This window comes from Protopterus annectens, chromosome 12.part0 (assembly GCF_019279795.1).
Source record: "Protopterus annectens isolate FY-2018-M chromosome 12.part0, PAN1.0, whole genome shotgun sequence".
NCBI lineage: Eukaryota > Metazoa > Chordata > Ceratodontiformes > Protopteridae > Protopterus > Protopterus annectens.
The window spans coordinates 1,061,989,189-1,062,061,277 of NC_056746.1; positions in this window are offsets into that span (position 1 = coordinate 1,061,989,189).

Genomic DNA, 72,089 nt, shown 5'->3' on the forward strand with positions numbered 1-72,089 from the left:
CCTGGTGGGGGCGGTGAGGAGCCAGTCGTCTAGATACGGAAACACCTGGAATCCCAGACGTCTCAGGTGAGCTGTCACCACTGCCAGACATTTGGTAAACACCCTGGGGGCTGTGGTGAGACCAAAGGGCAGGGCTCGGAACTGGAAGTGACTGGCTCCTAGGCGGAAGAGTAAATGTATCCTGGATGCCCTTTTTATCTTGATGTGATAACAGGCGTCCTTGAGATCGATGGAGCACATCCATATTCCTTTTTCCAGCAATGGGAAAATGGATTGCAACATGACCATCCGGAACTTGGACTTCTTTACGAAGCGGTTTAGGTGGCTGAGGTCCAGAATGGGTCTCAATTCCCCTGTTCTTTTCGGCACCAAAAATAACTCTGAGTAAGTTCCTAATCCGGTCTGGTCTGCGGGGACTGGCTGGATGACTCCCTTTCCGAGCAGCTTTGCGACCTCTATGGCTGCTTGATCCCGCTGACTGGGTGGCATGTCCGGGATTTTCCTTGACGGTGGAGGGGGACAGATAAAAGGAATGGTGTAACCTCCGGCGATGATACAAAGCACCCACTGATCCTGAGTGATGGAACCCCAGGCCCTTGGATGCATCGAGAATCGACCCCTGACTGGCTCCAGAGACGCACAGTCGGGCAGTCCCCTCAGGGACGCTGGAAGGAGGAACCACAAAAGGATTCGCGGTCTCCTGATTTGCGGGGGCCTCCGCTGCCTCTGGGGCGATGTCTTCCAGAATAACCCCCCCCTCTGCCTTTGGGAGGGGGGGGGGGAGTCACTCTGATGGGCAGGGAAAGACTTTTGGGACTTTCTGAACCACATCTTTCCTCCCCTCTGAGCCTTGGGATAAGGTCTCGAGGGAAGCGAAAAACGGGCCCCAACGGCAGACAAAGTCTTACCCTCCTGCTCACATATAGTGAGTGTGTCTTTCACCTTGGGACCAAAGAGAGAGGACCCATCGAATGGAGCGTCGGTGAAGGAAGACTTGAACGCCTCCACAAAGTGACACAAGCGCATCCAGGCTTGCCTCCTAAGGGCTACGCCCAAACTCACTGCCCTACCCGCCCCTTCGGCTGCATACGATATGAGCCTCATGGACGAGTTAACAATGGACAAAAGGGTAGACAGCTGGGCATTGACAGACTGCGTCAAAGCCTCAGGCACTTTACCCGACAGGGTATCTCCCAACTCCTTTATGAGATCCCTTTGGAGCCTCATAAAGTGACATAAATAATTCAGCGACTGGAGGGTAAAGGTCGCTGACGTCAGGGTACGCTTCCCGTACCTATCCATGCTCCTGGACTCCTTGTTAGGAGGATGGATAGAAATAGATGCCTCTGCCACATCTTGCTGGGTGGCAGACGCCACCACCATAGCATCAACCGGAACTCCCTTGGTTAGAAACTCCTTGCCAGGGGGTGCGGATAAAAACTTGTTGGGGCGAGAAGGAACTGGCTCCACAGAATCAGGGTGTTCCCACACCCTTCGACAAATAAGGTCCAGTAACTCATCAAAGGGTGGAGACACCGAGGAGGCGGAGGGTTGGGCTCCAAAGGCCTCGAGGAAGACCGACTCCTCCGCGGAAGGGGTTTTGGATGGCCAGTCGCCCCGCTGTCTCAAGATCTCCAGGATATTGGAGAACAAGACATCGTCAGAGGACGACTTAGGGGAACCCCTCCGCATCATCGAGGTCTGTGTCCGAGGTGACAGACTCATCTGAGGAGTCTATGTGCTTCCTCTTGCACAATATTTTCCTGTGGGGCTCCTCAGGCACGAACTCCGAAGGCTCCTCGGAAAAAAGGGGACCACACAAGGAGGAATCCTCAGGCCTAGGAGTCGTGCTGTCCGAAGACAGAGGGGCACCAGAAGGTGACTGGAGGAGCCTCTGGACCACCCTATCTACATCAGAGTCTGAAAGCCTGGAGGACCTGGAGGAAACAGAAGGGGGCCGAGAGACTTTTCCTATCAGCTCCTCAGGCACGAACTCTGAAGGCTCCTCGGAAAAAGGGGGACCACACAAGGAGGAATCCTCAGGCCTAGGAGCCACGTTGTCCGAAGACAGGGGGCACCAGAAGCTCTAGCCGCCGTGTCTAGGGAAGGAGTCGCAGATTCAGGTGAATTCACTAGAGACTTGGTCAGCACACTCCTCATAGCCTCGAAGGCGGGGCCACCAGAATCTGAGGAGAGGCCCGTCCCCGAGACCATGAACAGTGTCGGGGTTCCCCTAGCCGAGGCTCCAAGAGGGAGACTCGGGGCCGAAACCAGAAGCCCTGACGAATCCCCCTCTGGCCCGGCTGAGGACACCCGAGAACCGAAACCACTGGAAGGCACAGAAAGGGTTGGAGCTGAAGACGGTGCCGACAGACTAGCAGTGGGTCTCAGGACCGACTCAAGGACTTCACCTGACTCTACGAACTCCGACATCACCAAGGTTGTCGGAGGAGGAAGAAACGGTATCGAAGGGGCTGGCTCCGAGGTCGACTGGGCCGGAGCCGAAAATAATTTGGATAAGACAGGTGACTGGAGGAGCCTCTGGACCACCCTATCTACATCAGAGTCTGAAAGCCTGGAGGACCTGGAAGAAACAGAAGGGGGCCGAGAGACTTTTCCTATCGGCTCCAAAACAAGGCTAGGAGGCCGGCTCCGAATCGGCTCCAAAAGGACCAGGGCCAAAGCAGACTCAACCAGAACAGAGACCCCTTTCGGCGCAGATGGTTCAAGAGCCGACGAAACTGACCCCAGAGCAGAATCACTCTCCAGCGGCTCCGATACCAATGGAGCCGACGAAGGAGACCCCGATTTAGACCCTCTATCCTGCGGCTCCGAAATAAGTGGAGCTGAGAAAGGGGACAGAGCACCTGATCTCTCATCCCGAGACTCCAAAAAGAGTGGAGCCGAGGAGGGAGACCCAGCTTTAGATCCCTCTATCCTTTGGCTCCGAGGCCAGTGGAGCCGAGGAAAGGGACACAGATTTAGCCCTTTTTGCAGGCGGCTCTGACGGACTTGTCGGAGCCGAAGACTTCTTTTGCCTCGATTTCAAAGAGGGAGAAGAAGTCAAAGCTTCCTCGAAGGCTGGTTTGATGAGACCCTTCAGGATAAGCTTATTTTTCCTCTCGTGTAGGACACAAGAGGAGAAAGCATGGCAAACACTGCAAGACTCTTGCAAGTGTTTAGCCCCTAAACAATAAACACAGATGGTGTGGCCATCAGTCAACGACATCTTATAATTGCATTTCGAACATTTTTTAAAGCCCGATGGCTTATGTTCCTTTTCTTTGCCAGACATACTTACTGTAACACACTCAAAACACACAAGGAGGGAAGGGGGGGGAAGAGCTCTAACTTAAACACTCTAAGAGATAGGGCAAAGGCCCTCTAACTCAAACGGGCCTAGCCCGCCAAACAGAAGGGATTACCACAACAATTCAAAAAGACAAACACAGTCGATCACAATTGAACTAACAACCAGATAACTATTAAAATAGCTGTTTGGTATAAATTCTAAGCTAACTGCCAAAAAGCGACCAAAAGGCCAAAAAAGAAGGATACTTGGCCACAGACAAGTCGAGACCATGTCGTTACTCTAGGAGCGGCAAATGAGATCTGGGGGGTTGGGCATGGTGCATCCTGGGATAAGGGGGTTGGCTCAGCCAATGAGAGACTTCGTGCTAGTGTATCGGCTGAGTTGGAGCCGATTCTCGGCTCCAAGCCCATCAGTTATGAATGTAGACGAGATAGGATCGCATTACATCAAGAAGTTGTGTACTTACCATAATGTTCAATGTATGTAGTCCATCTCGCCTCACATTCATACCCGTGGGTTCGGAGCCGAACCTCGGCTCCGACTCAGCCATACTCCAGCTCGAAGTCTTTCAATTGGCTGGGCTAAGAATATATTCCATGCTGCACTGCTCCCTTTCTCCAGATCTTGTTTGTTGCGAGCTAATCATTCACTCCTCCACATACAACATATAGAGGAGGAAGAACATACTAACCAGAAAGGAATTTGAAACCATACCTAACCCCTAGGTCCTCCAGGATGGGGGAAGGAGGGGGGTAAGTAAGAATGTGAGGTGAGATGGACTACATACATCGAACGTTATGGTGAGTATATAACTTCTTGATGTTATGTAGTCCAATCTCACCTACATTCTTACCTGTGGGACAGTGTCCCCAGCACCTGAATCCTGGGAGGCTCAATGGAAAATACTCCCGAGCACTGTGGAACCAAAGGAAGACCTGCCTCTGGACACCAAATCCAACTTGTAGTGAGTAACAAAGGTGTGAGGAGATGCCCATGTAGCCGCAGCACAAATATCATCCATAGACAACCTGGCCTGAAAAGCTGTAGATGTAGACACAGATCGGGTAGAATGAGCCTTCACTCGAAATGGTAAATCCTTGCCCCTGAAGCATGAATGAAATACAACTGGCAATCCATCTGGACAAAGTAACTTTGGAAACAGGAGACCCAATCCTGTTTTCTGAAAATGAGACAAACAACTGATCCAATTTTCTGAGATCCTTCGTTCTATATAAATAGAATCGTAATTGTCTGTGCACATCCAGCTGATGAAATCTAAATTCTGCCTTGTTCGAGAACTCTGGAAAGAATACAGGTAGCTCCATGGATTGGTTTAGATTACTGATGGAAGCCACTTTCGGTAGGAAGGAAGGGTTAGGTCTGAGAGAAACCCTGTCCTTATGAAAAATCACGTAAGGTGGTCTAGATGATGAGGTTTGAATCTCCGAGACACGTCTGGCTGAAGTGATGGCTACTAAAAAGATAGTCTTCCAAGTCAAATATTTTAAATCACAAGTGGCTGCAGGCTCGAAGTGGGGTGAAGCGAGATATTGTAGAACAAAATTTAAGTCCCAAGACATAACTGGTTCAAAAACTGAAGGACGAAGCAGCATAGTGTCCTTCAGGAATGCCTTACAAAGTCTGTGTGCCATGAGACTAGGCTCATCAGCGATGTGAAAAGTGGAAATAGCCGCCAACTGGACTTTAATAGTTGCGGCCGCTGATCCTTGGTTGAAAAGCATGGAGAGGAACTCCAGGACTGACAAAATTGGAGCTGTATAAGGATCAATTTGTCTTGCATGTGCCCAGATGGAAAATATCTTCCATTTGCTGGAACAGACTTTTCTGGTGGAAGGCTTATGGGAAGAAGACAGAATATGAACCACTTCTGGTGAAAAAATATGAAGCCTGACTAATGATGGAAGTGGAGGAGCCAGGCTGTGAGCAGGAGGGTCTGAAGAGAGGGATGGAACTGCCCTGACATGTGAGTCAGCAAATCTGGTTGAGGGTCCAGAATCCAGGGGGCATCCACTAGGTAAGGATGGAGGAAGGGGAACCAAATTTGACGAGGCCAGTGTGGAGCAATCAGAATAATTTTGCTTCCCAAAGATTGCGCTTTCTGAATAACCTTTGTCAGCAGAGGAACAGGAGGGAAGGCATACAGTAGACCGGAGGGCCAATCGTGCACTAGAGCGTCCCTGGGTGACTCCCCTGGAGCGGGGATAAGGGTGAAGTAGCTGCTGCATTTGGTATTGAGGGGGCTGGCAAATAGGTCGCAGCAAGGCTGACCTCACCTGCGGAAAATCTGCTCTGTTCAGGGATCGCTCATGAGGCATCAGAATCGCTCTGCTCAACCTGTCGGCAATCACATTGGACTTCCCCGGAATGTGCGTTGCTATAAGAAAACGTTGGGAAGCCACTGCCCACCCGCCACACTCGCATGGCCTCTCTGCAAAGAGGATACAACTTGGTTCCTCCCTGTTTGTTTAGATACCATACCACGGACATATTGTCTGTGTGGATCGCAATTGTCCCACGAGGAAGAAAGCTCTGAAGTGCTTGTAACGCTAGTAGCACTGCTCTCATCTCCAGGACATTGATATGCAGATGCATCTTGTGTTCCTGCCACATGCCTTGGACTGTCCTGCCTAGATAATGCCCCCTCCCCCTATCTGGGAGGTGTCCGTGGTCACTGTGGCAACCGGAGGGGACAGAACGAAGGGTTTTCCTGCATCAAGGTTACTGGTGTAGATCCTGCTTGCACCTGTCTGTGATTATTATGAGATGAGAAAGAGGAAGATGTTGCAGAGACCACTGGGCGAAGAGTAGCCATTGAAGGAGCCTCATGTGTAGCCTCGCCAAAGGAACCATCATAATTGTAGCAGCCATCGTGCCCAACAATTTGAGGATCAATCTTGCCTTCACTCTTCTCAAAGGGAGTAACACGTTCACCTGCTGTTGTAATCTTTGAATCCTTTCTCTTGGTAAGAACGCCCTCATGAGCAGTGTCTAACTCGGCGCCTATAAAGGTGACACGCTGCGAGGGCAGCAAGGCAGACTTTTCCCAATTTAGAGTTATGCCTAATTGTTGACACAGATTGATCGTGGTGTCTCTGGTTTGTAGGAGTAGATGCCTGGTGGTGACAGAAAGGAGCCAGTCATCCAGATACAGAAACACTTGGAATCCCTTAAGTCTCAAGTGAGCCGTTACCACTGCCATGCATTTGGTGAACACCATGGGGGCTGTGGTGAGACCAAAGGGCAGGGCGCAAAACTGAAAATGACTGGCTACCAGCCGGAAGCGTAAATGACTTCTGGATGCCCTGTCCATCTTTATCTGGTAGTAAGCATCCTTGAGGTCGATGGAGCACAGCCACACTTCTTTTCCCAACAATGGGAGAATAGACTGCAATGTGACCATTCGGAACTTGGACTTCTTTACATGGGTGTTCAATTTGCTGAGATCCAAAATGGGTCTCAGGTCCTCTGTTCTTTTTGGCACCAAAAAGAATCCGGAGCAAGTCCCTAATCCGATCTGGTCTGAGGGGACAGGCTGGATGGCTCCTTTTTCTAGCAGCTTTAAAACCTCTAAAGCTGCGGAATCCCTTTGATTGGGTGGAACATCTGGGATTTTTCTGATCGGAGGGGGAGCTGAAGAGAAGGGAATGAGATATCCTCTGGAAATTATTTTTAATACCCATTGGTCCTGAGTTATACTTTGCCAGGCCTTTGGATATAGTGAAATGTGACCTCTGACTGACTCCGGAAATGCACAGTCGGGCCTCCCATCAGGAGCGCTGGTAAGGAGAACCATGAAAGGAATAGCGGTCTCCCTTGTTACATGGGCCTCCTCTGCCCCTAGGGCGGCGTCTACCAAAATTACCACCCCTCCCCCCTGCCTCTGGAGGGGGGACTCGCCTTGTGCGTCATGAATAAATCTCTGCAATTTTTTGAACCACATCTTCCCACCCCTCTGGGTCTTGGGATAAGGCCTAGAAGGTAGGGAAAAATGGACTCCCACAGCAGACAGCTTTTCCCTCTTGCTCGCACCTAGTGAGAGTGTCCTTCACCTTGGTTCCGAATAAGGAGGAACCATCAAACGGGGTGTTGGTGAACGTAGACTTGAAGGCCTCTGTGAAATTACAGAAGCGCATCCAGGAGTGTCTCCTAAGAGCAACTCTGGAACTCGCTGCCCTACCTGCTCCTTCGGCTGCATAAGAGATCAGCCTCATGGAGGAGTCAGCAATAGAGTTGAGGGTAGACATCTGAGCATTGACCTTCTGAGCCACCGTATCAGAAACGTTAGCCTGTACAGTATCTCCAAGCTCTTTCAGGAGATCTCTTTGGAGCTGTGTAAAATGAGATAAGTAATTCAGTGACCGCAGTGTAAAGGCCGCTTAAGAAAACATACGCTTCCCGTACAGGTCCATGTTCCTAGATTCCTTGCTAGGAAGATGGACGGTAGACAAAGTCTCAGCCAGTTCCTTCTTGGTGGCCGCTGCCACCACCATGGCATCTACAGGAACTCCCTTGGATAGCAACTCTTTGCCAGAGGGGGCGGACAAGAATTTGTTGAATCTCCTGGGGACTGGTTCCACAAAGTCAGGGGTTTCCCACATCATTTGACAAACCAGATCTAAAAGCTCGAAGAGTGGAGACACCCAGGAGGAGGAGGGCTGAGCCCCGAAGGCCTTCAGGAACACCGACTCCTCCTCGGAGGGAGTTTTGGAGGGCCAGTCACTGCTCTGCTTCAAATTTTCCAAGATGTCAGAGAAAGAGACATCCTCAGAGGATGACTTGGGGGACCCCTCCAATTCCTTGAGGTCAATGTCTGACGTGAGGGACTCATCTTTGGGGTCAATGTGCTTCCTCTTGCACATTCTTTTTTCTGGGTGGCTCCTCAGGCAAAAACACTGAGGGGCCCTCAGAAATAAGGGGACCACTCATGGGGGTATCCTGAGGCCTCGGGTCGCCACTGTCGAAAAATAGAGGGCGATCAGAGACCCGCACCAGAACTAGAGAGGACAGAGTGTCAGTGCCGAATGATGTCACTGAGGACCTGGCCAGTGCGCTCTGCCTGGCCTCGACAGCTGGTCCCCCCAGCTCCGAAGATCGACCAGCTGTGGAAGACCTCGGAGCAGAAGGTATAAGGTCCGAAGCCGATGCAGGGGTCAGGCTTCCCCGGGCTAAAGCACCGAGAGGGAGGCTAGGAGCCAAAAAGCGACCAGAGGCCTCCCCCTCGGGTCCGACCGAGGAACCATGAGTCCTGGATCTCATGGATGGAGCCCACAGGGTCGGAGCTGAAGCCGGAGCCAATAAGCCAGGATGGCCCATCGGAGCTGACCTAAGAACATCTGACTGTGCCGACCACTCCGGCTCCGAAAGCGGAGATTCGATCGGAGGAGGAAGTATCAATGCTGGTTGGGTGACAGGCTCCGGAGCTGACTGGGCTGGAGCTGAAAACAATTTTGCCAGAACCGGTGACTGGAGAAGTCTCTGCACCACTCTATTTACATCCACATCTGAAAGAGTCCTGGAGGACCTAGAAGATAAGGAGGGAGATCTAGACCTCCTCTCCGAAGGAGACCGAAGAGGAGGAGAGACCGGCCTAAAATTTGGAGACCGGCTCCAAACTAGCACCTCCGTAATCGGCTCCGAGGGACTTGGAGCCGAAGCAGATTCGGTCAATACACCAACTTCCTGTGGCTCCGAGGACAGTGGAGCCGAGGATGCCACAGATGATTTCACTACTTTCTCCGGAGGCTCCGAGGATTCAGATGGAGCCGGAGAACGCTTTTTTGCCTTAGAAGTTTTAGCCTTAGAGGGAGAGGACTAAAGCTAGAAGCCCTTCCCAAATCCTCCTCGAAGGAGAGTTTCAAAAGTCCTTTCAAAATTAGTTCGTTCTTCCTCTCCTGAAGAACACGCGGGCTAAATGCATGGCAAAAAGTACAAGATTCCTGGAGGTGAATAGCCCCCAGACAATAAACACAGAGTGTCTATCGGTGATGGACATCTTATAACCACATTTAGAACACTTCTTAAAGCCCGAGGCTTTATGCTCTTTCGTATCCTTAGACATGATGAAGAAAAACCAACTGTTATTAACAGTCAACCGCTGATATCTATAAAGCGTGGGAACTATGCAAAAACCACTACAGACAAATACACCAGACCTCTAACTTAATTGGCCTCAACAGGAAAAAACACAAGGAAAGACTAGGTCCTCTAATTTAAACGGTCCTAGCCCAAAGGATAGGTACCTACTAACTAACAAGAAACACTGAAGAAGGGGCGGACTAGGTCCTCTAACTGAAACGGGCCTAGCCCGTAGGGGAAACGGTAAGTGGGACACCACAAAAGACACCACCACCAGAAATAATTTTTTACCAAGGGTTTGATCAGTACACACACAACACACAGCTATGAAAATAGCTTTTGTTTTTGAAGCAAAACTGTCAATAAAGACCAAAAAAGGTACTTAGCCACAGCCAAGAGAGAGACCACATCCGAGCTACATGAGCGTCAAACGAGATCTGGGGAAAGGGAGCAGTGCGGCATGGGATACCTTCTTGGCCCAGCCAATTGAAAAACTTCGAGCTAGAGTATGGCCGAATCGGAGCAGAGGTTCAACTCCGAACCCACAGGTAAGAATGTAGGCGGGATTGGACTACATAACATTGTCTGTTCTTTTTTCAAGGGACATCCTTGGATGGAGACCAACAGAGATGGCACTTCTTCCCAGTTAGGAGGTCTCTTTATCTGGTCCCTCAGAGAAAAAACTCCCAGCCCAGACACAAAGAATATGCACTGAACAGCTGGAGAGGATGTTTCTAACCCCCAGTCCATAGTGTCAGAAAGGATTACACTAGAAGAACCTAGAGAAACCAGTAAGTTGTCTGTGGAACAACAAATGGCCACTGCAGGGACACACATCAACGTCTGATGCAGCTTTGTAGGGTTCCTAATTTGTTTATTTTTATTTTTTTACAGCAGAAGACAAGTACAGTTGTGTACACTTACCATAAATGTGGATGTTCGAGTGTATTCACTGTTTCAGTCATCACATTTGGGTTATCACTGCCAGGGTAGCCATCAGACGGCCCGAATATCAGAGGCTTTGTATTTCTGTGTTGGCTGCTGTCGCTTCAGGACTGACGCCAGGTCGTCAGTAGTATAAAGTAAGGCAGCCAACGCCATTACATCAGTTTTTCTTGCCCTAACCTGTCAGGAGCCCCCAAGTGGGAGCCAAGTTCTGGTGGAAGAACCCCACCAGTAGAAGTAAATACCAATATGTCCCTTGTAGGGAAACAGAAGAAAGAAGAGGGGGATGGAGGGAGGGAAACCAGGACTGCAACAGTGAATACACTTTAACATCTACATTTATGGTAAGTGTACACAACTGTACTATGTTCTTAGTGTTTCACTGTTGCAGTCATCACATTTGGGGGTTGGTGATCTTCTGGGTGGCCTCAAGTTGCTAGCCCCTCTTAGGAACTGTTTGATCAGAGGGTGTGAGAAAAGGGCTGCTCAGTGGGGAAATGAGCAGAGATAGCAGAGGCATGAATTTTAATAGAGGAAAAAGACAGACCACTGTGTAGCAGTTCAGGTAAGTAATCCAGGATGAGAGGGAGGGAGGGCTGTGCCGTATTGGCTCCTTTAGCCTGAATCCAGGTGCAGAACCTTTTCCATTTGTCAGCATAAGACTTTCTAGTGCTAGGGCATCTGGCCTCATGTATAACATCTAGAACCTGTTTACTGACATTGGCAGATTGATGGGGGGGGGTTAGGGAATAAGCCAAGCTGCCAAATTGAAGGTCTGCAATTGGGGATGCATGAATTCTCCTTCCCTCTGGGTCAGGATGGTTGGAATCTGAGTGAGATGCCATGGTGGCAGTGGGGACAGGCTGTGCAGCAGTGGGTACAAGTGCTGGCGAGGGCAGTCTGGAGCAATAAGAATTTTCCTTGTTTTTTCCTCCTTTATTTTGAGCAGTAGCCTGGTTGTGAGAGGTACTGGAGGAAAGGCATAGACCGATAGACTGACCCAGGGGAAGGACAGGGCATCCACTTTCCAAGCCATGCAGTGATGCTCTCTGGTGCAGAACTTGCTGAGGTGATGGTTGGTGTGGGAGGCAAACAGGTCGACCTTCGGGTAGCTCCATTTCGGAGTTATTAGGGTGAAGGTTCTTTTGTCGAGCTGCCACTCGTGTGGGTCCAGAAGATTTCTGTTAAGTGGCTTGCCATAGAGTTTTGAGAACCTGGTAGGAATTGTGCTAACAGGTGGAGATGCATGGCAGAGGCTGTGTGCTCAAGGGTCATGGCCAGCCTGCAGAGAGGGTAGGAGTGACTCCCTCCCCTGCTTGTTGATATACCACATCACAGTGATGTCTGTTTTGATCAGGAGAGTCCCTGGGGAGAGAAGGGGCTTAAAAGCTGTCAAGGCATGCTGGACAGCTATCATCTCTTTTTGGTTGATGTGCAGATGGATTTGCTCTGGGCTCCATTGGCCCTGTATGCACCTGCCATCCAGCAGTGCACCCCAGGCATAGTCTGATGCATCTGTGGTGAGGGTCTGGACAGCAGGTGGGTGAGAAAGGTAGTCTCTTGTTGTGGGAGCATGCTGTTGCCCACCAAAGAAAATCTTTTCTGAGGCAAGGTATCATGGGTATAAGAATCTCCAGGTCTTGAGAGTGCTGACACCAAAGGCTTTTTAGGTATCTGTGAAGTTTCCTCATAAGCAGTCTGGCATATGGAATGAGTAGAATGCAAGATGCCATGAACCTCAGAGCTTGTAGGATTTTCCTTGCAGGTAACTGTGGTCTGGTGGCTAGTTGAGAGAAGTCGGCTGTCAGGAAAGTTTGCTTTTCTGGTGTAAGGAATGCCATCTGGGATGCTGTGTCCAGGCTTGCTCCCAGGAATAGAATTCTTTGGGAGGATACCTGTTTGGATTTCTTTTCGTTGACTGTGTACCATAGGGAGGTAAGTATGGACTTTACAAAGGCCAGGTGCTTGAACAGCTTTTCCTGACTGTCTGCCTGAATTAGGCAGTTGTCTAAGTATGGCTAGATCTGGATATTCCCTTGTCTGCAAAAGGCAATGGCAGGAGCCAGACATTTTGTGAAAACTCTGGGAGCAGTAGATAAGCCAAATGGAAGTGCAGAGAACTGAAAGTGCAGAGATCCTGCCCTGAAACGGAGATATTTCCTGCATGATTCCCCCATAGGAATGTGGAGGTAGGCCTCTTTTAGGTCTAGGGTGGTTAGCCAAGCATCCTTGGACAGCATAGGTAGCAGCTGCTGGAGAGTGAGCATTTTGAATTTTGGTATCACTAGGAAAGTGTTTAGAATGGATAGACTGAGGATGGGGCGCCAGGTGCCCTCTTTTCTGGGTACCAGAAAAAGTCTGGAGTAGAAACCTTGGCCTTTCTATTCTGCAGGAACATGTTCTATTGCTCTCATAGAGAGGTGGGAAAGGTCTTGCTTTTGCGCCTCTGCCCAGTGGTTTGGAGGTAGATCTGGAAACCCTTTTGGAGTTGGAAGGGTGTGGAAAGAAAATTTGCATCCCTGGGACACTATGTTGAGAACCCAGTGGTCTTTGGTAATGGTGCCCCAGGTGCTTGTGTAAAAGAAGAGTTTTCCTCCTAGGGGTGTGCAAGGGGGCATCCAACAATTTAGATTTAACATGGTTTGGCAAGAGCTGTTCCTGCAGCTCACAAGAAGCTTCTAGGGCGTCAAAACCACAGTGCAAGGTGTGCGTAGTTACTTGACTTGCAGAATGCATTAACTCTTGTAACTCTTTAGATTCTGCACAAGCAGGAAAGGAAGACATTTTTTGTTTGAAGAATTCCAGGGAATGTTGCTGAAATTTTAGCATCTGGAACTGGCAATTTAGTGCTCTGATAGCAAGAGTAGCAGAGGTGTATACTTTTTTACCCCATCTGTGTAGTGCTCTGGAATCCTTATCTGAGGGGGTGGGATTCTTAGCAGAGGTTGCTTTAATTCCTTTAGGCCCTTGAGAAATTACCTCAGGGTCAGCAGTAGGATTTTTAAAAATAAATTTGTGCGAGTCAGGGACTCTGTAATACCAGTCTGGTTTACTGGGTGTAGGAGGAGGGTGTCAGAAGTCAAACTGGATTCCAGGAAAACATCCTCCACAACATCCAGGACTGGGGGGAATAGCCAGGGGTCTGTGTTGTGGAAGCTCTAAGAATTCCCCGAGTCTCTTTTTAGACTGAGGGTAGTCCTGACTTTCCCATTGGAAATGCTCCCTTAAGGTATGAAGGGTTTCCCCAAAGGAAAAGTCCTCTGGGGTAGAGGCTGAAGGAATGGAATCCTCTGCATTAGAATCCTCATAAGTAGAGAAGGGTTGCATGTCTTCATATTCAGATGCATCAGAGTCATCAGACTCCTGTTCAGACAAAACTACAGGGGACAGATCTCTTATTTGGAAGGGGTAAGCTTGGCTTACCCTAATCACCATGATAAGGTCTTTCGCCATTTCAAACATTTGAGACTGAGGCAAGGAATCAGGTACCTGAGATTGGGTCGTCGGTTTCTTGGGGGTGGTTCGTACCCTGGGCCCAAGAAACTCTTGTCGTTTTCGAAAGAACGGTAGTCGCAAAAGAAGACATCAGTTTGTGTCGAGAATCGGTAGTGTGAAAGACTTCCTCGTAAGCCAGTGCCTGCTCAGCAGCTCTGGACCCATTCAAGGTAGAGACGACCTCAGGATCTTTAGTCGAAGAATAGTTTTGCGGCATACTGGACTCCGAAAGAGTCTCTGTAGCAGCCTGTGAATCCAGAGAAGCGGGCATCAGGGGCTGCGAAAGCGCCTTACTGAGGACCAGAGAACTAACGACTAGCTTAATGGAGGTGTCGTCGGTAGGTTTGGACCTGTGTGGTCTGTCTCTGTCTTTATCTTTACGTGTTATCGGAAGATCTGCTGCCGGATGGCTTACCGAAGCCATATCTGAATTTGAGGACTGTAAGCAAAAATATCTAGCTACAATAAGGGCCAGACGACGGATATTTCTGACGTTGATCAAAGCACAGAAGCGACAACGGGGAATGTCGTGGTCTGGGCCTAAACGAGTGATGCAGTAAAAATGAAAGTCTAGGTGTGGTATTTGCTTTCCACGGGCGAGACAATCAACTTTTTCTGACATCTGTTAGTGCAAGAAAAAAGGATCCGCAATGGGGTACTTAGCTTTAGAAGACTTCAACTTCAATTCGGTAGACAAAACTCAGGTAGTGGCCGACCAGCACTCTTGTGAACTGCTTCTGCTTCGGGCTCGACGGCAAGAAAGACAGAAGTAATGGCGTCGGCTGCCTTACTTTATACTACTGATGACCTGACGTCAGTCCTGAAGTGACAGCAACCGAGGCAGAAATACTAAGCCTCTGGTATTCGGGCCGGCTGAGGGCTACCCTGGTAGGGATAACCCGAATGTGATGACTACAACAGTGAAACACGAAGAACATCAGCAGGACTGGTGTAAGATTCCATGCTGTAGCTGAGGAAGAAGCCTGAGTGGCAGTAAAAGTGCTGCTGGGAAGACTCAGTTGAAAGGGCAAGTGTTCACAAGCAACACATACTCTCAAACTTTCCCACACAGTCCCTCAAAATTCAAAATAAAAGCACAAGCAGTACACCCCATACCTTGTCAGAACTCTTAAGTCTCTTTCATATAAAGTGGACTGAGAGAGAAATAAAGAAATGAAGATTGGTTGTCACGAAGTGTACAGAAGCACCAAACATAAAACACATTTCTAGATTCTTAAATACAACACATTTAAGTAAAGTGTCTCAGCAGTAAAATGAAGGAAAGATGTCACAAAGTGAACGCAAGCACCAAAACAGTGCTTAAAGTACATAAAACACTTCCCAATCTTTAAATCCTTAAACTTCAATTTAAATGCCTCAAAAGCAGTACATTTTTTTCACAAAACAGCCGCAGTTATTCAATAATACACTCCATTCTAAATATAAGTTTCTGACAAGAAACTTCAGACAGTAAAATTGCTGGTATTCTACAGAAAGTAAATACATCAAAAATATTTAAAAACATATTTTCAGTGTGGCAGAGTTCCCCAGTGGAGACTTATCTGCAGAAATGAAGCCTGCAGCAAGAAATTACTGAAGATTTCTTCACTGTGACTGCTTTCATACAGGCTAATGACTGAGGGGGCTTAATACTATCCAAATTTTCCCAATAGAATAATGACATCTTGTATCCACACAGGACATTGAGGGCCAGGCCCACAGGAGACATATGTGCCAGTCCCAATGTATATTTCCTATTCCACATCCATTAGTCTAGGTTGCACTTAAATTTTATAATGCACGAACTCAGCGTCACATGGAAGGGAAACCTCTTCCATGGTTGAGGGTAGTCTCTGGAATACATCCGTCTCTCCAGCACGTCCTGTTTAAGTCGCAGACAAAATTCAGGTCTTCAAACTTTGTATTATTGATACTGCTTGACTTATGAACATGCAGGAGATTCATTTTATTTTATTTTGAATCTGTTGACTGGGAATGTCCAACTGAGCCTTAGCCCATTTTCAGCGGAGGCCGGAAAGCCCCATACAGAATTCAAGGAAGAGAACGATAATAGTTATTCCATGAAAGTTAAAATACATGGCAGACATACAATAGTATGATGAAGTAAATAACAGAGAACATTTGACATACTGCACAACGATATGTACATCATAAGGAAGGCAGAAAGATACTAATAACCTATGGTGAATATAACAATTTCAAGTAAAGCACAGGGTATAGAGAAGTGCAGGTCTGTAGGCTGAAGATTCAATTAATAACTGGAAAAGTTCAAACCAAAAAAGAAGAGAGTAGTCTACATGCAGAAAAGACAGGACAAGGGTTAAGTGGATGGATGAGGACAGAGAGAGCTAATTTGTAACTACACACAAGTGTGGGGTTTGCAGATGCCTTGTAAGCCAGTCATAGATCACCCCAGAGCAATCTATAGGAGACTGAGTAGACTGAAAGGGCTTTAAGGCATTCTGTGCAAGACAGGTTTGTTATGCCTTGTATTCTTTTTGTAATGTATGCTCTACTTGCTGCATATGCCTGCTCAGGTACACACTGAAGCCATCACTGTACTTTATGAATGGTCTGATAATAAGATGATGACCTCTTTGGACCTAGATGCCATGCCTTTACTTAATAGTTGTGTAACATAAAAGGATTTCCTCACCAATGTTGCTACATGGTGGTTGAAGGGAAGGCTACTATCTATGTGCATACCCACATCCCTGACCACCAAATCGACTCTTTCCATCCTCTGGGATGTCCAATCAGCATTCAGAATGAAGGTGTGGGAAGAAGCCAGAGAGTTGTGTCCTGGGAAGGAAACAACCTAAACAGCCAAAATGCTACTACAGCAGTGAGAATGATGAACATTTGGAGATACAAAGCAGTTAAGTCTGAGATATAGGCGACTTGGGTGAGCCTGGCTAGACGGGATAGAAATTGGGGCCAGTTTTGGATCCAGAATCCAGGAAGGTTCCCTTAGAACAGGTTTCTGCAAGGAAATTCATACTGGCCTGGGCCACAGAGGAACAGTGAGAATTATGGTAGATCTGCAATGCTCAACTTTCTGAATTAACCTGGGAATGAGGGGTATCGGAGGGAAGGCATAATTAATGTGGAAAGCCACTGACAGACTAGAGTGTCTTGTGGGGTGCACCCCATTTAGGGTAAATAAGGCAAAGTATCTGCTGCATTTCATTTTGGATGACATGGCAGCAAGACTGCAGCACTGTGTGCCCCAGCAACTGAAGACCTGCTGAACTACCTTTGGACTGAGAGACTCCTTGTATGGCATCAGAATAGATCTGCCAAGCCTGTCTACTAAACAATGTATGTAGCTACCAGAAAGTGATGAGAATCCAATTCCCATTACCAAAATCTCATTGCCTCTCTGCAAAGCGGACTGGATTTGTTTCCCCCCTGCTTGCTAATATACCAGACTACTGACATACTGTGTTCGAATTGATATCACAAGTCCCAAAATCCCTGCAGTTCTAGGACTGTTCATCTCCAGGACATTGATATAAGGACTGGCCTTCAAAGTCCAAACACCTTGGACTGCCTACCCTCGAAATGCCCCCACCGCAAAGAGAAGGCAATCGTGGTGACTACCGCTGCTGGGGGAGGTAAAAGAAAGAGGGAACCTTGAAGATTTGAGGAGGTCAGCCACCAGGATAGATGCATCTTGCAGGCTAGGAAGTACAGGGGTCTAACAGCTGTGAACAAAGGCAGAAAGCAACCACTGAAGGATTCGCATATATAGAAGGGCATGACAAAATGCTGTCGGGGAGGCTGCTATGAGACCTAATCTTTTCAGAATTAGTGCAGCTGGAGAAGACTTCAGTTGTAAAAGAGGGAAAACTGAAGATCTTAAGACTTGTACTCTCTCTCTCTCTCTATAGGAAGACTGATGATACAAGCTCTTGAATTTAAGCAGTAACTAATAAATGTTATGGTCTGTGTAAGGTGGATAGATAACTTTTTGAGACTGATGGATTTACCTAAAAGATAGGCAAAGCTGCAAAAAGTAATTGCTGACTTTCAAAAAGGACTCCAAGATCCAATATGCAAACATGCAAATCCCTATCTGCTGCATATAGGCTTTAACTACAGTCATGCACTTGTTAAACACCAAGGGAGCTGTCGACAGAGCAAAGGGCATGGCTCTGAATCAGTAGTGACCAGCTCCCGATGGAATGCTTGCCAATTTTTTTTTATAGAGAGAGAAGCATTCTAGAGATCTACGGAACACATCCAATCACTCTCCTTTAAACAAGGGATGATTATTTGCACAGTGACCTTCCTGAACACGGTCTTTTTGACAAACTGGTTTAGGCCACAGAGGTCCAGAATCGTTCTGGTCCTTGCTCTTTTTTGGAATTAAAAAGAATCTGGAATAGCCTCCTGAACCACTATGGTCTGGTGAGACACCCTGGACAGCTCTTATTCTTATTTGAAGAGGAAGAGCAATTTACCTCTTTGCCACTTTGTACTGGTGGAGTAGAACATCTGAAGTGGCAATTTTTGAGAAGGAGATGGAATGGAAAATGAAATGAAATAGCCTGTGTATATGATGTCCCTCACCCACTTGTCTTGAGTGAGGGCCAGCCATGCAGCTGAATGAATGGAGAAAAGACCCCCAACTACTTCCAAAAATGGACAGGCAACCCACCAAGGCTGCTGATTCTCCCCTCCTAAAAAAGGATCACTGATTCTGTAGACCTCCCTGATCTCTAGGTCTGCATCTATTGGAGGACTGCCTCTATCACAACCATTCTTGTCTGAAGTAGAACCAAAGGCCTTTAAACAAACGTTATGTGCTTACCATAACACTAGATCAGTGATGTCATTCTCTGTCTGTTTCAACCTGTGGGTTATGGATCAGACTCACATTTGAGACTGGCCAAATCTCCAAGACTTCAGATGGCTGAGCTCCGCTTCCTTTACTCATAATGCCTCGCTCACCTAAAGAACCTCATTTCGAGTTTGCCCATCACTGCCTCAACTGACAAAATACCAACTTAAATGAAATAAAATCAAGGAACCCAAACAAGGTAAAGCAACCTCCATGACTCTGTCATCATATGAAAAGGAACTCACCACAGACAGGTGGGGGTAGGAGGGAGGGAGGGAAGGCTGAATCAGAGAAAGACAACACAGTTCTACTGTTATGGCATGTACATAAATTCTGTATCCTATGTTGTCTTTTCCATCTGGATTCAGCTTGTGGGACAAAATCCCCAGCCACGTAATACCCTGGGAGGTTCCAAGGAACAATATTCTGTAATATGGTGAATCCAAACGAGGCCCTGGATCTTGCTGTAACATCCAGCTTGTAGTGGGACACAAAGATATGGGTGTCCACCCAAGTAGCAGCAAGCACACAAATCATCCAATGAAGCCCTAGGGAAAAAGGCAGTGGAAGGAGCCATAGCTCTGATAGAATGACTTTTTGGCTTGTGATGTAAGGCTTTTCCCCTTCAAACTCTACACAAAAACAATGCAATCTGACAACCACTTCGACAGCACAACCTTAGAAAAGTAGAGTCGAGTAAAATGTCTTTCTCTTCGCTGTTGCACTATTCCAAACACAAAAGATCTCCTGCCAAGGATAGTCCAAAGTATGACCAGTATACCAAAGCCTTTAGAACTTACAGGCACCATATGTCACACGTATGCCCCATGCGCAATGTGTATGGCATAAAGGGGACGTACAGATGCACATACAAAGATCTGAAAAAGCCCCAGAAGGAACAGAATATCCTAAGGGACAGGAAAGAACATGTACATCCAGAAGGAGAAAAGATAGAACTCCTCCTCAGCCAGGAGGGCAAGAAAGAACAGGCAGCAGCAGCAGATGCAGGAGGGAGGGAGCGAATACTGCAACAGTGAGGAGAAGGACATTTACTGTTAAGGCATTATATGTCCTTCCATATCACTGTTGCAGTAGTCCTAACAGAAGGGAGTACAAAGCCTCAACAGGAAACCTGGGAGGAAGACGCCACTGAAGAGCCCTCCAGAAACCCACATTGGATGGCCCTAGCAATGCCAGCCTTAGTCCTGGAAATACCATGCAACTTGTAATGCTCAGTGAAGGTATGAACAGAAGACCAAATAAGCAGCCTCTAGGATGGAATTGGTATCAAGCCCCTTAGAAAAAAAAAAACACCAGAAGAAGCAACAGCCCTGGTATAATGAGCCTTGACAGAACAGGAAAGACATTTACCATAAAAAGAACAAAAGTGAATGGCCTTCTAAATACAGGAAGAGATGGTTTGTTTACAGAAAGCCATACTCAAAGACCTGGGATGAAAGAAAACAAAAAGCTGCTCAGATTTGCGAATATCCTTAGTTTTATCCAAATATTATTTGAGGGTGTCCATGCAAATCCAAGGTGTGAAGAACTTTGTCACTGGCAGACTGCTGAAAAAGAAAAAGAAGGACGACAAACAGACTGATTAAGAGACAACTTATTGACCACCTTGGTTATAAAAGAAGGATTAGTATGAATAGACAACCCTGTCTATGCGAAAAACTAAAAACGGAGGATTTTTAATTGATAGACTTCTGATACAAAAGTATGGTGCTAAAGATAAAAAGTTAGTGCTAGTCCACAGGGTATTACAGCGTTATGTGTACGATTCCAAAGCATTAATCTACATCTGTCTATTATCATGTTACTTTAGTTATGTACATTAACAGAGTATACTGTAACAAAAACTTTGTTATAGTGTTATATGCATAGAACTTCTGAGCATTAATTAACACCATATATATCTGGTTTGAAAGGGTACTGACATCAGATCACAGCCTTATACTGATCAAAACTCTATTACCATTTTAACAGTTTTTAGCAGTGCTGTACTATAAGCAACAGACATGTTTATCAATATATATATGTTCATAGGTAGGTACTAGGCTATCTGCCCAAAGGTATTTATAAGCGTAGCCAGAACGTGTTGGCTTTCGCCACCCCCTTAGATTAGTTCCCTGTGCCTCTGTCCAGCAGAGCCACTGAAGTGATCCCCGAGGTAAACTTTCTGTTTTCCATCCACTCATCAAGATTTCTTTTGAAGAGTGTTTGCGGGGAGCTCTGCCTGATGTAGATTGGGAAAGCATGGGAAGTCTCTGGGACAGGAAGTTATGCTGTAGTGCATTTATTTTAATTAGACAAATACATCCAAATATTCAGGTTGTGATGCTTTTAATATATTCTTATGAAGCATCCATTATTACGACGTGAGAGAGCTGATTTTAAGTCGGATTGAATGAGATAACTGATGCAGCGATATGACAGGCTGCCATTACTATTTATACTGATGATTAAACTGATTTTATGTCTGAAGAAGCGTTCGTGCCTGAACGTGAAAGCGCTTACACTTATCATTTTCAATGTAATAAAGAGTTCTGTGTCCACACCATGGTGTCACCTCGTGAGTTCATTCATACTGAATATATATTTTTCCCCTTGAGGTGCTTTGTGCTTACATTGCTCTGCTTTTGACAACTCATTGACCAGCTTGGTTATAAAAGAAGGATTAGTATGAAGAGACACCCTGCTCTGCGAAAAACTAAAAACAGAGGAAAAGTTATGAGAGCTTGAAGCTCAGACACTCTCTTAGCTGAAGTGAGGGCTAAGTACAATGTTGAAAGGAAGCTGGCATAATAATAATAAAGTAATAATAAAATAATAAAGAGAACTGGCATAATGGGTAAGGTGTTTACCTTAAAGACACAAGGCACAGGGTTCGATTCTCATGTGGGGTAATTGGCTAGGCTTAAAATGGCCCACAAGGGCATTAGCCTAGTACTAATCTGAGTCTATGAGTTCAGAGACAGACCATCAAAGATTACCTGAGAAAGGAGGGCCAAAACATACTTAGTCATACAAGTCTGGTAGTTAAAAGTCCTAAAAGATAAGGTGGTTGCAGTATAAACCTTCTTGCCTAGAGTCTCCACGGCCCGACTATCCTTGTCTGAAGGAAGCAGCTTGGTAGACAGCAAAAACTTGGAGGGCTGGTCTGAAGAGAGGCAGAAGGAACAGCAGACGTGCATTTATACAAAAATGTATATTCATCAGGCACCCTGTAAAATCTGTCGTTTCTTGGGAGCTGGAGGCTGAGAATCAGAGGTTGCTGAAAATGCAACCAGGAGGGCAGCCAGAACAAAGCGAACAGCAAGGTTTGGGAGACTCCATCTGAAGGACCTCATAATACCTCTATGGCTTTACTGGAAAGGCTCACCCATATTCTGCTACAATTTGCTGTGAGGGAAAGGTTAGTTTGCTTTTTATTTGTTGTGTTTTGTATTACTTTATTGCCTTTTTCTATTTTGAATACTGTGATTTGTTTTCTTTACACTGTGTTTTACTTGTATTCTGCTTTTAACTGCATACTAAAACGTGAAAAGAGACCACAGCTCTCTCTCTTGTAAGTCAGACAGAAATTTTCCAGCCCAGTTACTGTTGTGTTCTTAAGCACCACTGTCTTTCTAGTTGCCTGCCCCTTATGTTAATTTGACCATGTACCTCATTTCCTCTCTGCTTTTAGTGGCTGGTGTGAGTAAGCACAAAATAATCATTTTGTGAAATCACCCCCCTTCAACTATTTAAATTTATTGGCCATCCTACTGTATTCCATAGTACCAGAATACAAAAGTGACCCCCCCCTCCCTTCAATCTATCTTGCTGTTTTAAAAACAGTGACTCTCCACTAAAACTTAACTTTTAGACAGGTAAAACTTAAGTTACTTACCTTCACATCTAACTCCTCTAGTGCACACTGCAGTGTTTAGGATAAACTATTTTTTTCATCGTACCTTTAAGCATCTATTGCAAGACCACCAGTTATTGTAGAGCCCACATTCTGCCTCTCAGTAGTCATCTTGGGATTACTGCTTCTGATTTCTCCTGGTGAGAGAAGGAGTGCAGTTCATTATTTCCTGGAGACTGCTGATCACCAGAAAGCTTAATAACTGCTTTATAGTTGACAGCTTACAATATGTGCTTATATTCTGATCCTGGTGAGAGTAGGAGCAGAGTGCATTGATTCCTGACTCTTTCTGGTTGGAGAGTGAGTGTCTGTGCTTAACATACCTCATTGGTCTGGTTGCAAATTGAGGCATCTACCTGAAAAAGGCTACAAGTCTGCAGACCCTTGCATCATCTGGGACAAGACTGTGGATCAACAAACAGGCCGTGGCCTGCTTCACTTCTTGGGATTGGTGCTAAAACTAGCTAGTTTTAGCTAGAATTAGCCATTTTTTAGTTTCAGCACTCAAAACTGTTTCCTTGTGCTCAGCACTTGCTCAGAACTTGTTGTAAGCACTAAATGAACAACAAATTACTACAGCATTACTACAGCACTCAACGTTCCTCACTTGTTCAGAGGAAAACAGTTCTGAGTACTTAAATTAATAAGCACCTATCCAGACATGTCCATGGGTCAGCTCCCGCTGTTTTCTCCTGTCCACCTGATGAATCTGGGCATCTTGGGACAATGTAGCAATTGCCGCTGGTACACTGACAACCTCTCCTCCTACCACCCAACACTACAACCTGTGAGAGATGCACTTATACAGCCAAACTGGAAGCCATGCTCTCTCCAGCCAAGACGGGACTAGACAGTCAAGAGGAGAAGGTTAACACCTGCACCAGACCAAACAACACATAAACCTTCAAAACCCACACATAGAAACACAAAGCACACACCCACATTGACGGAGGCTCTCAATAAAAATCTGCCCAAGCAACAGAGACCTCCCAAGCTGAAACGCGGACAACCCCCCCCCCAATACTACCCAAATGACACAGCCCACAATATCAGTGCGCCACTCAACCTCAGAGCATAAGGGAAAACAATGTACCCAACACACTAGTCATAGGCAACCACTATAGTCAGACACACTGATGTCCCACTCACCAGGCTAAACAAGGAGAAAGTTACTGTCAGCTGCCTGTCGGGTGCCAGGATCCGCCACATAACACGCACTCAGATCACTCCACAACAAGAACAAATATGACATTGTCATTGTCCATGTTGGTGTGAATGACCTGAGACGTACCTCCCTGGACTACATGAAGAGAGACACGGAGAAGCTCTCGGATCTTGTAACTCAGGCAGGTATGAACCTAGCCCTGAGTAGCATCCTGCCATCGCCCAGAAAGATACCACAGTACAAGGACAAAATGATTGACTTCAACAATTGGCTAAGCTTCTGGTGTCATTATATGGGGATCCAGTACCTGTCTGCCTGGGATGACATGGTCAACAGACTATGATGCTTTGCCAGAGATGGCCTGCCGCCGTCACCCCTGGGATTCCAGATACTGGCTAAGGCTCTTGCCACCTCTATAGTGCCTTTTTTAGGCAAGGCTCAAATGCTAAATTCACCACCGTAACAGGTACAAGCAAGCAAACTCTGAGGATAATGCTACTCACTTATAGAAGTCTAAACCTCAAAATGCACTCACTCGATGCACTCCTTAAAATGGAGAACATCGACATCTGTGCAATGACAGAGACCTGGTTCAAGGCTCCAGAAAGCACCCCTGCATTACCAGGCTATAATTCATACCACACCTTTTGGCCACCTAACCTGGACTGAAACGTGTCCATATTAATTAAAGATATCCACACCTCCAGACTAGCTGCTCAACATAATGCATCAAAAAATTATCCAAGTGCAACTAACACTGGGCAAGACTGCAATCCAGGTTGTAGCTTGTTACAGATCCCCCACCATGCCCCAGGATTCCCACTCTTCATTTCTTAAGATACTAGAAAATATTAAGGTACAACCCAATACCTTAATTATGGACAATTTCAATTATTCCCACCATCAACTGGGAAAACTACTCATGTACCAACTCATTCGCTCAATGTTTTCTGGAATTCATAAATTCCAATGCCTTGGATCAGCTTGTCCACACCCCCACCAGGGGCAGCAATATCCCGGACCTGGTCATTACCAATACGGGTAATCGGTGTTCCACGCCAGAGGTCAACTCCTCTCTGGTCAGATCAGATCACAAGCTAATCACCCTAGACATCCATATCCCACCCTACCCCCCATTAAGGAAACCACCATCAAAAACAACTCCAAAGCCAACTTCATGCTTAAGACAGAAGTGGCAAACTTCAAGACACCCATGTAGATGGAAAATAGAGGTACGACTGCTGAAGCTTACACAAATGCACTGTATAAGCTTATACATGAGTGCATGGATCGTGCCATCCCCAACAGAACCAAGACACTATCCTCCAAAAAAAAGGAAGCCAATCTGGTGGTCCCCTACCATAAACAAACGCTACAACAGAAGGAAGAAGCTGTTGCAAAAAAAAAGTAAAATCCCAAGATTGGAGGAACTCCCTGGTCAGCCTCAGCAAGAAGCTGAGATCCCTCATAAAATCCTCCAAAGCCAGTTATGAAAATAAAGTCGCCACTGATTCCAAAGACAACCACAAAGCATTCTACAGCTTTGTCAAGAATCCCAATGGCAACACTCAGATCTGCTCTGAACTACAGCACAATAGCACTAAATATACAGAACCAACTGATATTGCCAACATCCTGGCAGACAGGTTCAGTGCTAACTTTACCTACCCCCCCTCCAAAGGGCCCATCTTCATACCGAAAGAATGCAAAACCCCTGTAATCACAGATGAACAAGTAAAGACCGCACTCTCCAAAGCCAAGACCACAGCATCCATGGCACCAGACAATATCCCAGGCTACGTACTGCACGAACTACAGAACGAACTGGCATCCCACCTAAGTACCATGTTCAATCATAACCTTACCTCAGGCTATGTGCCTACTGAATGGCACACAGCGACGGTTATTCCACTCCACAAAGGGGGTGCCACCACGGGCCCCATAAACTACCGCCCCATAAGCCTGACGAACCTGATCTGCAAGGCCATGGAACGTATCATCTTGGAGCTTATAAGCAAAGACATAGGTAACCTCCAAATCGTGGACCCCACTCAGTTTGGGGTTGTAAAAGGTAGATCATGTCTACTAAAGCTTATTGACTTCTTTGAAGCAGTCACTAGAGCCGCAGACAAGGTAAGGTAGTGCACACAGCCTATCTTGACCTCGCCAAGGCTTTTGATACCATTCCCCACTCTGGAATTATAGATAAACTCACTAAACTGGGCATAAATCCCTATGTCACAAGATGGGTGGTCAACTGGCTCACTGACAGAACTCGCACAGTAAAAGTAGCAAACTCAAAGTCTGACTTCAGACCAGTGACGAGTGGAGTACTACATAGTTTGGTCCTGGGTCCTCTTCTGTTTGGCATCTACTTCTCTGAAGTGCAGACCAACACAGAAGGTCTTTGGCTAACAAAGTTCGCAGATGACTGCAATTCTGGGAACCACAACAGAATCACCTAATGATGTAGACATTCTAGAAAAGGGCCTCACAGAGACAGATGCTTGGTGTCAAAGTCATGGCCTCAAGCTCAATGCCAAGAAGTGCACTGTCATCCCCTTTGGGAAAAACTAGGTATCCATGAACTACCACATAGATGGTAGCTTACTAAACACAAAGTGTGATAAGAGATCTCGGGACACAGGTGGACAGTAGTCTCTCCTTTGATAACCACATCACCACAGTAGTCAGGAAAGCCTTCTACATGGCACATCTCATCACAAAAGGGTTTTCCTCTAGAAAAAAGGAGGTAATTGTTCCTCTCTACTCATCCCTCATCAGACCCATTATAGAGTACAATGCCCCATTTGGCATGCATCTCACAAGACACCTACAAGAATTGGAAAGGCCACAGAAATACCTCACTAACAAGAATACCAGCCTTAAACAGATTGCTATATGTAGATAGTCTAAAAAAACTCCAGCTCCACTCCGTTGCAAATCGCCTACTCAGAGGCGATCCCTTCTTAACATACAAAGCTATGTCAAACCCAGAGCTGTTGGACATGCTACACTTAAAGAAATCCCAATCTCTCTGAACCACATGCTCCAGGGACCTAAACCCTGTCATCACAATAAACAGGACATGCTGGAGGGATAGATTCATGTACCAGAGACTTCCCATACTCTGGAACCAACTACTCATTCATGTCAAGCAAAGCTCCTCATTGGCCCTCTAAGAAAAACCTTGATAACTGGATGGGAAATAAAAAATTCACCCCCGGGATCACTTCTGCGGCACTGCTTGACAGGGGCACAGGAAAATAATTTTCTTGGGTGGCGAAAGCCAGGGAACCTTTTTGGCTAGGCTTATATAGCCCCTAGGGCCGATAGCCTAGTACCTACCTATGAAACTGCAAGAAACTTGAGAGCAATCCCACAAAGAAATTCCATCATACAGGTAACTGTGCCTCCGAAGGAGAATCTGGACTAATAGAATCCTCTTCCTCTGAACCATAATCCATGATGGAAGGGATTTGAGAAGAGTAAGCTAAGAACTCTTCCCCAGAGTCCTGATTCTAATCACAACAATCCAGTCCCCTGGGTCTTTTAAGAGAAGTGGTAGGCACAGATGCTCCTTGATGAGACTTTAAATCCATTAAAGCATTAAACAGCCTGAGTAAAATCCTGCCATTAATGTCAGGGATCCTTAACTGTAGGGGAAAGATGCTTTTTTTTTTGTTTCTTTTTCTGCAGGATGTCCGCATGAAACACCCTAAGAGGGTCAGACCCTTGGCAACACTCAATAAGCATAATAGGAATCTACTCGATCAGTAAAATCTGTGGAATCTGCCTTAGATATAATCAGTCAAGGTTCCCCTCAATGTCTGCAGCAGATGTCTGTAAAGCCTCCAAAGATGTGCGAGGAGTGGGATCCATGCTGGCCACCGACAGTCATAACACAGGAATCCGAAGCAACTACCGGATAATCCTCCAGGTTTTCACTAGCCTCAAGAGAGATGTCCAGGGGAGACTGGAAAGCAGCTGCATCAAGCCTAAGTTTTTTGGTCTTTTTCCTGTCAGACGGCTGACCACTGGGATAGGAAGACTCGCCACAGCACCATGAACCAACAGCTTAAGACGCTGCTTTTCAAGATACAGTGGAAATAAAAAGTATACATACCCCTGTTGAAATGCTAGGTTTTTGTAATCTAAAAAAATGAGACCACAATAAATCATTTCAAAACTTTTCCTATCTTTAATGTGACCTATAACCTGTACAATTCAATGGAAAAACAAATGAATCTTCTGGGGGAAAACATAAAAAAAATACAATAAGCTGGTTGCATAAGTGTGCACACCCTTAAACTAATACTTTGCTGAAGCACCTTTTGATTTAATTACAGCTTTCAGTCTTCTTGGGTACACACTTGCCAGCAAAGAGACTCTCATTAACCCCAAATACAGTTCAGCTGTCCTAGTAGGATTTTCCTGACATTTACTCAAGTTGCCTACTACAGCAAAAGTCATGGTTCGCAGAGAGCTTACAAAGCATCAAAGGGATCTCATTGTTGAAAGGTACCAGTCAGGAGAAGGGTACAAAACAATTTCCATTGCATCGGATATACCATGGAATACAGTGAAGACAGTCATCAAAAAGTGGAAAAAATATGGGACAATAGTGACATTGCAAAGAACTGGATGTCCCTCCAAAATTGATGAAAAGACCAGATGAAAACTGGTCAGGGAGGCTACCAAGAGACCTAACAGCAACACTGAAGGAGATGCAGGAAATTCTGGCAAGTACTGGTTGTGCACTACATGTGACAACAATCTCCCGTATTCTACATATGTCTGGACTATGGGGTAGGGTTACAAGACGGAAGCCTTTTCTTGCACAGAAAAACATCCAGGCCTGACTAAAATTTGCAAACCAATACATCAAACGTCTCCCAAAAGCATGTGGGAAAATGTGTTATGGTCTGATGAGACCAAGGATGACCTTTTTGGCCACAATTCCAAAAGGTACATTTGGGCGCAAAAACAACACTTCATATCACCAAAAGAAAACCATCCCCACGGCGAAGCATGGTGGAGGCAGTAACATGCTTTGGGGTTGCTTTTCTTCAGCTGGAACTGGGGCTTTAGTCAAGGTGGAGGGAATTATGAACAGTTCCAAATACCAGTCACTTTTGGCCCAAAATCTTCAGGCATCTGCTAGAAAGCTGAAGATGAATAATTTCGCCTTTTAACACGACAATGACCACAAGCATACATCCAAATCAAAAAAAGAACGGCGTTACTAGAAGAAAATTGAAGTTTTGGAATGGCCCAGACCTAAATACAACAGAAAATCTGCAAGGTGACCTGAAGAGGGCTGTGCACAAGAGATGCCCTCACAGTCTGACAGATTTGGAGCGCTTTTGAAAGGAAGAGTGGGCAAATATTGCCAACTCAAGATGTGCCATGCTGACAGACTCCTACCCAAGAAGACTGAATGCTGTAATTAAATCAAAAGGTGCTTCTACAAAGTATTAGTTTATGGGTGTACACACTTATGCAATCAGCTTATTGTACTTTTTTTTTTTCATATTTTTTCCCCTAACAGATTTGTTTGTCTTTCAGTTGAATTGTACAGGTTATATAGGTCACATTAAAGGTGGGAAACATTTTGAAATTATTTATTGTGGTCTCATTTTTTAATATCACAAAAAAGTACAGTTTTGTACCTACCATAAATGTAGATGTCCGAACTGGATAGCATCTGCAGTCATAACAAGTGGGTTGTCCTGTCGTCAGGCAGCCCTGCAGTCGGCCGGATTCCAAAGTCCGGGTCCGGCCTCGGCTGATGTCGCACTCCACCCGACGTCATCTCTGCTGGTCTTCGGGTATAAAAGCATCAGCCGACGCCATTTTCCTCAGTGTTTCTTGCCCCAGATGCCAGTAGCCCTCTTGCAGGGTAAAATTTGGATAGATGCCAATGTTTCCAAATAGATAGAGGTAAACACAACAATAAGCATATATGTACATATATACAAACAAATACACCATAAAAGACTCCCCAACAGCTAGCTATTAGGAGGGTAAACACCCTAGGAGTACCACAGAGGGAAGGAGGAGGTAATCCTGACTGCAGATGCTATCCAGTTCGGACATCTACATTTATGGTAGGTACAAAACTGTACTATGTCCTTCATGGATGCATCTGCAGTCATAACAAGTGGGTAGAATACCATAGCCAACTAGGGAGGAGGATAAAGGTAGATTATGGTGTGTTTAAGATCCCTTGCAGTACAGCAGTGGCAAACCCTGCTCGGGATCTGGAATAAAGAGGCAAATTATAATGCTTGGCAAATGTATGCACGAGGTCCAAGTAGCCGCCTCAATAATGTCTTTGGTTGCCACTCCTCGTAAGAAGGCTGTGGTAGTGGCTGTTGCCCTTGTAGAATGAGGTCTTATGTTCTGTGGAATTGGTTTTCCATGGAAGGAGTAACAGTATCGTATGCAATTTCCTATCCATTTGGAGATTGTCTGTTTGAAATAGCTTTTCCTTCCTTCCTGTTGCATAGGCTACAAAAAGTTGGTCAGTCTTTCTGCTATTTTTGTTCTGTCCAAATAGTAGCGTAGCTGTCTATGTACATCCAAGGTATGCAGTATTCTTTCCCCTCTGTTTTGTGGGTTGGGAAAGAAGGAAGGTAGGTGGATTGCCTGGTTTAAAGATACTCTGGATACCACCTTAGGCATAAATGTAGGATTAGTCCTCAAGGACACTCTATCTTGGTGGAAGATTAGGAAGGGTTGCACTGCCATTAAGGCCTGTAGTTCTGAAACCCTCCTTGCTGAAGTAATTGCCAGTAGGAAAGCAGTTTTCCATGACAGGTGTTGTGGGTCTGCTGTTGCTGCTGGTTCAAAGGGTGCTAGTGTCAACTTTTCTAGCACAAAGTTTAAGTCCCAAGCTGGTAATGGTGGTTTCCTGGGAGGTTTTACATTCTTGATTCCTCTGAGGAACTGCCTGAGCAAAGGGTGAAAAACAGGAGGATCAAAGCTGTATTCTGCTGAAATAGCTGATGCATGTATCTTGATGGAGGAGTAGGACAGGCCTGAATGAAGAAGTTCGCCAGATACTCCAGAATGTTAGGCGTATCTAGGTTTGACATATCTTTTGCTCTTTCGGTAGTGCAAATGCCAAACCTTTGCCATTTTTCAGCATAGTTCTTTCTTGTTGAAGGTCTGCTTCAAGAATAATGTCTTTAACTCTTTGGGAAAGTTCTGGATTAGCTGCTGCTATGTGATGTTCCATGCAGTCAGTTGCAGCGTTTTAGGTTTGGATGTATGATGCTGTAGTTGTTCTGAGTTAACATCAAACGCATCAGGGGTATTCGCCACATGTTGTCTCGAGACATGCTCTTCAGTAGTGGTACCAGTGTTGTCTTGGCCAGTTTGGGGCTATCAGGATTATCCTTGGGCGTTCTTCCTTGATTTTTAGTAGTACCTTGTGTATCAGAGGAAGAGGAGGGAATGCATATGCTGTTAGGCCTTTCAGTTGAAGGAGAGCGAGTCCACTTTCCATGCTAGTGGGATGAATGACGTTGTGCAGAATTTTTTGAGGTGGTGAATGAGAGGTGATGCGAATAGGTCTATCTGTGGCATTCCCCATTTCTTTGAGATGGTTTTTTTTTGAAGATTTTTGGTTTTTTTCCGGGGTGCAGGCCTTCCCATTTCTTTTTAGGCCCCATTCCCGAGGGGGGGTTTTTCCCGGCCCCTTAAAAATTTAATTGAGGAACTCCCTGGTCAGCCTCAGCAAGAAGCTGAGATCCCTCATAAAATCCTCCAAAGCCAGTTATGAAAATAAAGTCGCCACTGATTCCAAAGACAACCACAAAGCATTCTACAGCTTTGTCAAGAATCCCAATGGCAACACTCAGATCTGCTCTGAACTACAGCACAATAGCACTAAATATACAGAACCAACTGATATTGCCAACATCCTGGCAGACAGGTTCAGTGCTAACTTTACCTACCCCCCCTCCAAAGGGCCCATCTTCATACCGAAAGAATGCAAAGCCCCTGTAATCACAGATGAACAAGTAAAGACCGCACTCTCCAAAGCCAAGACCACAGCATCCATGGCACCAGACAATATCCCAGGCTACGTACTGCACGAACTACAGAACGAACTGGCATCCCACCTAAGTACCATGTTCAATCATAACCTTACCTCAGGCTATGTGCCTACTGAATGGCACACAGCGACGGTTATTCCACTCCACAAAGGGGGTGCCACCACGGGCCCCATAAACTACCGCCCCATAAGCCTGACGAACCTGATCTGCAAGGCCATGGAACGTATCATCTTGGAGCTTATAAGCAAAGACATAGGTAACCTCCAAATCGTGGACCCCACTCAGTTTGGGGTTGTAAAAGGTAGATCATGTCTACTAAAGCTTATTGACTTCTTTGAAGCAGTCACTAGAGCCGCAGACAAGGTAAGGTAGTGCACACAGCCTATCTTGACCTCGCCAAGGCTTTTGATACCATTCCCCACTCTGGAATTATAGATAAACTCACTAAACTGGGCATAAATCCCTATGTCACAAGATGGGTGGTCAACTGGCTCACTGACAGAACTCGCACAGTAAAAGTAGCAAACTCAAAGTCTGACTTCAGACCAGTGACGAGTGGAGTACTACATAGTTTGGTCCTGGGTCCTCTCCTGTTCGGCATCTACTTCTCTGAAGTGCAGACCAACACAGAAGGTCTTTGGCTAACAAAGTTCGCAGATGACTGCAATTCTGGGAACCACAACAGAATCACCTAATGATGTAGACATTCTAGAAAAGGGCCTCACAGAGACAGATGCTTGGTGTCAAAGTCATGGCCTCAAGCTCAATGCCAAGAAGTGCACTGTCATCCCCTTTGGGAAAAACTAGGTATCCATGAACTACCACATAGATGGTAGCTTACTAAACACAAAGTGTGATAAGAGATCTCGGGACACAGGTGGACAGTAGTCTCTCCTTTGATAACCACATCACCACAGTAGTCAGGAAAGCCTTCTACATGGCACATCTCATCACAAAAGGGTTTTCCTCTAGAAAAAAGGAGGTAATTGTTCCTCTCTACTCATCCCTCATCAGACCCATTATAGAGTACAATGCCCCATTTGGCATGCATCTCACAAGACACCTACAAGAATTGGAAAGGCCACAGAAATACCTCACTAACAAGAATACCAGCCTTAAACAGATTGCTATATGTAGATAGTCTAAAAAAACTCCAGCTCCACTCAGGCAAATCGCCTACTCAGAGGCGATCCCTTCTTAACATACAAAGCTATGTCAAACCCAGAGCTGTTGGACATGCTACACTTAAAGAAATCCCAATCTCTCTGAACCACATGCTCCAGGGACCTAAACCCTGTCATCACAATAAACAGGACATGCTGGAGGGATAGATTCATGTACCAGAGACTTCCCATACTCTGGAACCAACTACTCATTCATGTCAAGCAAAGCTCCTCATTGGCCCTCTAAGAAAAACCTTGATAACTGGATGGGAAATAAAAAATTCACCCCCGGGATCACTTCTGCGGCACTGCTTGACAGGGGCACAGGAAAATAATTTTCTTGGGTGGCGAAAGCCAGGGAACCTTTTTGGCTAGGCTTATATAGCCCCTAGGGCCGATAGCCTAGTACCTACCTATGAAACTGCAAGAAACTTGAGAGCAATCCCACAAAGAAATTCCATCATACAGGTAACTGTGCCTCCGAAGGAGAATCTGGACTAATAGAATCCTCTTCCTCTGAACCATAATCCATGATGGAAGGGATTTGAGAAGAGTAAGCTAAGAACTCTTCCCCAGAGTCCTGATTCTAATCACAACAATCCAGTCCCCTGGGTCTTTTAAGAGAAGTGGTAGGCACAGATGCTCCTTGATGAGACTTTAAAGCCATTAAAGCATTAAACAGCCTGAGTAAAATCCTGCCATTCATGTCAGGGATCCTTAACTGTAGGGGAAAGATGCTTTTTTTTTTGTTTCTTTTTCTGCAGGATGTCCGCATGAAACACCCTAAGAGGGTCAGACCCTTGGCAACACTCAATAAGCATAATAGGAATCTACTCGATCAGTAAAATCTGTGGAATCTGCCTTAGATATAATCAGCCAAGGTTCCCCTCAATGTCTGCAGCAGATGTCTGTAAAGCCTCCAAAGATGTGCGAGGAGTGGGATCCATGCTGGCCACCGACAGTCATAACACAGGAATCCGAAGCAACTACCGGATAATCCTCCAGGTTTTCACTAGCCTCAAGAGAGATGTCCAGGGGAGACTGGAAAGCAGCTGCATCAAGCCTAAGTTTTTTGGTCTTTTTCCTGTCAGACGGCTGACCACTGGGATAGGAAGACTCGCCACAGCACCATGAACCAACAGCTTAAGACGCTGCTTTTCAAGATACAGTGGACATAAAAAGTATACATACCCCTGTTGAAATGCTAGGTTTTTGTAATCTAAAAAAATGAGACCACAATAAATCATTTCAAAACTTTTCCTATCTTTAATGTGACCTATAACCTGTACAATTCAATGGAAAAAATAATGAATCTTCTGGGGGAAAACATATAAAAAAAATACAATAAGCTGGTTGCATAAGTGTGCACACCCTTAAGCTAATACTTTGCTGAAGCACCTTTTGATTTAATTACAGCTTTCAGTCTTCTTGGGTACACACTTGCCAGCAAAGAGACTCTCATTAACCCCAAATACAGTTCAGCTGTCCTAGTAGGATTTTCCTGACATTTACTCAAGTTGCCTACTACAGCAAAAGTCATGGTTCGCAGAGAGCTTACAAAGCATCAAAGGGATCTCATTGTTGAAAGGTACCAGTCAGGAGAAGGGTACAAAACAATTTCCATTGCATTGGATATACCATGGAATACAGTGAAGACAGTCATCAAAAAGTGGAAAAAATATGGGACAATAGTGACATTGCAAAGAACTGGATGTCCCTCCAAAATTGATGAAAAGACCAGATGAAAACTGGTCAGGGAGGCTACCAAGAGACCTAACAGCAACACTGAAGGAGATGCAGGAAATTCTGGCAAGTACTGGTTGTGCACTACATGTGACAACAATCTCCCGTATTCTACATATGTCTGGACTATGGGGTAGGGTTACAAGACGGAAGCCTTTTCTTGCACAGAAAAACATCCAGGCCTGACTAAAATTTGCAAACCAATACATCAAACGTCTCCCAAAAGCATGTGGGAAAATGTGTTATGGTCTGATGAGACCAAGGATGACCTTTTTGGCCACAATTCCAAAAGGTACATTTGGGCGCAAAAACAACACTTCATATCACCAAAAGAAAACCATCCCCACGGCGAAGCATGGTGGAGGCAGTAACATGCTTTGGGGTTGCTTTTCTTCAGCTGGAACTGGGGCTTTAGTCAAGGTGGAGGGAATTATGAACAGTTCCAAATACCAGTCACTTTTGGCCCAAAATCTTCAGGCATCTGCTAGAAAGCTGAAGATGAATAATTTCGCCTTTTAACACGACAATGACCACAAGCATACATCCAAATCAAAAAAAGAATGGCGTTACTAGAAGAAAATTGAAGTTTTGGAATGGCCCAGACCTAAATACAACAGAAAATCTGCAAGGTGACCTGAAGAGGGCTGTGCACAAGAGATGCCCTCACAGTCTGACAGATTTGGAGCGCTTTTGAAAGGAAGAGTGGGCAAATATTGCCAACTCAAGATGTGCCATGCTGACAGACTCCTACCCAAGAAGACTGAATGCTGTAATTAAATCAAAAGGTGCTTCTACAAAGTATTAGTTTATGGGTGTACACACTTATGCAATCAGCTTATTGTACTTTTTTTTTTCATATTTTTTCCCCTAACAGATTTGTTTGTCTTTCAGTTGAATTGTACAGGTTATATAGGTCACATTAAAGGTGGGAAACATTTTGAAATTATTTATTGTGGTCTCATTTTTTAATATCACAAAAACCTGGCATTTTCACAGAGGTATGCACACTTTTTATAGCCACTGTAAATAGACAAGGAAGACAGACACCTATGCAAGGTTATAGCTACAAAAGCTCGGCAGACAGAACATTGCATATGGTGGTGGGTAGCACTCAAACAAAAGAGGTACTGGATGTGATGGTCTTTATGGGGAATCTGTCCCCCACACTGACATTTGCCCTTTCTGGATGACATGAAATCAATCAATGCTAAAGAAAAAGAAGATAAAGAGCAACCCCAATGGGACAATTGAACAGCACAGAAAAAAAGCATTCACACTGATGTTCAGTGATGGCATTCTGACTGGTGGCAAAGAAGTTCTGAGTGTGTGCATCCACACGTCACCTTTATGCCTACACTTTGTGGAGGGAGCATGTGTGTGATATACGGTGCAAGGTTTTGGTATACTGGACAGAAATTGGGCTATCCTTGGCAGGAGATCCCTTCCAATAGGAGCACTGCAACAGTGGTATGTAAGGACATCAGCCAGACCCAATCAAGATGTGGAAAAGGAGACAAATAATTGTTTAGACTCCCTGAAAGATTTCATCCTATCCAGATAAAATCTTAATTGTCTATGTATATCAAGCCAATGCAACAAATATTCACCTTTGTTGGAAAATTCAGGAAAATAAACCTAGGAAGGTGAATGGCTTGATTAAAGTTATTCTCAGTGATCACCTTGGAGAAAAGGGGGTTCTGTACAGGCACCCCATCCTTACGGGAAACCAAATATGGGGGGACATAAGAAAGAGCCTGCAACTCAAATACATGTCTGGCAGAAGTGACGGCTACTGAAAACACTTTCTTGGACAAAAGCTTCAAGTCAGTGGTAGCAGTGGGTTCAAATGGGTGACCTGGCAGCACTTGTAACAGGAAAGACAAACTCCAGAGTGGAACATTAGCCCAAAGAGGCACTTTGGGGGTGAGAGGATGACATAATGGTTAAGGTGTTTGTTTACCTTAAAGATGCAAGGTGCAGGGTTTGATTCTCACATGGGGTAACTGGCTAGGCTTCGAATGGCCCAAAAGGGCAGTTAGCCTAGTACTAATCTATGAACCTATGAAGAGGACAACATAGCAGAAAAGTATCCCTAAGGAAAGCTTTCAAAATCTTTTGAGCAGCCAAAACAGTATTATCCCTGCAGATGTGAAAGTTGGAAATAGCTGCAAATTGCACATTAACTGTAAAATAAGAGGAACCAGCATTAAACAAACCAGCAAGAAAATCTACGACTGCCACCAAAGGGGGAAGAAAAGGAATCAAAACCCCAAGAGTCAGCCCAAATAGCAAAACACTTCCACTTGTTACTGTACAACTTTCTCGTAGAGATCTTCTGGGAGGAGGGCAAGATAACCACCACACTGCTGGAAAACTTGGGATTTCTGACCATCAGGGGAACTGAAGGAACCACGCAGTTTGCTTTAGAGTCTGAAAAATGGGCAAATCAAGACCATTGGGATGGCAGATGGGTGAGGGTACTTCAGGACAGGCCAAAGAAAGGGCAACCAAACCTGACAAGGCCAAAATGGAGCTATGAGGATTACAGTCACTTTGCGGTGGGCAGCCTTCTGAAGAAACTTTATGATTACAGGGGTCAGAGGGTAAGCAGATAAGAGACCTGGAGGCCAAGCATACAGAAAAGCGTCCCTGGGTGACTGCCCTTGAGGAGTGATTAAGGTGTAATAGCTGCTGCACTTGATGTTGAACAAGGATGCAAACAGGTCACATCACAGAGTGCCCCAGTATTGAAAGATCCAAGCAACAACTCATGGATTCAGGGACCACGCATGAGGAAGAAAGATGTTCCTGCTTGAACTTCCAGGATGGATGTACACTGACTGGCAGTTCCAGTCAGTGTACATCCATCCTGGATGTACACTGACTGGCAGTTCTAGTTTGGCTCTTGCTGTGTGGAGGTGGGGGCTCAAAAGGGACAGCCAGAGAGTTTGTCTTTTTAGAAAGATTTTGGTTGCTGGCTGGAGGGTGCGCTGGCTGGATACCAGCAGAGAGAATGTTCGGACAGCCTGGAGCAAAGTCATCCATGAGGTGGGGGGCTTGCTGGGAAGATTTCTGCAGCCATTCAGTGGGGGGCAGATTGGACTCTAGCTTTGGCATGGCATGTGGATTCCAGTGATCTAGAGGAAAGTGGGTCAGGTGTGCTTACAGCTGACTGGGGTGAAGTTGTCACTAGCTCAGGTGGCAGAAGGCTGGAGGGGGTCTATGGGCAGATGGGGCTACGGGGATCACAGGTCAAGGTGGGGGGAGGGCTGGTTGAGTGTGGGGCTACTCAAGAGGAGATGTTTCGAAGGGTGGTGGAGGTTGAGGCAGAGCACGTGGGAGGGTCTGGGATTTTCTGCTGTGCCAAGTAAACAGGAAGAAATATAATGTATTGATTTTGTGAGGGTCTGGATGGGCAGCTGGGCTGGTGTTCTACATCGGGAGTTGTTGGTTGGGGGGGTATCGCATTGTGTATGTCCTCCAGGACAGGTCATGGTAAGGCAACCAGGGCCTCTGGTGGTGGGGATGCAGTCTTGTGGCAGAGGAATGGGGTGCTGGAGAGGTTGGAGGCAGTGGACTGTTTGAAGTGTGACTGCACACTCTGCATGAGGCATAAGAGCAGTGGATTTGTTCCAATAGTCAGGGAGTGTCGGGAGGCATGTGTGGGATTCTGGTTACTGTGTCTGGCCATCTTCGGAATGTTTTTACCTGTTGGGTCAGGGGTCATTTTTTGATGCAGAACATGCTAAGGAGGGGTGCAGAAGTTTGTCCAATGGGGTTGGGCTATTGGACAGAGGGGGACTCTGCTTCTTATTTTTCTGATGGTGGAGCTTGTGGAGAAGGGTGCTTGGGAGACACAGGGACATCGGAGTTGACTGGAGGGACAGTACAGTTTTGTACCTACCATAAATGTAGATGTCCGATAGATATGCAACTGCAGTCATAACATATGGGTTGTCCTGCCTCAGGCAGCCCTCGGTCGGCCGAATTCCAAAGTCTGGGTCCGGCGTCGGCTGGTGTCACCTCCTCTCCGACGTCACAATGGCTGGAGTATAAAGGCATCGACCGACGCCATCTTCTTCAGTGTTTCTTGCCCCAGATGTCAGGTGCCCACTTAGGAAGGCTAAATTTTGTAAATGGATAAAAAATAATCCCAAGCATGCACAACAGTAATAAACAGATACACCATAGAAGATACCCCCAGCTGAAGGGAAGAGGGGTAGTGACCCAAACAGAAGGATACAGAGGGGTAGGAGGGTGGGAAAATCCGACTACAGTTGCATATCTATCGGACATCTACATTTATGGTAGGTACAAAACTGTACTATGTCCTTCAAGAATGCAACTGCAGTCATAACATATGTGTTGAATACCATAGCCAAGCTGGGGATGGAAGGAACTATGATAAGGATGGTGTAGCTATAATCCCCTGCAGGACTGCCGAAGCAAAGCCTGCTCGGGATCTGGAGTATAATGGCAGGTGGTAGTGCTTGGTAAATGTATGCACGGAGCTCCATGTAGCAGCCTCTAAAATGTCCTTTGTTGCCACTCCTCTTAGGAAAGCTGTGGAAGTGGCTATAGCTCTGGTGGAGTGTGGCCTAATATTGGCTGGCACACCTTTTCCATGAAAAGAATAGCAAAATCTGATGCAATGTCCAATCCATTTTGAAATTGTTTGTTTGGAGATTGCCTTTCCCTGTACTCCAGCAGCATAAGCTACAAACAGCTGGTCAGACTTTCTGGAGGCCTTAGTTCTGTCCAAGGAGTAGCGTAGTTGTCTGTGTATGTCCAAAGTATGCAGTAGTTTTTCCCCCCTATTTTGAGGATTGGGAAAGAATGTAGGCAGATGAATAGCTTGATTTAGAGACACCCTGGAAATAACCTTTGGCATGAATGTAGGATTGGCTCTTAGGGAGACTCTGTCTTGATGAAAAATGAGGAAGGGGGGCACTGCCATGAGTGCCTGTATCTCCGAAACTCTTCTTGCAGAAGTGACTGCCAATAAGAAGGCCGTCTTCCATGAAAGAAATTGCATTTCTGAGGATGCTGCTGGCTCAAAGGGAGGAAGAGTTAGTTTTTCCAACACGTAGTTGAGGTCCCATGCAGGTACTGGCTGTTTTCTGGGAGGTTTGATATTCTTTATCCCTCTTAAAAACTGTCTTAGCAGAGGATGCGAAAACACTGGAGGGTCACAGTTGTATTTTGCTGAGATTGCTGAGGCATGAATCTTTAATGAGGAGTATGAGAGTCCAGTATGAAACAGTTCTGCCAGGTATTCCAATATCTGAGGAATACTCAGTAGTTCTGTGTCCTGACCCTTTTTTGGCATTCCAGATGTTGAATCTTTTCCACTTGGCTGAATAGGTTTTTCTGGTGGAAGGTCTGCGTGCTTCCAGCAAGATCTCTTGAACAGATTTGGAAAGAGAGTTAGGTGTTGAAGTCATGGAAGTCTCCAGGCTGTCAGATGCAATGTCTTCAGGTCTTGATGTACAGTCCTGCAATTGTGTTGCATTAGGAGCAGGGGCCATAGGGTCAGAGGCCATGGTTTGGTCCGAGTTATGGTCAATAGCAGTGGGTACCAGTGTTGCCTTGGCCAGTCTGGCGCTATCAAGATGCCTGTTGGTTGTTCTGCCTTTATTTTCAGTATCACCTTGGTCAGCAGAGGCAGAGGAGGGAATGCATACATTTTTAGAGAATTCCAGCTGAAGGAGAGAGCATCCGTTTTCCAAGCTAGAGGGTGATGAGTCCTTGTGCAGAACTTTTCCAGGTGATGATTTAGGTGGGAAGCAAAAAGATATATGTCCGGTATTCCCCATGTCCTTGTCAGTTGAGAGAAAATGGGAGGGTGCAACATCCATTCGTGTGGATCCATGAAGTTTCTGCTCAGATTGTCCGCCAGTACATTGTCCTTGCCTGGTACAAACTGGGATTGTAAGTGTATCTTCAGGCTCAGGGATTTTTTCCCAGAGAAGCATCGTTAGTCTGCAGAGGGGATAAGAATGAGTGTCTCCCGGCTTGTTTATGTACCACATGACAGTGGTGTTGTCTGTCCTTATTAGCAAATGTCCTTCTTGTAGTGATTTTTCGAAAGTCTCGATGGCATGCATCACTGCCAACATCTCCTTTTGGTTTATGTGCAGATGTCTTTCCTTTGGCGTCCATAGACCTTGAATGCATCTGCCCTCCATGTGCGCCCCCCCCATCCATGGTCTGAGGCGTCTGTTGTGATCATTTGGCCTGCTTGAGGTCTGTTGAAAGACATGCCTTGGTTTAGTTGACTGGCTTGAGCCCACCATAGAAATTCCTTCTGCAGGCATGGAATAAGTGGGATTATGTCCTCTATGCTGTTGCTGTGTTGAGACCATAAGTTTTTTAAATACCATTGCAGCTTTCTCATATGAAGTCTTGCCAAAGGTATCAGAAGAATACAAGATGCCATGAAACACAGGGCCTGCAGGATTTTCCTTGCAGTCAGCTGGGAAAGCCTTGCTAGGCCTTTGAAGTACTCTGGTAAAAGCTGCTGTTTTTCCTCTGTGAGGTAGGCCATTTGTGTTTCCGTGTCCAGTTTGGCTCCTAGGAATGTAATCTGTTGGGATGGTAGTAATTTTGACTTTTGAATGTTGACTGTGTATCCCAAGGCCTGCAGTAGATGCATGACATAGTCCAAATTCCCTTTTAAGGTTTGTTTGTTGTCTGCTTGTATGAGGCAGTCGTCCAAGTAGAGGTATATTTGAATCCCCTGCTGTCTGCAGTGCGCCACTACTGATGCCAGGCATTTCGTGAACACTCTGGGCGCAGTAGACAAGCCAAACGGCAATGCTGAGAATTTATAATGCTCTGTTCCTGCAAGAAATCTGAGGTATCTTCTGCAGCTTTGTTTGATTGGGACATGCAGGTATGCCTCCTTGAGGTCCAGAGTGACCAGCCAAGACCCCTTGCCCAGCATGGGAAGAAGCTGCTGCAACGTCAGCATTTTGAACTTTGGCACAATGAGGAAAGTGTTTAGATTTGACAAGTCCAGTATGGGTCTCCATTTGTTTTCTTTTCTTGGAACAAGGAACAGTCTTGAATAAAATCCCTGGCCTTGCTCCTGAGGAGGAACCCTTTCTATTGCTTTTATACTTAAAAGCTTGGAAACTTGAGAGAGTGCCTCTGCCCTTTGATGATGTGGCAGGTTTGGCATGCCTTGTCTTATTGGTAATGTGTGGAAGTGGAATCTGAAACCACACTGCAGAAAATGGTTATTAACCTGCTATATATACACCGTGCTATATATATGATCCTGCAGTGCCTTTTTATCAATAGGCTCAGAAGAGGCTACCTTTTTCTGTAAATCATCCAGGAGAAAATCTTGGTACTGAAACATGTGAAAAAGGCAGTTAAGAGACCTCATGGCTAGGGTAGTAGAGGTGTATACTTTTTTACCCCATCTCTCCAGGGACCTTGCTTCTCTGTCAGCTGGCAGTGGGTTTTTGGCAGAGGAGGAAGCCACTCCCTTGGGGCCCTGTGAAATAGTTTCTAGATCCACAGAGTGGGCCTTAAAAAGGTGCTTGTGAGTGTCAGGGACCCTATAATATCTGTCCGGCTTGACAGGTGCAGGAGGAAGAGAGTCAGGGTTGGCACTGGAGTCAGAGAAAACATCATCCAAAACATCCATAACTGGAGGGATAGCCAGAGGTCTGTGCTGGGGGAGCTTGAGGAAAGTACGAAGCCTTTTCCTGGAGTCAGAGAATTCCTGACCCTGCCATTGAAAATGTTCCCTCATGGAATGCAGAACTTCCTCAAATGAGAAATCCTCTGGAGGGGAGGCAGAGGGAATAGATTCCTCAGCATCAGAGTCCTCGTAGGCCTGGAAGGGTTCTTCTCGAGTGTCAGAGTGCTCAGAATCCCCAGAGGCTTCATCTGAGGAGAGGTCGTCCGCCTGCTCAGTTCTAGGCCTTTTCTCTGCAGGTGGCTGAGAACCCCTGTCCGGATGAGGCTGAGACCCCCTGATAAGGGAAATAAGATCTGCAGCCAGAGACATGATCTGCTTATCAGAGGAAGGGGCCTGGGCAGGTTTAGGATGGGCCTTGGCCTGACTGGCGGCCTTAGCACGTGCAAAGGCCTTGATGGACATGGAAACAGGAGGCCTAGCAGCCCCGCGTGCAGGCATTACCTTGTCCACAGGAATGGTGTCGGGTAGATCCAGAACTTCGGTTTCCGGAGGAAAATCAACAACCGGCACCGGAGAGGTCTCCGAGACCGAAGGTCGTGTTAGCGCTGTGTCGTCGGCCTGGAGCGGTAGATTTACCACTTCCAAAGGAGCCGGAGCGCTAGTAGAGGGTTTAGGAGAAACATCGGTAGTGGACACGGGCCGAGGATGTCGGTCCCGGTCCTTGCGTTTTTTAGCAGATTGGGTTGTCGGTTGTTCCGATGGCATGATATACGCAAAAGATTCACCGAAGAAGTCCTCGGCGAATTCTGCCCGGCGCCTGAGAGTGCGCTTATTAAAGCAGGCACAGGCAGCACAGGCCAAGACGTCATGGTCTGGGCCCAGGCAGGGAAGGCAGAGAGAATGGAAGTCCTTATGAGGTATTTGTTTACCACAAGACAAACAATTATTAACTTTCTCAATTTGTTCTGACATCGGCTGAGGCAAGAATAAATGTTCCCCAACTGGGTACTTAGCTTTTAGATGACTTCAGTACTGAAAACACAGGAGCTGACCGACTGGCACTTGCAAACTGCTTCTGCTTCGGGCACCGCGCGGCAAGAAAGACTGAAGAAGATGGCGTCGGCCGATGCCTTTATACTCCAGCCGTTGTGACGTCGGAGAGGAGGCGACACCAGCCGACGCCGGACCCAGACTTTGGAATTCGGCCGACCGAGGGCTGCCTGAGGCAGGACAACCCATATGTTATGACTGCAGTTGCATTCTTGAAGGACATCAGTAGTGCACTGAGGGTAGGCCAGAGACTGGGTTTGGGATAACGAGATTAGTGGAGGGAGAACTGTCAGCTTGGAAAGTGGTGAGTGGATGTGGGACTGCAAAGCATCGATCATGTGTGTGGGGTGTGGCTGAGCAAGTAGCACTGGAAATGTTGGATTTTGACTTTGTTTAACTTGTGAGGGACTCCAGGGCATGTGCCCTACCTCATGTCATTGATATCTGAAGGAACACTGGAGAGAAGGGAGGAAGAAGGTTTTAACTGTGGATAGACCATTTTTTTCTTGCAGTATAGGTTATGTTTTAAAAAAAAACACTGTTGTGTTGTACGGGGGAGCTTTTTCAGATTTATTTTGAGTTGCAAGGATGCTGGAGTAAACAGGTGCCCCCCCCCTTTTTTCTTCTTCCTTATTGTTTGGTTTTGGGAAGTGTAGGCACTGCAACCTGGGGGGGCTTGGCTGGGAGCATGTTTGAGGTGGTGGGTTGTGGTCTTAGGTTGCTAAGGAGGAGAACATGTTATAGAAGTGTACAGATCATGTTATAACTAAGGCTGACGTGCTTTTTCACACTTTCCCATAAAGAAATGACTAAATTGGGGTCCTTGACTTGATCTGACAGTGGGTTTTGAGTAAAGACAAGTAAATGGGAGAAATATTGAATTTAACAAGGAGTTTTCCTTTGGTGGATAGGTGTTTGCAGTGCAGTGTGAGATGCTTGCAGCTGAAGGTAAGTGCGTATATGACTGTTTCTATGGAGACGGGCTGATAAGAGGGCAATGGAGATAGACTGCGTTTATCTTTCAATGGCTGAAAGATGGTGTTTTATGAAAGTATTCAGGTAGTTTTCTACACCTAGGAGAAGACTGGGGAAGGGAAAGGACAGCACTTGGTGTGGGTGGGGGTACAGGCTGTGCCATGCATCTCATCATGGATGGCCTTGATTATAGGTCAGTTGGGGCCTGTGGGTGTAACGGTCAGTCTGGGATGGTTGTTCCTATTGGAAGAGCTGAACTTCATTATTTGAGTGTAGATCAGAGTGTGCATTGTGATTAAGAAGCATTTCAAAGTGAGGGCACGTGCATATAAATAGAGAGCAGGTGCAGGCAGCAGTGCCATTTTGAGTGAACCAGCCAGAGTGCTAACATGAGTGCAGTAGTCAGTCCGTTTATAAGTTTAAGTTACTAAGCCTCAATTCTGATGTGTTTGCATGTAATAAAGCTGCTTGAACCAAAACCACAACCGTTCATCTGTCTTATCCTGACTGGATGAGTGTGACATGGTGTCAGAAGTGGCATGCCTGAATGACATAGTGTCGGGACAGAGATGTCCGAGCAACAAAAACCCAGAGAGAAGCCAGAAGTCTAGCCATGAAGTGCACAGTTAGAAATGGAGGTATACAGAGAAATTACTCGTCCCAACCTGCTCAAATCATTGAAAAAAGGTCAGAAATGAATTTCAGGTAATTAAAACTCACATAAATGATTTAATTTGTAAAGAAAACAATACGAAGCATTTGCAAAGCACAAAACGCATTACTGATTAAGTGAAATGTTTGAAATCCTAATATTAGATAAAGTTATTCAAAATACTTATTAGAGAATTCAGAATTACTTCTTATTTGCATAATGAGCATGTTAAAAGTAAAATGAGCACAAGAAAAGTATGACGAGCAGAAGTCAAACAAGCATAACGAGTACAATACAAGGGCAAAATGAGCATGGAAAAGCAAAGCTACTGCATTACTTTTAGTCAACAACCACATTTTTATATGAGCTTCTATTTCATATTGACTAAAGCCATTTAAAGTATAACTAGAGTTGTTTGAAGTATCTCAGTGTGTGCAAAGTGTTTGCAGTATATGCTTTATTACAGTACAATTTTGAAGAGTTTACTGTGTGCAAAGAACAGTTATTTCCAAAGTGCAGTGAGAATACAGTCATTTTGAGAAGTTTTTTGTGCTGTGTATAGTTCATTCACAAAGTGCAGTCATTTCAAATTGTTTCTTATACTGATCGCGAAAGTACAGTGATTTGAAAGAGTTGTGCTACGGAGACTTATTTCAAAAAGGGCAGTTATTTCAAAGAGTCTATTGTGCTGTTGAGCATAACTAAGTTTCTGGCATAAATTTCTGACGTATATGTGTGTATGTTTCGTACATAACTCCAAGGGCCTTTATTATGGTTTGTTGGCATGGCATAGGCATTTCTCAGACCCAGTCCACTTGTTTGATCATAATATTGCAGAGAACTGGTGAGTATTTGAGGAGGAATATATTTTCACACAAGCAGCTTTTTCTGATAAAAATGCACATACGAGGGCATTCATTCTGCTTAATCTAGCGGGGTCAGAAGCCATTGAAAGAGAGCATTCATTTGTGCATGCACCAGCAGTATATGCAGGAAAAGGGGAAAACTGTCATTGTTGTACAGGCTGAATCAAGGAAGGATCCTAAGTGCGTGAAAAAAGAAGTTATGTACTCACCATAATGTTCCATCGGAGTAGTTATACTTTATTTTTCTGCAACCTGTGGGTATTCGTATTCATATCGGATCCGAGCAGGCAACTTTACAAGCATCTGCTTTGAGCTCCAAGCTCCTCCCCCTTACCCATAACACACCACCATCTCCTGCCTTCCCTGAGATCGAGTTTGCTGCAACTCAAACTAATCAGCAACTTAACGAGAATAAACCACACATGATCAACACACGAGAAAGTACGGGGGAAGGCTGCATAAAAATTAAGTATAACTACTCAGATGGAACGTTATGGTGAGTACATAAATTCTTTATCTGAAGGAGTTAACTTCATTTTATCTTCAACCTATGGTACAGAGTCCCCCAGCTACTCAAACTCCTGGGGGGCCCTCATGGAAGGATATTCCTGAGCACTGAAGAGCCAAAGGATGCTCTCCCTCTGGAGATTAAATCCAGCTTACAATGACAAATGAAGGTATGTGATTTAGCCCAAGTTGCTGCCGTACAAATGTCACCGAATGATACTCTAGACCAGAAAGCAGCAGACAGCGCCATAGATCTGGAAGAATGAGCTTTAACAGGACCAGGTGGAGACCATCCTTTGTCTTTGTAAATTTGCAAAATACATAGTGTAATCTATCTAGCTAAGAAACCTTTGGAGATGGCCTTACCCAAAAAGGGCTTACAAAAGGACACAAGTAACCAGTCAGACTTACGGAGGGGCTTTGTTTTGTGTAAATAAAAACAAAGTTGTCTGGGAACATCTAGCAAATGCAGTTTATATTCACCCTTGTTCTGAAACTTTGGGAAGAAAACAGGCAGGTTAATTGTTTGATTAATGTTCGATTCAGAAGCCACTTTTGATAAGAAAGAAGGGTTTGTACAGAGAGAAACCCTGTCCTTATGGAAGATCAAGTAAGGGGGCACAGCAGACAAGGCCTGAAGCTCAGAAACTCTCCTAGCTGACGTAAAAGCCACTAGGAATGCTGTCTTCCAGGATAAGAACTTCAAATCTGCCGATATTGCAGGTTCAAAGGGGGGAGCAACTAAGGCCTGGAGAACCAAAGTAAGGTCCCAAGGAGGAATAAGGTTCATAACTGGAGGATGCAAAAGAAAAAGTGCCTTTAAGAAAGGCCTTACACAATCTAGAAGAGGCCAGGGTATTCCTGTTCTCGCCGACATGGAAATTTGAAATAGCTGCCAGTTGCACTTTCACAGTGGAAGAACTGGCCCCTTGCTGAAAAATGCTGGCTAAGAAACCCAGTACCGCAGCGACAGGGGCCGTAAAAGGATCCAGCTTTCTCTGAGATGCCCAAATAGAAAATAATTTCCATTTACTGCAGTAAACCTTCCTAGTGGAAGACTTATGAGACGCCACGAGAATAGTTTTCAATGAAGACGAAAGACCGGGAGTCCTGACAATTAAGGGAACTGAAGCAACCAATTTGTCAGCTTGAGGCTGTCCAGGTTGGGTGGACAGGTGCCCCTGAAGGATGAGAAATGAAATCTGGGCAGGGATCTGGAACCCAAGGAGGAGCTAGAACATGTGACCAGAGGAAGGGGAACCAAACCTGAAGAGGCCAGAATGGGGCAATGAGGATCACCTTGCACCCCAGTCGGCAAGCCTTCTGAAGAAACTTTGGAATGAGTGGTAACAGGGGATAAGCGTACAGTAGCCCAGGAGGGCAAGCATGGACTAGAGGGTCTCGGGGGAGGGGGGGGTCCCCTGGTGAGAGAATCAGAGCCAAGAACTTGTTACACTTCGCGGTGGAAGGAGATGCAAATAGATAGCAGCAAGGCTGTCCTCACGCAAGGAAGATCTCCTCCACTATCGACTGTTTCAGAGACCACTCATATGTCATTAGAATAGCCCGACTCAATTTGTCCGCTAAAATGTTGGAGCATCCCAGGATGTGCATTGCAATCAGAAACAGACTGGTGGAGATTGCCCAATCCCAAACTCTCATGGCCTCGCGACACAGAGGGCAAGATCTGTTTCCTCCTTGTTTGTTGATGTACCAGACAACCAACATCTGACTGAATTGCAATAGTCTCCAGAGGAAGAACAGTGTGGAAGGCCTGCAACGCTAAAAGCACTGCTCTCATCTCCAGAACACTGATGTGCAATCTGGTCTTGCTATGGGACCACGTGCCTTGGACCGTCCTCCCCAGATAATGCCCCCCCACCCGAGCTGGGAGGCATCTGTGCTCACTGTGGCTTGGGATGAGGATAGAATAAAGAGGCGTCCCTGCTACACTCTCTGGAGACTGGACCCACCAGAAAAGTGACGCCCTGCAGGCTTTGCTGATGGGAATTCAGTATTCCATGGGGAGATGCAGCCAAGACCACTGTACGGCTAGAGTCCACTGAAGAACATGCATGTGAAGACGTGCACATGGGAGGATAGAAATTGCTGCAGCCATAGAGCCCAGGGCTCTATGAATGTCCACCGCCTTCGGTAACCTGGGGCCAAGAATTAGTGATACACGAGCCCTTAGACTCTGGACCCTGTCTGGAGTTAGGAAAACTTTCAGTTGAAGGGTGTCCAGCCATGTCCCAATAAAGTTCAAGATCTGTACTGGATTCAAAAATGACCTAGGGACATTGACCATAATCCCTAACAGGTCTGCAAGATGTAGGAAGAAGTCTCTGGCTTGGCAAAGACTATGCTTGATGGAAGCAGCGAGGAGCCAATCGTCTAGGTAAGGGAATACCTGAATCCCCTGAAGCCTCAGGTGAGCCTCTACGACTGCCATTACCTTGGTAAACACCCTGGGGGCTGTGGCGAGACCGAAGGGTAGGGCTCTATATCAATATATCTATATCAAACAAAGCTCCTCATTGGAACTCTTCAAGAAAAAATACTGATTCATATATATCCTGAAATTTAATATAATATAATATAATATAATATAATTTAATATAATATAATATTCATATAATATAATAATAGTATACCGCAATGCCGATTGGCAGTAATTGCGGTAGACCAGAATGCGTGTAGCGAAGCCACAGCTGCTCAATGCAGAACAGCAGAACAGTGGCTTAGCTCGTCGTTAAATGCGGAGCGTTCCGCATAATCTGAAGCACTTGGATGCTCAGCATTTTGGCAATTAATGCTTGATCACAAATCTTCACCACTGACTACATTCAATACACCATTTGGTTCACACAGATTTCTCAGAATGCCTTTTGGAATAAATTCTCCAGTCAAGTCTTTCAGCGTGCAATGGAGCAAAGTTTTTCAGGCTATCCATGTGCTGTAATAGTAGATGATTTACTAGTTGGAGGCAATAGTAAAACAGAGCATGACAGAAACCTACAGAAAGTTCTGGAAAGAGCACGTGAAGTGAATCTAAAGCGCAGTGCTCTGAAATGGAAATTCAGGCTACCAGAAGTTACTTATGTCACTCATTTATTTACCAGTTCAGGCTTATAACCAGAACCTTCCAAGATGCCAGCCCCAGACAATGTCCAAGCCTTACAGCATTTTCTTGGTATGGTTAACTATTCTGGCAAGTTTATACCAGACTTCAGTGAATTATCAGCCCCCTTAAGAGAGCTGACATGCAAAAATGTTACCTGGTCATGGTTGGAACACCACCAGAGAGCATTTGATGACCTGAAATAGAAAACTGCCAGTCTACCAAACTTAATATAATATGATGTCCAGAAAACAGTAATTCTTTCCTGTGATGCTTCAAAGTTTGGTCTTGATGTAGTTACTCTTCAAGAGGATAGACCATAAGCCTATGCATCCAGAACTCTTACCCAAAATGAGATGCAGTAAGCCCAGACTGAGAAAGAACTTTTGGGAATTGTGTCTGCATATTCGAAGTTCCATGATTACATTTATGGCCGAGCTATCCAGATTGAGACTGATCATCAACCTCTAGTCACTATTTTAAAGAAGCCTATGCATACACTCCAGAAGACTATAAAGAATGATGCTCAGATTACAGCAGCACAACTTCAAAATGGTCTATATGAAAGACAAATTTCTTTAACTGGCTGATACCTTATCCCGATCACCCAGAAATACCACAGAAAAGCTTGATGCAGAGAATTTTGACTTCAATGTCATGGAAGTGCATAAGTTTTCTACCACAAGACATTATGAGCTAAGAGATCACACAAAGACAGATTCAATTTTGCAAAAGCTCAATCACTTCATCAATGTTGGATGGCTGTCAAAGCAATCTTGTGTTTCAACAGAAATGCAACCTTATTTTTCTTACAGAGATGAGATGCTGATTGAAGATGTTATCATTTTCAAAGGTCCTAAAGTTGTCATTCCTACTTCCTTACAACACGAGTACATTCAAATTTTGCATTGTGGCCACACAGGTTTCGAAGCTACCAAAAGAAGAGTGAGGACTAGTATTGTGGCCTTTTCTTTCAAAAGATATCAATAAAATACTTTCAGCATGTTCAGTATGAACAGTACTAAAAGTACAGTTTTGCACCTACCATAAATGTAGATGTTCGAGTATTCACCCTGCTGCAGTCATCACACTTGGGTTATCCTGCCATCAGGCGGTCCCGCAGTTGGCCTGAGTTCCAAAGTCTTGGTCCGGCGTCGGTTGCTGTCCCTTCTTCCCTGACATCAGTGTGCCAGGGGTATATAAGAGGCATCCAACGACATTTTCTTCAGTTTTTCTTGCCCCAGATGTCAGGTGCCCCCAATAGGTAGGCAATATATATATATATGTATTGCTATATAAAAATGTACATATAAAAATAAAACAATACCTTCAGGCACAAGCAAATACACCACAGAGGTTGTATAGGATAGAATGGTATAGATAAGTCCAGCTAGTTCAGAGGGGATGGAGGGAGGGTAACCTGGACTGCAGCAGGGTGAACACTCAAACATCTACATTTATGGTAGGTACAAAACTGTACTATGTTCATCGTGTTACTTTGCTGCAGTCATCACACTTGGGTTGAATCCCAAAGCTAAGGATGGGTGGTGGAGTTCAACAGTATTAGAAGAAGCTAGTAGGCCTTGCAAAACTGCAGTGGCAAAACCAGCTCTAGTCTTAGAATATAGAGGTAAGTGATGGTGTTTGGTGAAGGTGTGCACTGAACTCCAAGTTGCAGCTTCCAGAATATCCTTGGTTGGCACTCCCCTGAGAAAGGCTGCTGATGTCGCTGTAGCCCTGGTGGAGTGGGACCTAATGTTAGCAGGTACCGGTTTCCCATGATGGGTGTAGCAGAAACGTATGCAATGTCCTATCCATTTTGAAATGGTCTGTTTTGAGATAGCTTTTCCTTGTGATCCTTCAGCATAGGCTACAAAGAGCTGGTCAGATTTTCTGAAAGCCTTAGTTTTATCCAAGTAGTAACGTAATTGCCTGTGAATGTCCAAAGAGTGCAGGAGTCTTTCTCCTTTGTTTTGGGGATGTGGGAAAAAGGTGGGCAAATGAATGGTTTGGTTTAGGGCCACACTGGATACCACCTTTGGCATAAAGGAAGGGTTAGTTTGTAAGAGAAACTCTGTCTTGATGAAAAACGAGGAAAGGCTTCACTGCCATTAGTGCCTGTAGCTCTAAGACTCTTTTAGCTGAAGTCATTGCTAGTAGCAGGGCAGTTTTCCATGAAAGAAATTTTAAATCAGCTGAAAAAGCTGGTTCAAAAGGCAGCAGTGTAAGCTTTTCCAGAACAAAGTTGAGATCCCAAGTAGGTGTTGGTGCTCTCCTGGGCGGTCTTATGTTCTTAGCCCTTCTGAGGTACTGTCTTAGGAGTGGATGTGAAAATAAAGGAGGATCCGTGTTGTAATGAGCTGAAACTGCTGAGGCGTGGATCTTAATAGATGAAAAGGAAAGTCCTTTGTGCAACATCTCAGTTAAATATTGTAGAATCTGGGGAATGTTTGGATCAAGGGGATTTTGGCCTTTAGCAGCAGCGCAAAATCTTTTCCATTTGTCTGAATAGGTTTTCCTGGTGCTGGGCCTCCTGGCCTCCAGAATGACATCCATAACAGCTTTGGATAGAGGTGTTGGCTGGTTGTTTAGGTAATCTGCCATGCAGCCAGGTTTAAAGTCTTGAGCTGGCTGTGTAGAATCTGATTGTCTCGCTGGGTGAGCAGGTGAGGAATTTGTGGTAAAATCCATGGTGGGCCGTGGGCCATGTTCCTTAGAATTGGATACCAGTGCTGGCGTGGCCAGTCTGGTGCAATTAGTATCATTTGTGGCCTCTCTAATCTGACTTTCAGCAGTACCTTTGCTAGAAGAGGCAGTGGAGGAAAGGCATACACTGTCAATGTTTTCCAACTGAATGAGAGGGCGTCCACTTTCCAAGCTTGTGGGTGGAATGTCCTTGTGCAAAATATTTGAAGCTGGTAGTTTTGGGGGTTGGCAAACAGATCCGGGCATCCCCATTTTTGAGTTATCATTGCAAATACTTGTGGATCTAGTTTCCACTCATGGGGATCCATGATGTTTCTGCTTAGGTCATCTGCTAATGTGTTTTTCTTTCCTGGCAGGAATTGTGCTTGTAGTTGAACTTGGTAAGACAGTGCTGTGTTCCACAAGGTCATTGATTGCCTGCACAGAGGGTAGGAATGTGTGCCCCCCTTGCTGGTTTATGTACCACATTACTGTGGTATTGTCCGTCTTTATTATTAGTTGTCCTGGATGCAAGAGGTCCTTGAAAACTGTTAGGGCATTCTGTACTGCTAGCATTTCTTTCTAATTGATATGCAGATGCCTTTGATCTGTAGTCCATTTGCCCTGAATGCACTGTCCTGCCATGTGTGCTCCCCAGGCATAGTCCGATGTATCTGTTGTCATAGTTTGCCTGGCTGTGGGTAAGGTGAAAGGCTGACCCTTGTTGAGGTGACATGCCTGTGCCCACCATAGAAACTCCGGTTGAAGGCAGGGAATGAGTGGTATCATTGTTTCCAAGCTGTGGCTGTGCTGAGTCCATACGCATTTCAGGTACCATTGTAATTTCCTCATATGCAGTTTTGCAAATGATATTAGTAGTATGAAAGATGCCATGAATCCCAAGGCCTGCAGAATTTTTCTTGCAGGGAGTTGGGTCTTTGTTGCCATTATTTTGAAGTATTGAGTCAGCTGTTGTTGCTTGTCTGGCGTGAGATAAGCCATCTGGGCCGTTGTATTCAAGCTGACACCTAGGAATATTATGTTTTGTGAGGGCACTAGTTTTGATTTCTTTTCGTTTACTGTGTACCCTAGGCAACTTAGGTGTTTGACAAATGCCAGATGCTTTAAAAGAATGTCCTTGCTTTCTGCTTGAATAAGGCAGTCGTCCAGGTATGGGTATATTTGAATTCCTCTGTCTGCAGTATGCGATTACTGGTGCCAGGCATTTTGTGAAGACCCTGGGTGCAGTAGATAAGCCAAAGGGCAGTGCAGAGAATTGATAATGGATTGAACCTGCAATAAAGCGGAGGTATCTTCTGCACTTTTGTCTGATAGGGACATGCAGGTATGCCTCCTTGAGTTCCAACGTTACTAGCCAAGCAATCTTGCCCAGCATGGGAAGAAGCTGCTGTAGTGTTAGCATCTTGAATTTTGGTACTTGCAGATAAGTGTTCAGAATTGAAAGATCCAGAATGGGTCTCCATGCTTTGTCCTTTCTTGGGACTAGAAAGAGTCTTGAGTAAAATCCTTGTCCTTGCTCCTGTGTAGGTACCTGTCGAATGGCTCTCATGTCCATGAGAGCTGTAATTTGTTTTTGTGCCTCTGCCCATTGATATGGTGGCAGGTTTGGCATTCCTTTTATCCTTGGCAAGGTATGAAAGTGGAATCTGTATCCTTGTGAGACAATGTTTAGGATCCATTTGTCTTTTGTGATGATGTGCCAGTTGTCTGCAAAAAGTGCTAATTTTCCTCCCAAGGGAGCTGCCAAGAGAGATTTGCTTGGTAGTTTGAGGGTTGAGTCATTGTGTTTGTCTTCTGCTAGCTTGGGGCCTGTCTTCTCCTCCTTTCTTGGTAGCAGTACCCCATTGGCGAGGTTTGTAAGGGCCTTGTGACTGACCTCTGCCCCTTGGGCATCTATATTTGCCCCTCTGTGATCTGTCAGTAGCTGGAAAGGACCAGTTTTTTGCTGGCCAATTTCTGCTGAAACGAGGGGGTTGTACCTGTAAAACATCCTTAACCATCTGCATAGACTTTGCCTTATCCTCCATCTTCTTTAAAACCTCTTCTGCTTTGACACCAAATAATACATCCTGCTGCAAAGGTGCATCCAATAATTTTGCTTTAACATGATCAGGTAGGGTTTGTTCTTTTAACCAAGTATGACAGACCCAGTAACAGCTGCTCTACAGGAAGCTTCCAAAGAATCAAATCCATATTGTAAAGTATGTTTGCCCACCTGTTCAGCTGCATGCAACAGATCCTGGATTTCCTTGAATTCAGACTGTTCAGAATGAGTGCTCATTTTTTTCCTTTTAATTGGGACATTAGGAATTGCTGATATTTCAGCATGTGAAACTGACAATTTAATGCTCTCATAGCCAGAGTAGCTGAGGTGTATATCTTCTTTCCCCATTTATCTAGGGCTCTGGAATCCCTTTCAGAGGGCACAGGATTTTTAGCCATGGAAGCTTTAATCCCTTTGGGACCCTGGGAAATTGTTTCTGGGTGAGCCACAGGGCTTTTATAAAGGAATTTGTGAGAGTCAGGTACTCTGTAGTATCTGCCTGGTTTGGCTGGAGCAGGAGGTAGAGAGTCTGGATTTAGACTAGACTCCAAGTAAACATCATCCACAATGTCTAAAACTGGAGGGATAGCAAGTGGTCTGTGCTGGGGTAGTAAAAGGAACTCTTGGAGCCTTTTCTTAGAATCAGAGTAGTCCTGGCCTTCCCAGTGGAAATGTTCCCTCATGGTATGTAAAGTTTCCCCAGAGGAGTAGTCTTCAGGGGGAGATGCTGAGGGAATAGAGTCTTCAGCATCAGAGTCTTCATAAGGGGGAAAAGCGTAATCCTGTTCCTCAGAAGAATTTGAGGAAATTGAAACCTGGTCAGAGGAAGCATAACCCTCCTCTTGTCTTGGTCTTTTATCTGGAGGGGGATGGGAACCCCTGAGTAGAGTAATCAAATCTTCAGCCATCTTAAGCATCTGTTTCTTAGGCATGGGGCCTTGAACTGGAGACTGATGTAGTCTTTTTTGGTTTTAATGGAGTTTTAAGCTTAGCATAAGATATAATGGTGAGTGTAGTCGGTCTGAAGACACCTTCTGCAACCGAAGGTGTTTCTACTGCACCGGGATCTCCTTCTGCTCCGGTTTCGGAAGGGCCTAATGAAGATGGCTGTGACGGCCTAGTACACTCCGCTTGAGAATCCGAAGTGGTCTGGTGTTCCAATTCTGCGGTCGTCAGGGGCTGCGTAGGCGCCTCAGGAGAACCGGCAACAGGCCCAGCAGAAGCCTCGGAGTCTGGCTTGTTCCTAGGCTGCCTGTCCTTATCCTTGCGTTTTTTATGCATGCCGGTCGTCGGCTGCTCCGATGGCATGATATAATTAAATTTCCTACCAAAGTAATGTCGTGCGAAGTCAAAACTGCGTTTGATAGTTCGTTTATTAAACCTAGCACAAAACCGACAACCTGTGACGTCATGGTCTGGGCCTAGGCAAGGAATACAGTAAGAATGGAAGTCCTTATGAGGTATTTGCTTCCCACAAGAAATGCAATTGTTAACTTTTTCTGACATCGGACTGAGGCAAGAAAAGGTTCCCCAATGGGGTACTTAGCTTTATTGAAGACTTCGGACTGAAATTCGATTCGAAAATCTCAGGTGTCGGCCGACCGGCACTTGCAAACTGCTTCTGCTTCGGGCACCACGCGGCAAGAAAGACGGAAGAAAATGGCGTTGGATGCCTCTTATATACCCCTGGCGCACTGACATCAGGGAAGAAGCGACAGCAACCGACGCCGGACCAAGACTTTGGAACTCAGGCCGATTGCGGGACCGCATGACGGCACGATAACTCAAGTGTGATGACTGCAGCAGGGTAACACGAACATCTGCATTTGCAAAAAGAGCCACTTCAGCTAAGCCAGATTCCTGAACTACCTTGGTCAATAGTAGCCAGTGACATATACAAGTGAAGCACTCAAAATTACTTAGTACTGGAAGACTCTTATTCAAACTGGTTTGAGATTGATCTGCTACCAACCTAACGTCCAGTACTGTCACTACTAAACTGAAAAATCATTTCTCAATCCATGGTAGTCCTCACAAAATTATTTTTGACAACAGTGCCCAGTTTACCAGTCAGCTGTTTCAGAAATTTGCAAAAGAGTGGGACTTTATCAATGCTATCAGTAGTCCTGAGTACCCACAGTCAAATGGCCTAGTGGAACATGCAGTATAAAGAGAGCACGTGCAGGCAGCAGTGCCATTTTGAGTGAACAGCCAGAGTGTCAACGTGTATGAGTGCAGTAGTCAGTCTGTTTTCTAAGTTTATTTAAGTTAAAGTTGCTAGCCCTCAATTCTGATGTGTTTGTATGTAATAAAGCTGCTTGAATTGAACCCACAACCATTCGTCTGTTTTATCCTGACCGGACAAATGACATTTGAGGATTTGCATGGTTGTGTGCGTTTGTGTTGACTTGATGGGTTGTGGGGGGTGTTCTGGAAGTCTGTATTTTTTGTCTGGGGGGGTTTCACTGAAACAAAGGACCTTATGGGATGTGAAGTGGGTTCAGGTGGATGTGACTACAGACAGCTGTGTGGCAGACTGGCCTGCCAGGTATTTGGTGTATGTATGCAGCATGGAAGCTGAAACTGGACACTAAGGGAAAGCTGTTGTTCATAACAAATGGATGTGGTAGCTTCTTGTCATGGTAGTGACACTTTCCCTGCTGCCTTTGAATGTGGATAGTCCCACACACGTATGTAGGGGGAGGGAGTGGTGAGATATGCACGGTGAAGGTGACTGTGCTGCAGGAGACGCATTTGGAAGAAGCTGAGCATGCATGTTTGATGTGGAGGGGATTTCAGAATGGTTGTTCAGCAAAATGTAGAGGGCAAGGGAAAAGGGGAGTGCTTGTATTGATTGCTGGTGGAGCTCCAGTGGTGATGGAAGAGGAAAAAGGGGATGATGGTGGTAGTGGGGGGCTGCTGGCAGGGTTGGAGGACTACACAGGCTTGTGTCTGTATTCAGTCTAGGGCTGCTGTGGGAGAGAGTTTGGGAGAGGTCTGGGGGCTGGGTGATCAGCTTTTAGCAGGGAATGATGCTTGTGGATGGGGACTGGGGTTTGATTGTGGCAGTAGGGGTGTGTCTGGGGAGCCTAGAGAGGAAGACATAGCAGAGAGAGGTAGATTTTTGAAGAACTTTGCGAGGGTATTTGGTATGGAGGATATGAACTCAGTGATGGGAGCTTGGGAAGAGTTTACATATTGTTCCCTAGAGTGGAGGGGCCGGGATGAGCAGAGAATGTATTTTGCAGGAACATGTGCATTTGACTGAAGGTTTTGGTGCACATCCGGTGGCTGTTTTGAATCATGCACCAATGAAGGCTGGGCTAGAAATGTAGAGTGGTGAGGTATGGGTGACATGCTTGCAGTTCCCCACATCTGATGGACATAGAGGAGTTTGGGAAATGGGCAGTGGAAATTGCTCAGGAGTTGTTGGGTAGGATGGAGGTTTCTTTGAAAAGTGAGGCTGGGGTGCAGGGTAGAATGAAGGTGTCTGGAGATAGGGTAGAAATAGGGGAAAGGAGATATGGCTGAGAGGTGGCACAAGCTGTTTAGAGGGACTGATGGGGGCTGAAGTGTAGCACAGTAGGGATAGTCTTGAAGAGCAGGGGAGAGGCACACTTGCAGAGTGCTGGGCAAGAATGGGGGACTGCCTGGATGGTGTGCATGACTTTGGAAGGATGGTGTGCATGACTTTGGAAGGATTGCTGTTGAGCATCGTTTTTTTTTTTTTTTTAACTAACTCCAGAGCACAGGAGCTTTTGGAGTGGTGGCCCAGGCGGCGGATGGTGGAGAGAGTAGTTGCCAAGCTTGGGAAGCCTATAGCAGGAAGGGTGACTGGAGATCCTGTAAAGGTGCTGGAAATGTTTTGGAAATGTTGTGATGGTTTGTGTGGGGCAGAGAGATGTGGAGGTCAAGAGAGTGCAGGTGGAGTTACATGTGGAAGAATTGGAGGTAGACGAGGCTCAGTTGTTGCAGTTTGGACAGCAGGAGATGAGATGGAGATGGTGATATGAGGCCAATCTGAGGGGGGTCTCCAGGAGTGGGTAGTGTTCCTGTGGAGGGGTTTGGAGTCTGGACAGGAGGGTGGTAGAGATCTGAAGGGTTTTGTTTGCCAGTGTTTTGGAGGAAATAGAGGTGCAGACATCCCGGTGGAGGGCTGTGGTGCCTAGGGATGGTGGGGGCTCATGGATCCATATTGACTCTATACAATGATTGTGGGGTGTCTGTGTCTATGGTGGCTGGGAGAATGGCAAGGATGTTGCCAAGGTTGAATGGTTATGGATCAGTGTGGTTTTGTGGAGGAGCACTTGGCAACATTGGTGGAGCGGTGATGATCCAGAGGGAGGCAGAGTGTGTGAGGATGTCACTGTTGTTGGTGAGTCTTGTTGCAGAGGCAGCTTCTAACAGAGTGGGCTGGGGTTTTGTGAGTGGGGCAGTGGAGGCGTTTGCATTCCCTGACAGTGTAGAGAGGGTGTCTGGTAGGATGTGTAGGGAACTGGAAGTGATGTATGAAGTGGGGAGTTCCTTTCTGATGGGTTCTTAGGGTTGCCACCTTTTCAAATGCCCAAAGTGGGACAGTTTTGGTACAAGCGTCAGATTATGCAGGTCGAAACATACCCACGGCCATTACAAAGGACAGAACTTCACTTTTTTGCCTAAATAAAAGCTTATTCTTGTAGCATTTTAGTTGCTTATTTTGTTTCTTATAACATTTAGGTGTTTCAGATACAGAATAACTGCTTTATACAACTATTACATAAAATATAGGAAATAATGTTATTCTAAAATCTCAGGACATTTGCCATTTTTACAATTTTTTTGCAGGACACAACTGCCCAAAGGAGGCACTGTCCCTCACAAAGTGGGACAGGTGGAAACCCTATGGGTTCTGTTTGGGCTGGGGGGCATGGTGGGGGTGTCCTCTTTTCTCTTTGCTGCTTGCATTGTATTTGGAAACACTGGCAAGGAGGGTGGTAGTCAAAAGGGGGTGGCTTTGTTTGCAGATGATATTGCTTTGTGCCTGGTGTAACTAGAGAGAGATATTTTGGTGTTGTGGAGCATTCTGAGGCAGTTTCTGGTCTTTTTGTGATGCAGGATTGATGAGGAGAGAACAGAGGCAATGGCTGTGGACTGTGTTGCCCATGCATGGATTGATTCAGCGGTGTCCATATTTGTGGTGACATGGTGGGCTACTTGGGAGTATGGGCTGGTGGAGGTTCTGTTGTGGCAGATGGGGATGTGTTGGAAGAGACTGGATAGAAGATGGTGCAAGGGTGGAGAAACTGGAAGCTCTGTTTTGGGGATGGGGAGAGATAGATACCAGTAGTGAGGGGTTTTTTTTTTTTTGGTCCCTTTGATTTTGTACACAGGTCGGGCATGTTTTTGTTGACCAGAGAAGAAGCCCTGGATAGCAACTAAGATTGGGGGGATTTTGTCTGGGAGGGGAGGGTAGCTGGAGTCGGGTATGATGGATTGCTTTTTCTTGTGCAGTGGGATGGTCTGGGATTGCTTGATTTGAGAGGATGCTTCGGAGATGCATGATTGGGGCTCCTGTGCATGGCGCAGGTGGAAAGCTGTGGTTCAAGATGGAAAGAGAGGAGGGACTGGGATTTTGGACGCTGATCCTTGGGGAAAGTGAGGGAAGGTGTTCTGAGAGCTGGGTCAGGGCGGGAGTGGAGAGGGGAAGTTCTGCAGATGGGGATGGCTGCAGTTGGGGGTGCAGGGGTGGGCAATAGGGGGCTGGAGTTTGCTGGAGAGGGCTAGAGGGGGAGCCAGGGTGTTGTGAACAGGTAGTTGGAGGAGGAGAGGGCGGTGAACTGGGAGGAGGACAGGAGTGTGTTTGACTGAGGGCTTGGGAATGCCTTCCTTGTCAAGGACTGGTATCAGGGTATGGGCAGGGAAGAAGTAGTGGGGGACCTGTACTGGTGGAGTTTTTGGTTGAATCTAGAACAGATGCTACTGTTAGAAAGGGATAATTACTGGGGTATATGGAGTACTGCATGTTGGCTGTGGGAATCGACTGGAAGAAGTTGGAGGTGACTGGAAGGAGAGAGAGATGGAATTGGTAGTTTTCAGGGTGCAGTGGAGGGATGTATGTGTGGCTCTCAAGTATGCTTCAAAGTCTACAGGATTTGGGACTTTTGCTTGGAAGTGTTTGCATGAGTGTTTTTGCACCTCAGGTAGACTCCAAAGAGTTTTTCTTCTGGTGGATTGCTGGTGTTGGAGGTGTGGAGGGGGAGGGAGGTGGTTGGGAACATGTTTTTTGTAGTAAGTTGGCAGACTTTGGATATTACCTAGAGACTACTGTGTCAGGGGTGACGGGACAGCAAATTGGTGTGGCTAGGGAAATGATTTTTTTGGGTAGTGGTGCAGGATCTTAGTTGCCTGGGTGTGGTGGAACCTTGCTGAGCACCTGCTTGAAAATAGAGACCAAGGTCTGGGCCAACCATATTGGGAGTGGTGAATGTTGCGACAGGGATGGGATGGGGGAACTGCAGGTGGGATCTTTGGAAGGGGGTGGGAGCAGATTGTGTGGAGAAAAATGGGAGCTGTAGGAACAATACATGTGGAGTGATGTTTTGGATGAAGAGCGAGGTTTGGGAGAGCACTGGAGTTTGGTGAGTTATGAGGTGTTCAACTGACTAACTTTGTTGAAGACTGTGTGTGATGTGTAGTGTTTGCAACTAGCAATGTGTCATTATGGTTTGTTTTCATTTGTATGTCCTATGTGATTGCTGGTGTCATGGGTGGTGGTTCAGTGATGATGCTTCTTAAAAGAAAAGATGTTAGTGCTTAGACTGCCTGCCAAAATGTTGACTTCCCTGGGATACACACTGCAATCAGTAACTGCCACAATGAAATCACCCACTGCCAGACCATCATGGCCTCCTAATAAAGAGGATAAGACAGGTTTTCCCCTGTTTGTTCAGATACCAAATGTCAGACTGTCTGTCTGGACAGATCATAACCTTGGGGAGAATATCCTGTAATGCCAGCAAGACTGGCTTCATCTCCAAGACACTGACATGAAGGTTAACATTGCAAGAGGACTAGGTCCCTTGAACTATCCTCCCTTTGAAATGCCGATCCCCACCACCAGAAGGGAGGAATCTGTTGTGACCATGCCCAGGGAGGACAAATGGTCTTCCTTTGGTTACCAAGGGAGACTTCAGTCACCACATGATCTGATCTTGACAAACATTCATCAGAATTATGGGAAAGTCAATGAGATGTGTTTAAGACCATTGTGTTACCAGAATCCATTGCATAGCCCTTATGTGATACCTACCTAGTGGGTGCAAACCAATGGAAGCCGCCATATGCCCCAGAAGCTTCAGAAGGAGAATGGCAGGAGGCAAACATACTGCCTGAGATCGAAGATTCAAAATTCTGGATGCTGGAAGCTTTGCAGTCTTAGAGAAAGTGTCCAAATGGCTACCTTGTGTAAATAAGCAAGACAGAGTTCACAGATGAACTTCTACAAACGTCCTTATTAGGGCAAGATCTACATAAGTGACGGAAACACCTTCTATAGGATGCTACATGCAACAGGACAACCTAAAGCCAAAACATTAATACAAACTTCCTCATCAAGATGAAGAGAACTACACAGTCTGCCAAAACACCCTTTATAAGAGGTTTTAGGTAACAGATAATTCTGTGCCTTTCCTTAAGCCCACAATAATACAAACATCCTGATTAAGATGAGGAGTTCAACACAGCTTTGCTAAAACATCCTCTTCAGAACATTTCATATTATAGAGATTTACTGGTGTAATGTCATTACTGGGATGACCTTGAATCAAAAGGCTATTAAACTAGGTCAGAAATGTTCTTCTAAGGACATACCACGACTTGCCCAACCCTGGAATAGCAAATTTCCCTTCTTTACAGTTGGGACTATGTTTTCTTGCCCTATTTATTCTGCCATTAGTATATCACAACCAGCAATAAGATGTGCAACTGTTTCCAATTCTGTTTTACAAAAATCTATATCTGTCTGTTTCTCCCATATGTTCAATGGACTTTGTAAACCAACGTTTAAGTAGTCTGCTATCTTGGGCCGCCAATATTAACCTTCATCTTTTGTTTTAAATTCACCTCTCCTTAACTATTCCTGCATTCGATCCTGATCAACATAAGGTTGTTCCAAAAGTTTTCTATACTTTCAATTATATTTATGCATTTTCCACTTTTTTTGCCTTTTCATGTGATCCTTCCCATATATTCTTCCTTTTGCTTTTTTTGGCATATTCAATTCCTGCCTGATTTTTATCTACTTCGGGTTTGAGTTCCATTCCTACTGGACACTGATATGCTTCTACTAAACTAAGCAGGAAAGTCATCTTAGACTTATTTTTCTCATGTTTACAACTTTCACCACATTTCGGTCTTGTAAGGTCAACAGATATGTCGGCAGTCCTACAAATGCAGATCTACACATGTAATCAATTTTGAGGAGGCCCATATCTCCTTCAGAACAGGGAATATATAGTCTTAGTACAGAGTGATTTTTATAAATAATTTGATAAGCATGAAGCACCCTTCTTGTTTTCCTAGCTAACCGATCCAACACCTTTTGGGGCCAATCACTCCAAAACTTAGGGCAGGAACAGCAAACTGGTTTACAGCTTGGACTTTATTCCTAGATGTCAGTGCCATTTTCAGTATTAATTTTAGTCTTCTAAAATATTCCTCTAATATTCCTTACCAAGTTTTATTCATATTTGCTCATGTTTTATTGTTGATCCTTCATGAATTCTCAAACATTTATACACTTCATTTTGCTCAAGTTCTTTTACATTCCATCCCTGTCGCAGGCTGATGTTTTCTTGATGCTGTAGATTTTTTCTTGATGCTGCAGATTTCCTGCTTTAATGGTTGCTTTTGCACATTTATCAAGACAAAATAACATTCTTATATCTTCTGAAAAAGTTCTGAGGACTTGCAGTTGTGCTTTCAGTTCCTCATCTGATGAACTATACAGTTTTAAATCATCCACAAAAAGAAGATGTGAAGTCTTTACACTTTGTTTTTTGGGTGCAAAACTGTAGCCATGACCGGATCTGGTAAGTAGACAGCTTAATGGGTTAAGGGCAAGACAAAACAGCAGAGGTGTCAGAGTCACCCTGGAATATCTCCCTTTGAATTTTTATCCCTGAATAATAATTTGCCCTTTATCTTGGCTTAACTGCAAAGTGGTTTGCCACTGTTTTATGGTCGCTGCAACATAATCAATCAGTGCAGAATGCATCTTATGCATTTTTAAGCACTCTTATCCAGGAATATGGTTTACTGTCAAATGCTTTTTTGTAATTTATCCATGCTATACTTTGGTTCTTCCCCTTTTTACAGTTTTCCATTGTGACTAACAAATGATCCTTTGTGTCAAATTACTTTCTTTTGTTACTCTTTTGTTCTATTACGTTTTCTTCTAAATGACTATAAACTCTAATGGCATCAATTCCAGTGTATAGTTTTATATGTCACTGGAAAGCAAGTTATTGGTCTATATTTTTTAGGATAGCTTGCAGGTTCACTCAAGTAGGAGCGTTGTTTTTCCTGTTGTTAACCATATTGGTGGTCTGTTCGGGTGCACATTTGCTCACAGCTAAAACTTCATGTAAAGATGGTAATACTTTTAGCCAAAAGTTAGGTACTTCATCTGGGCTTGGAGTTTTCCAATTAGGAGCTTTTCTTAACTTTGTTTCAATCTTTCTGACCATTACTTCATGCCATTTCATATCCTGTACATTTGATCTTCTTACTCTTTCTTTTACTTCTTCTATTCATCATCTTTGTTCTGTTCCACAAGATCTTCATAAATATTTCTCAACAAATACATATATTTCTCTTAATTTGATGGTGTTTCAATTCCTTTTGCCTTGTTTCCCAACTCTCCATAAAACTTTTTTGGGTCAGCAATAAATTGCTTATTTTACACTTTTCCTTTATATTTAACTGCATATCTTCTAAGTTTTTCTGCCTGTGCTGATATTTTCAGTTTATTATGTGCAATAATGCATGATTGATCTTGATCTGTTTTGATATTGTGGATTAATTTCATCACATCTATCTTTGAGTATTTTTGTTTATCTGTTCACTCTTCTAACACTGACACTTCTTGTCTTAATTGCTTTATAGTTTTCTCTATTCGATACTTCCATGATGGCATTTGATTTCTCCCCTTCCTTTCCCTTACTGACATGGGTTTTTCTTGGTAAGGCTGTATTTATTAGTTTAGCAGCACAGTTATATATCCTACTTCTGTTACATCGAATGGCTTTCTATGAACAGTCCCAATTACTGTGTTCATTTGTTTTATCAAACTTCTAACTTTTTTGGTTCATTGACTTTCTTTTGTCCATTTCTTTCATTAATCTTAACATGTCTGTCCATCTCTATTAAATCAAGCAACTCTTCTCTTAGATTATTTTCTTCTAAACTGAGGGCACATTCTTTGTTCTCCACTTCCTGCGGGCATTCTACAGAAAGTTCCCAGAGCATCCTCCTGTGCCACATTCAGTTTCACCCTCTGTCATCCATTACTCTTTCATATGGGAACTAGCTGGCCAATTACTCCACAACACTGACTGTCCCAGAGTTGCCACAGTTTCTTGTTCCTTCCATTGGCTGTTCAACTCCAACTGAACTTTTTTACTGGCTTCCTATGGAAAGCTCCAAAGTATCTTCATATGGCAACTGATGAGATTTCCCGCTCCACTCGTTTCTCCTTAATTTGGGGATCCATTGCTCTATCTTACTGTGATGTTATCAAAATTAGATTTTCTATACTAAATCCTTCAATACATAACCTCAGTTTCTATTTCTTTAACTTCTCCATTACTAATACTCTTCTACTTTTCTTCGTTTTCTTATTTTTTGTACTGTAAAAGTTTCCATATCCAGATGACTTTGCCTGTATTTCTCTTCAAATATCTTTGGTGCTGCCCTTTTTGTATTGATTTATTTTGCTTTCTCCTTTGTATAAACACTACACCACATTACATCTCTTTTTCTTTCCCATGTCCATATTTCTTCAAATGTCTTCTGCTCCTCCTGTTTCTCCTGAGTTGGGGGACTTGTGGCTCCATCATGCTGTGATATAGCCTGTGTTGGACTTTCTTCACTAAATCTTTCACTTTGCAGGTATTCCATAACGTCAGCTTCTTTTCTTTTAATGTCTACTATACTAATAAAGAAGTTATGTACTCACTATAACGTTCCATCTGAGTAGCTACACTTCATTTTTCTGCAACCTGTGGGTATTCAGATCCATATCGGATCAGAGTTGGCAACTTTACAAGCATCTGCTCCAAGCTCTTCCCCCTTACCCATAAAGATCTCCTACCTTCCCTCAGATCGAGTTTGCCACAACTCAAACCAATCAGCAACTCAACTTAGTATAAACCATACATGAAAAAACTCATAGGAAGGAGGGTGGGAAGGTTGCAAAAAATGAAGTGTAACTACTCAGGTGGAACGTTATGGTGAGTACATAACTTCTTTATCTGAAGTAGTTTACTTCATTTTATCTGCAACCTGTGGGACAGAGTCCCGAGCTACTCAAACTCCTGGGAGGCCCTCATGGAAGGATATTCCTGAGCACCACAGAGCCGAAGGATGCTCTCCCTCTGGAGATCAAATCCAACTTATAATGAGAAATGAAGGTATGTGACTTTGCCCAAGTGGCTGACGCACAAACGTCCAATGAGACCCCAGACGAAAAGGCAGCTGAAGTCACCACAGATCTGGTAGAATGAGCTTTAACAGGACCAAGCAGGGACAAACCTTTATCTTTGTAAATTTGCAAAATACATAGTGTAATCTATCTAGCTAAGGAAACCTTGGAGATGGCTTCCCTAAAAAGGGCTTAGAAAAAGACACAAATAACTGGTCAGACTTACGGAAGGGCTTCGTTCTGTGTAAATAAAAATGGAGTTGTCTATGAACATCTAGAAAATGCATTTATATTCACCCTTGTTCTGAAAATTTGGAAAGAAAATAGGCAGGTTAATGGTTTGATTAACGTTTGATTCAGAAGCCACTTTTGGTAAGAAAGAAGGGTTTTTATGGAGAGAAACCCTGTCCTTATGGAAGATCAAATAAGGGGGCACAGCAGACAAAGCCTGAATCTCAGGAACCATTCTAGCTGACGTAATGGCCAGTAGGAAGGCTGTCTTCCATGATAAGAACTTCAAATCCACTGATGCTGCAGGTTCAAAGGGAGGAGCAACTAAAACCTGGAGAGCAAAAGTAAGGTCCCAAGGAGGGACAGAGTCCTTAATTGTAGGACGCAAAAGAAAGGTGCCTTTAAGAAAAGCCTTACACAGTCTAGAAGAGGCTAGGGCATTCATATTTTTGCCAACGTGGAAATTTGAAATAGCTGCCAGTTGTACTTTCACCGTGGAGAAGCTAGCCCCTTGCTGAAAAATGCTGGCTAAGAAATCCAACACTGCAGAGACAGGAGCTGTAAAAGGATCCAGGTTTCTCTGAGAAGCCCATATAGAGAATAGTTTCCATTTTCTGCAGTAAATTTTCCTAGTGGAAGCCTTATGAGATGCCACCAGAATAGTTTTTACTGAAGATGAAAGACCAGGAGTCCTGGCAATTAAGGGAAATGGAGCAACCAAGCTGTCAGCTTGAGGCTGTCCAGGTTGGGCGGACAGGTGCCCAAGGGATGAGAAATGAGATCTGGGCAGGGATCCGGAATTCAAGGAGGAGATAGAACATGAGACCAGAGGAAGGGGAAAACACCTGACTAGGCCAGAACGGGGCAATAAGGATCACTTTGCACCCCAGTTGGGAAGCTTTCTGAAGAAACTTCAGAATTAGTGTTAACGGGGGATACGCGTACAGTAACCCGGGGGGCCAAGCATGGACCAGAGCGTCTCTGGAGGGATCCCATGGTGAGAGAATCAGAGTGAAGATCTCGTTGCACTTCGCGTGGGAAGAGATCGCAGCAAGGCTGTCCCCACGCAAGGAATATCTCCTCTGCTATCGACTGTTTCAGAGACCACTCGTATGGCATTAGAATAGCCCGACTCAATCGGTCTGCTAAAATGTTGGAGCGTCTCAGAAACTGACTGGTGGAGATTGCCCACTCCCACACTCTCATGGCCTCACAATACAGAGGGTAAGATCAATTGCAATAGACCCCAGAGAAGAACAGTGTGGAAGGCTTGCAACGCTAAAAGCACTGCTCTCATCTCCAGAACACTGATGTGCAATCTGGTCTCGATTTGGGATCACGTGCCTTGGACCGTCCTCCCCAGATAATGCCCCCCCACCCGAGCTGGGAGGTGTCCGTGGTCACTGTGGCTTGGGCTGTGGATGAATCGAATGGGCATCCCGCTGCAATCTCCGGGGATTGGAGTCACCAGGGGAGTGATGCCCTGCAGGATTTGCTGATTTGAATTGGATATTCCATGGGGAGATCTAGCCAAGACCACTGTACGGCTAGCGTCCATTAAAGAACCCGCATGTGAAGACGTGCACAGGGGAGGATAGAGATTGCTGCAGCCATAGAGCCCAGGGCTCTGAGAATGTCACCCACCTTCGGTAAACTGGGGCCAAGAATTATTCACACATGAGCCCATAGACACTGGACCCTGTCTGGAGTTAGAAAGACTTTCAGTCAAAGGGTGCCCAGCCATGCCCCAATAAAGTCCAAGATCTGTACTTGGTCCAAGAGGGACTTGGAAACATTGATAGTGATCCCTAGTAGGTCTGCAAGATGAAGGAATGAGTCTCTGGCTTGGCAAAGAAGACACTTGGTGGAAGCAGCAAGGAGCCAATCGTCTAGGTAAGGGAATAACTGAATCCTCTGAAGCCTCAGGTGAGCTGCTACGACTGCCATTACCTTAGTAAACACCCTGGGGGCTGTGGTGAGACCGAAGGGCAGGGCTCTGAACTGGAAATGACTGTCTCCCAGACAGAAGTGAAGGAATCTCCTGGACCTTCTGTATCTTGATATGGTTGTAAGCGTCCTGGAGGTCTATCGAGCACATCCAGTCGCATTCTCAAAGATAAGGTAGAATGGACTACAGGGTGACCATCCGGAATTTCTGTTTGGCGACAGCCAGGTTTAAGTTTGACAGGTCCAAAATGGGTCTGAGGTCCCACGTCTTTTTTGGCACTAAAAAGAACCTGGAGTAAGTGCCTGACCCAGACTGATAGGGGGGACCGGTTTGATGGCTCATTTGTGAAGCAGATTGGAAATCTCTTAGTGTTGAAGTCTCCCTTTGAGCGGGTGGGACATCTGGGAGGCGCTTTGATTGGATCGGAGGAGCAACAAACGGGATGGTGTAGCCTCTGGATATTATTTGAAGCACCCAACGATCTGCAGTTATGGACTCCCACGCCATTGGGTGCAATGATAATCTTCCCCTGACTGCCTCCAGAGTAGGACAGTCGGGCAACCCCTCAGGGCTGCTGCGCGGGTCTGTCCAAGAAGGGCTCCCTAGACCCAAAGTTCCTCATACCCACTCTACCTCTGGGATGGCGTCTGCCATGTCCCTCTCTGCCTCTAGCTGTCCTGAGAGTCCTGGGAAAACTGTGATTTCCGGAGCCACATCTTCTTTTGCCCTCTCTGATTCCTGGAAAAGGATCTTTGAGGACTAGAGAAGCGGATTCTGATGGCAGACCAGGTCTTCTCATCTTTTTCACTCTGGCCAAGGGTGTCACGTACAGTCTTCCCAAAAAGAAAAGGACCATCAAAAGGGAGCATTCGTGAAAGACGCCTTAAAGGGGTACACAAATTGACACAGTCTGAGCCAAGCGTGTCACCTCATAGCTACGCCGGTCCCAACCACCATAGCTGCTCCTTCCGCAGCACGGGAAAGGAGGCGCATGGACGTGTTAGATACTGACTTCAAAGTCGACATTTTCACAGAGCAGGCGCTTGTCCTCCTGCGACAAAGACTCTGGGGGTGACTCAGCTAACTCCGTGACTTGGTCTCTCTGCAGTTGTACAACGTGTGCCAAATAGTTCAGCGCTCGGATGGAAAACGTCACTGATGAATATACTCACTTCCCAAATCGATTCACTTTCCTGGACTCCTTGTCCGGAGGGTGGACTGAGGAACTTTCTTGAGCAAGTTCCCTCTTGGTGGCTGCTGCAACCACCATAGCATACATGGGGGATCTCTTGTACCATGCCTGTCTGTCTGGGGATGGAGAAAGGATCTTGTCTGGGCATTTAGGTATCGGCTCTATGGTGTCAGGCTCCTTCCATGCCTATGTGGTGATAAGATCCACCAAGGGACCCACCAGTGGGGACACTCAGGATGTAGTTGGGCCTGTGCCAAAAGCCTTCAGAACATTGATTCATCTGTAGAAGGTTTTGGGGCTGACCAACCTTCCCTCTGGCAGAGGATCTCCATGATGTCTCCAAAGAAGACATCCTTGGGAGGTGATCTGGGGGAACCTTCTCCTTCATCTAAATCAGTATCTTCTGTCAAGGACTCAGGGGAGTCCAGGTGCCTCCTTTTGCACGTGTGCTTATGAGGACCCTCTTCAGTGGGACTCTCTGAAGAGGACGAAAGCCGCGGGAGGTTCCTCCAGGGGATCCGCCTGGGGCTCCTCTAGCACAGGCTTTCCCTGAGACAAGCTGAAGGGAGTTGTAACCGAATCCGAAGGAGCCTGGGCGGAATCCAAGGAAATAGGCTGGGTTCTTGATCCTCGGGAAAGAACCCTCGACACCAAGTCGAACGCCGATGGAGAGTGCACCTCCTTAGCACCCAACAAGGAGGAAGCTCTCCCTGCATCCACCGTGAGGATCAGGGCAGAGGTTAGGGTAGCAGGTGCTCCGAAGGAACGGCTCAGATCCGAAAAAGTCCGAGCTGAAGACACCTCCATCCCCTTGGGTCCAGCTCCCCATCCTCGGCTCCGAGGGCTGCTCAGATCTGAACTGGTCGGATCAGAGGACCTCAAGGTAATCACCGGAGTCGAGGTTGGAGGAACCAACGGCGCCAGATCCCCAGCTCCAAAGATCCTCGGAGCCATAAACCCCAAAACCGCAGGCTGGATCGAGGAAAGAGAAATCGGATGAAAGAAGGGCATGGAGGTCCCCCCTCCAGAGGGAGAGGGGCCTGGCAAGGCTCCCATCTGGATTTGGGTCCAAATAAATTTCATCATCCTGTCCATATCCATTTCAGAGAGACTCCGAGTCGAGTGCGAGGAAGCAACCGACTCGGATCTGGCTGGTTGCTGAGATCTGGAGGCTGGTTGCTGAGATCTGGAGGAAGGTCTCGGCTCTGAGGAGAATCTGGGGGAGTGGAGCCGAGGAGACAGGTCTCGACACCTTGGAAGGCAGACTAGGGAAGGACTCCCCGATCTGGAGACCATTTTCGGGGCCTATCCCCTTTCTTTTTTCTGTCTCTCCTGTCTGCATCTTTCCTCTTGTCTCTCCCTTTGGCATCCCCTTCAGCAGGTCTAGTGGGAGGGTGAATCCCGGGGGGGGGGGGGAGTTGGGCGGGAGTTGCAGAAGCCGAGGCCGAAGCTGAAGAGTCAGATGTGAAAGCAGGGTGCAGGCCTTTAGTCATCAGTTGGGCCTTCCTATCCTTCAGGGCCCTCGGATTAAATTCAGCACACACACTGCACTGGGCAAATAAATGGGGAACGCCCAGGCAAACAACATACAGTGTGCGACCATCTGCCGGTGAAAGCTTATGGCCACACACTGTGCATTTTTTGGACGTAGGTTTAGGCTGATCTGACATTTTACACACACACACAGCCACACCTACAAAACTCCAACACACTAAGACCACGCACACCTATAGGGAAGGGCCTACACAAACTACCTCACACAACTAAAAACTTTTTTTTTTTTTTTTTAAACTGACGAACAAGCGTTTAGGAGGAGGAAAGGGAACTGATAAAACTCTCTCTACACATAAAAATATACCAAAAGGCACTTACAACAACTCTAAGGCAGGCTCAGAGCTACGGAGACCACAATGCTGATGCACAAAGTGGCAAACGAGATCTGGGGGAAGGTAGGAGATGGTGATGGGTTATGGGTAAGGGGGAGGAGCTTGGAGCTCGGAGCAGATGCTTGTAAAGTTGCCGGCTCGGATCAGATATGGATCCAAATACCCACAGGTTGCAGATAAAATGAAGTTAACTATTTCAGATCTGCTGTTCTACATTCTTTGTGATCTTATTTTTTTGTCTTGTGAAATTTTCTATGTCTGGTTGCCTTTGCCTGTAGCTCTCTTAGAAAATCTTCAGGGCTGTTTTTTGTATTAATTTTGCTTTCTCTTTTGCATAAATATTGCACCATATCAGATCTCTCTTTCACATGTCCAAATTTCTTTTTTATACCTTTCAAAAATTTCTAGATTTTCTTTATATTTTCGCATTTCAACAGTCGCTTCTTTTTCACAATGGCCCAAGGTTTCTTGGTCTACATAATGTTCTTTTTATAAATCTGTTATATTGATGAACACAAATTTTAATTCGATACTTCTGGCAATTTTCCTTGTGTTCTTTCCTCTAATTTCTCTCAATCTTTTTGTACATTTTGTGCCTGGACATTTTGGGCTTCTTGGCTAGTAGTAACACAATTTCTTTCTTACCCTCAGTAGTCTACTCATCTTTATGGCTTTTTTTTTTGCCTATCAATTTTTGTGGACTACTATTTCCTTCTACAACAGACACTGCAAATATCCTTGCAAACAAATAGACTTTTATTCAAAACCCCAACAAATCTGAATCCCTTAGTCCCCTAATTATCACCAA